Source organism: Bidens hawaiensis, unplaced genomic scaffold (genome assembly GCF_021521415.1).
Source record: "Bidens hawaiensis isolate Kalapana, Puna unplaced genomic scaffold, B.hawaiensis_p1.1 tig00003570_1, whole genome shotgun sequence".
NCBI lineage: Eukaryota > Viridiplantae > Streptophyta > Magnoliopsida > Asterales > Asteraceae > Bidens > Bidens hawaiensis.
This window is the reverse complement of record NW_027491203.1, coordinates 1,142,840-1,214,928: the sequence shown is the minus strand read 5'-3', so window position 1 is coordinate 1,214,928 and position 72,089 is coordinate 1,142,840. Positions and strand designations below refer to the sequence as shown.

Below are 72,089 nucleotides of genomic sequence, written 5' to 3'. Positions count from 1 at the left end.
ACTTTCTCAACCGAGAAATCTTCACGCTCAACAAAAAGCTTGACGAACTTTTGGAAGCCAAGAGAGCACCACCACACATCCAGGACTTGTTCGGGAGTGGTGGCCGTTGGAGTTCTGACTTTGTTTCATGTTTAAGTTGTTTACGCTAATACTATGTGTTAGGACCCGAGAATTGTTGTTGTACTTTTCATTTCATCTATCTTTAATTATGTCTTTACTTTTATGTTTTTAATGAAATTTAGGATGTTTTTACCAAGTTTAAAATAACCAGAAAATAAAAACCCAGTTAAAAACAAACCAACTCGACAAATAAACAAAACAGTACTGTCTGCACTATGCTGCACGGTACCGTGCTTCCTGATGCACGGGGCCGTGTTTTTTGTGTCAAGGCAGTTACGAGTTTTTAACTTAATAAAATAACTTTCTAACACATCCAACCCTATTTTTCACTACATTCTGAACCGAAAACCGCCGACCTTTAATTGTTTGCTAATTTCTTCATCAATTCATCAATTCTAAACCTAAGGTATGTTAATTTAACAATTGTATTGTCCAAATTCGTCATTCTAGGTTTAGATTAACCCTAAAATTGTTCAAATCGACCAAATCGGGTCAAAACCCGAAGAGGGTATGGGTTATTATGCTTGATTATGATGAATAGATTGTTGAATAATTGATGGTTAGGGTTTAATTGAAAAAAAAAAAAATTCGGGTTTTGGGTTTTTGCATAAATACCCGACCCACCATTAAACCCAATTTATATAACCGGTTAGAAACGAGGGTTCGAGTATGAGTAAGTTAGAAATCGATATTAGAAACACGAGCCGTGCCCGAAACAACACGGGTCGTGGTCAACCAAAAGTCAAAGGAACTGAACCAGAAGCTGCAGCACGGGGCCATGCTTTTGGAAGCACGCCGCCGTGCTTTGCTTTCTGTTACAGCAAAATGCAAATTTTTCGTGAGTTTTGACTAATTTAAGTGCAAATTGCAAATAGCTCAAATCTGTAGTGCAAGAACAGAAATGTGGAGGTTCATTAACAGCCGAGGCGACATTTGGGACCCGGAAACCCAGTTGGAAATGATGATGGAGGACGAACGAAAAGACAGAATTGAAGATGAGTACGCAGGAACAAGGGTTCGTAAGCCATCGAGGGGTAACTGATGACTGGCGGCACTGGTAGGTCGGGCACGGGCATGGGTTAGTAGTATTTTATGAACTTATTATGTGTGTTTTAAACAATTTACTTTCCGTCGAACTTGTTTGTTTGTTTTTATGTTGGTTTGGATACTTTTATGGCCGTGGGTGCCGAAGACATTATGCTAGGTACTTATTTAGCCCGAAAGGGCAAGGGATGGATGATTCCATACCCAATTTTCAGCAGTTTATGCTTGGTTGTTTGTGGTTGTTTGCAGTTTTATATTATACAGGTACAAAAAATAGGAAAACGGACGAAAAACAGGGGACGCTCTGTCAAAATTTCGTTAACCCGTAGGGAAGTAACTCTCCATTTTTACCCATAATACTCAATTAGAATTTTTATATTTTCATGAATATTGTCACATTGAGGACAATGTGAGATTCAAGTGTGGGAGGGGAATTACTTGACCAAATTGTTTATCCAACTAATTACAAAAATTCTCTAAAACAAATATTTTTGCAGCAAACAAAGATTATTCTAAACCTAAAAAGAAAACCAAGAAAAAAATTTTTTTGCAAATAACCAATCATTACATAAAAGTGAAAAAGTAAGAAGGAGTTTTGTAATATTGAGAATAAATATATGCAAAATATGGCGTTAATACCCAATTCCTCCGTTACTGTGAGATAAACCTCATGCCATAAATATTTTTTCGGAAGCTTTGAGTGAGTCATATGTTTCATGTGATTTAGAACTTGTCGCAACTATTCATTTCGAGACCGCACGAAGCGTTGTATAAAGAAGAACGTAATAGTTACACAAACCCATTACCAAAACCACAAAACCCAAAAACCCGATCACCTTATCCATTTTTCACCGGTTAAATACAACACTGGTCTTTTACCGGCAGACCCTAAAGAACTGGAAATGCATTCTTTCGATTTCAAATTCCTTTGCTGCATACACATCACGAAACCTAGGTTGCCTCCAAAACTTAGGGAGAGAATCTTTCTCTTTAGCAATGAGGTGAGTAAAAAGTGGCGCCAAAACGAACAAAGGCCACCATTCTGTGGAATCTCCAAAATCGCAATGAAGAGAAGAGCAAAAAGATATGAACGATGTTTAGAGGTTGCGGAAATTGGACCCCACGAAGGAAGATGTAGAAAAAGTCAAACTCAGTCTCATCATGAATATACCGAACTAATGAGGGTGGGGGCTATTAGGCTCAAAGCCGAACGATCCATTAGAGTTGGAAGTTATATTCATAACAGGATTGAGGAAGAATTAATCCACATCCTCGATAAAACCGGTCTTGACGATCTGACCTTAAAAGAGTCATTAGGTATATAAAAAAAACTCTCGATGAAAAGGAGCTAACCATTGAAGACATCTCAAAACTCCCGACAAACAGCGGAAGTTGTATTTACCATTAAACCTAGAACCACCACAAAATATCAATCCCTACTCACACTAAACCGGAACCCCTTTTTTACCTTCTGATCTATGCAACCCTTCAAAAGGTGGAGATATGAACTTGTTACAAGATTATTTATCACAGGTTGCATTTTGACTAAGAGTGTTCACATACATACATCACAGGTATGATCAGATATAAAACCGAGTGTGAGTGAACATTGCGAGAACGTGACGTTTTGCATAAACAGAAGCTCATAAAAACAAAAGTTCTCTCTTATTTATCACTAACATAAAGATTGGCAATTTTGTTTCATCTTCTTGGAGCTCACTTAAGGAATAGCTATAATCTAAATTTGCTTTTTTTAGAGAACATTTATAAGACGATTGCTTGAGAACAAGCAATGTTCAAGTGTGGGGATGTTTCATATACATTGAAATATACATCTTTTCGGCATCAAATAATCTCTAAAAACTGCAATTTCTATCTAATAACATAGCTAAAAGGCTACTTATCATAATAAAACATAATTTCAGGTGAAACCAAACCCCAAACGAAGAAACAAGCAAAAAGACGAAGAAAAACAGAAGAAAACACAAGAAAACAAAGAAACACGCCCCCATGCCTCAAGAAACACGCCCCCATGCTTCTGACACAAGAAAAGACAAAATCTGAGAACAAAAGCACGGGGCCATGCCGAGCATGCACGGGGCCGTGGATGGGAATTCAGAAAAGACAAAGAAGAATTGAGCATATGTCACTAAAAACCACGGGGCCGTACCTGCTAACCACGGGGCCGTTGCCACCTCACACAAAAGACAAAACAAATCTAGCACATGTCATAAAAGTACACAAGACCATGCTCATCATGCACGGGTCGTACCTCGCCATCCAGATTGCCTATAAATAGTGGCTCATGTTGCATTCATCAAGTGTGCCAAAAAAAGAATTCTCTCCGGTTTTCACTTATAAAAACACACACTAACACTCGCTTTGAAGATCTAGTGAAGAGTTTGAAGGTTTGGAGGTCATCACCACTAATCATCATCATCAACCATCATTACCATCATTAAGAAGAAGGATTCATCTACATTGGGTTAGATTGTTCCAAGTTTAATCATGTATTTGTTATTATCAATCATCTTAATGTTTATCATCATGCTCATTATGAACTAAACTCCTTTTACCATCTAAAATCTATGAAGAAGCTTTGTTTTACTTGATAATTAATCAAGACATGTGATGTAGTCTAGTAAAGTACATGGTTATATTACAATTATCTTTTGATGAGAAATGTTTCACCATCTTAAATCACTAATTCAAAGTTGGTGGTTGTCAATCTCATTGGCAATCGTTCATGATCGATTCATGTTCTTGAAAGATAGAAATACTTTGATACATTATCGAAACATGGATCCTTATATTGTACTTAGAAATGATGATATATAAGTTATGGTGTATTTTTCTAAACCTTGGTAATCCGAAAATGGCTTTGCTTAGGATATCAAATTAGCTAAAGAAACCATATGTTAACGGAATGTGTAATTATAACCTACTTAAATCAACCAAGGGGAGGTTGTGTGATGAACTACAACCACCCGAAGTTGTTAGAATTGGTATTCGAGAAATTGAAGTCAATCCTAATCTTTCTACTTTACGAAACTACTTGCCAACTTAAATTGACATCATTGAGATGGTATGACATTAGGAAAGGGTGGATTTTAAAATGCGCATATCATCTCCTTAGTGCCAAAGATGTCCACTTAAGGTTTAAGGAGCTATCTATCATATATTGCTACGGTAAGTTTATCACATGTCTACATATTAATTATCAATGTTAAATGGAGTGGATTCTTGATCTTAGATGGTAACCTTCGCATAATTGAACAACTCGTTTAGAATTTCTTTTCTTGGTCACCTATATAATATATATAAGTATTTACATTTTATAAAAAGTTCAAAATTAACCCCAAAATCATTAAAACCTCCGATTAATGTAAAACAACGATTTATTATTAGAAACCTTTGTGTCCACGGATCGATACTTGGTTCTTACCAATACTATTCTACATATACGATAGGTACACTTGCCTATTTTGTGTGTGTTTAGTCTTTGTAGAAATCACTTTTATAAATTTAAAACACGATCTTGTTCAAAAGCAAAATATCCAATCTATCATATTTAAGACGCACGCGCACGCACATCATAGATTAACCCGGCGTCAAGGAGTTTGATTACTTCCTTCTTCACCACTTCTTGCATGTTAGGATTGATATGCCTTTGATGTTGGACCACGGGTTTGTATTCTCCCTCCATGAAGATTTTGTGAGTATAAAAGGAGGGACTGATGCCCTTGATATCCATGATCTTCCACGCGATGGCCTTCTTATGATTCTTGAGAACCTTAAGTAGTTCGACTTTCTCTTCTTTAGAAAGCTGAGATGAAATAATTACTGGAAGTTGAGAGTCTTTTTCTAGAAAGGCATATTTGAGATGGTTCGGGAGTTCTTTTAATTCTAAGGCTTGTGGTTCTTCGGTTGATGGTTTTGATTTTTCATTACATTCGGTAATCTCACATACTACTTCTGATATTTCTTGATTGTTAATGATAGTATCGAGATTGTCGTGCTCTAAAGTGAGTTTAGTGTTTATATCAGTCAAGATTTGTGTTTGTAATGGTGTGTAGATGGAAGATTTCCGCACATAGCAACTCACAATAGAATCGATGATGTCGACACAGTACAATGTGTCATTGTGATGTTGCGGATGTTGCATAGATTTTCCTATGTCAAAAGTGATAGCCTCGTCATTAACCCTTAGAGTGAGTTTGCCGGTGCAAACATCTATGATAGCCTTTGCAGTAGCTAAAAAGGGTCTTCCTAAAATCAGAGGTACACTTTTGTCTTCCTCCATATCTAGAATCACAAAATATACTGGGAAAACAAATTTGTCGATTTTGACAAGCATGTTTTCAACAATGCCCCCGAGGATATTTAACGGACCGGTCAGCTAACTGAATGCTCATGCGGGTGGGCTTTGGTTCTCCTATTCCTAGTTTTCAAAAACCACTTATGGCATTAGGTTGATAGTTACTCCTAGGTCGACCATGGCATTGCTAACAGGCAATTTCCTATGAGACAAGGGATAGTAAAGCTCCCTGGATCGTTCATTTTTGTTGGCAGCTTGTTTTGAAGGACAGCTGAACATTCTTCACTCAGGGTGACATGTGATAGTTCCTCCAGCTTCCTCTTGTTTGCCAGTACTTCTTTGAGAAACTTGGCATATTTTGGCATTTGAGCGATTGCTTCGATAAAAGGGATGTTGATGCGGAGTTGTTTAAAGAGTACTAAAAACTTCCCGTACTGTGCTTCCAATCTCTCATGCTTCAGTCTTCCTGGGTACGGAATAGGTGGAGCATAGGTTCTGACTGGTTCCTTGGGTTTTACGGTGCCTGTTGGAATCAGTACTTCCTGTGTTTTGCCAGTGGTTTCCTTCTCCATAACCGGTTCTAAAGTTGGTGAGACAACAGTGGTTGTACCGCTTCTGAGTGTAACAGTGTTAGCTGTCGCATTCGGGTTGGTGGTTGTGTTTCTGGGAAGAGTGTCGGGTGGTCTTTCAGATAATTGTCGGGCAATTTGTCCGATCTAAGTTTCAAGATTCTGTAGCGATGCTTGTTGACTTTTTAGTTCATCTTCATGCTTTAACAATACTCCGCTGATATCAACGGCTCTTGAGTCGGCTTTCTTTTCTGCTTCATTTGTTTTGATCATGATTTGGATCAACATTTCTTCAATTTTTGAGTAGCTTGGATTTTGATGGATACTGGAACTTTGATCTTGAAATTGAGGTTTAGGCTGGAAGGATTGATTCATCAATATTTTTTCGAATCCGGGTAAGGTTTGAGTGTTACCTCCGTCCTTCCAACTGAAATTAGGGTGGTTTCTCCATCCTGGATTGTAGTTTTTGCTGAAAGCGTTGTTCTGCCGAGCGATGAAGTCGACTTCTTCCATGTCCATAATGACTTGTTTGCAGTCACTTGTCATATGAGTTCCTCCAAAAGTGTCACAGGTGAGCCTTGTTTTTGATAGTTCATCTTGAAGTTGTTCGAATTTTTTAGAAAGGGCTTCAAGTTGTGCGGTGACAAGAGTGTTAGAATCGACGTGGTGTATTCCTTTGTGTGTTGGTGTAGCTCTTGGTGGGTTATAAGCAAAACTGTTCTTTGTTGCCTTCTCCAGGACTTCAAATGCTTCATTAGGTGATTTGGATCCTAGGTCTCCATCGGTGATTTGGCCGATGGCCTGTTTGTTTTGACTGGATGGTGCGTCAAAGAAAGTTTGTACTTGTAACCATACACTTAGTCCATGATGAGGGCATCTTCTCAGAAGACTTTTGTATCTCTCCCATGCTGCGTGCAACGACTCATCATCATCGGTCCGGAATCAGGTAATGCTGGCTCGGTATTTGGCAGTTTTATCAAGCGGAAAGTATTTGAGGAGAAACTGTTCAAACATCTGGTCCTAAGTGGTGATGGAACCAGAAGAAAGCGATTATATCTATTCTAGGGCTTGGCCCCTTAGAGAGAAAGAAAAGAGTTTGAGTTTGATCTGATCTTCTAAACAGTTTTGGATTTAAAAGGTTCCGCAGATTCGTAGGAATCGAGATATATGAGAAAGGGGGTCTTCGTCGAGGAGACCATGAAATTGAACTGAATTTTCCACCATATGAATGGTGCTTGATTTGATTTCGAAATTTTCGGTGATTTCGGGTGGAGCCGCTCCATTGCCATAGCCTTCGAGAGTTGGCTTGGCATACTGGCTCATGTTCGGTTCGTTGTTTTGGGCCGCCATCATTTCTTCGGTTTGATTTTCTCCTGATGTCGTGGCGTCTACTGACTCGTCTTTGATTGTTTCGGCGGTTTCTGCAGTCCGTTTACGTGCTCGTCGACGAAAGAGTCGTTCCGGTTCAGAAATTGGAGAAACAAGCTTAGGTTCGAATGTAGAGGACATACATGAGGTTAAATCAAAGTAAAACTGTTTAAATTAAACTAAAGGTTAGTTGAGTTTGAACTAAAAGTTAGTCTAAGTTATTTTAAAACTAAACTAATATATAAAAGCTAATTAATATAAGTTAGGATAGCCTTAAAAATATATAATTTAATAGTTAGTAAAAAAAATTAAAAAGAAATGAAAGTTAAAAATTTGTATAATTATAAACAATGATTAAATTAAAACTTGGATCATTCTTAGAAACGTACCGTGTCCCTGGCAACGGCGCCAAAAACTTGATGCGTGCATTGCGTTTAAAATATAAGAGATTGGATATTTAGCTTTTGCGCAAGATCGTGTTTTAAAATTTATAAAAGTGATTTCTAATAAGACTAAACACTGTAGGTCCCCCCGGGGGCATCGCCGATCGATACGAGATCCGCACGAGGTCTAGGAGTGCGGAATCCTCCTAGACTCGTTTATTGGTGTAAAGATGAAGAACACAAACACGTACACGAACAAATAAAAGAACGGGATAAACAAATCTGCAGATTCTTTATAATAATAATTAAACAAACACGTTACATACCGTAACAAAACAAAAACACGTCCAACCCGAGGTGAGCTCTACCTCGGGTCGTCCCTAACGACACTCTCTCTCTGTTTGTTCTCTCTCGACACTCAAACTGTAACACACAACTCTCTGAATTACTGGATTCTTTAACCTAAACAAGACACACGTATATATATATAAACTTCAGTAGGCGTCAGTAGGCGAAGTTGTTCATAACTTCGCCTATGGCGAAGTTGTGATAACTTCGCCTAAGGTGAAGTTGTCCTAACTTCGCCGTTGGCGAAGTTGTTCTAACTTCACCTATGGCGTCTCCGCTGGTCTGAATTGCATAGCGACGGTCACAAAATGCACCAACAAACACACATAAAATAGGTAAGTGTACCTATCGTATATGTAGAATAGTATTGGTAAGAACCAAGTATCGATCCGTGGACACAAATGTTTCCAATACTGAATCTTTATTTTACTTTAATCGGAAGGTTTAATCATTTTGGGGTTGATTTTTAAACTTTTTTATAAAATAGGAATATGAAACACCCCGTAACCGCAACGGAAACGTAAACGGGATGCAACAGACGCCTCTGATATCAACCACATTGTTTATAAAGAAAACTGAATGCATTAATATACTTCAAAATTACATTATCTCATATTTCATTACCGTCTAGGTGATACACACATCATACAATACGATACATAATCCTATGTGATATAATGTATCCTAACATCCCACACGCAAATCTTACACACATCAAGCACTTAGCACGTAAGCAATCACTTCATCTTAATTGTACCTGAAAAGCATGTGAGAAAACGGGTCAACTACGAATAGTTGGTGAGTTTCACAATTTGAGTAAACCTTGATAAATCAATATCATAATATAATATTATCTGGGGACACTGTTAACCCAGTACTGTACTCTTTCCGGGGGCAATGTTAACCCAGAAACACCTCTTTGGACATCTGGGGACACTGTTAACCCAGTACTGTACCCATTCCGGGGGCAATGTTAACCCAGAAACACTTCTAGAGACATCTGGGGACACTGTTAACCCAGCACTGTACCCATTCCGTACGATTCCCGTACAATCAAATATTTATAAATACACGCAAATCCATGCGTTCAGTATGTACTTAAACATTTCAGTAGTAACATGCTTCCGCCCCGGGAAAATATTTGAAAACAATTCAGAAAAAGGGGCTCGTGAAACTCACCTTAGCACATGCAAGCAAGTAACAACAATTATTATCAACTAACACGTCCAAATCTTGTAATATGATCCCTACGATCGTTATTATACAATTATTGTTTATATAATCTTTAACCGTGTTAACCGGTACATCTGGGGACACTGTTAACCCAGTACTGTACCCATTCCGGGGGCAATGTTAACCCAGAAACACTTCCCCGGACTCAGATTGTGATATCGTTTAGAGTTCATGGTCACAATTACTATTAGTCGTTTTTCTCGTTTTGCATGCCTAGCACGGTTATCCGTTTTTACGTTTCAAAAATGAGTTTGGTCACACACGACCCGAAAGTAGTGGTTGACTGATAATTTAATTAAAGATGTGAAATTATAGCTCGGTTTAGACGCCCCGATTGGCCGCGGGACCCGTTTCCGTCTTTAGCGTACCGGAAACTGTTAAATCGGTTAAAAATACCCAAATCATCCGAATTATTTTCGGATGATTCATTTTTACTTGTTTAACTCAATTATATGAAAATAGTTCATTTTTAAGGTTTTTATACACCAGTCAGTTCGTTTAGACAAACTTTACCGGTTTACGCGTTTTAAACTTTAAAAGTTTGTTTTTGCACAAATAGTTATCCGTTTTGTCTCGGATCTTGAAATTTTGCCCAAATCACTTTTTGACAGTGGGGAATTTTATAAAAATATTTCCAGAATTAATTTTTATATTTAAAATTTATTTATCTATTTTTAAACACCATTTAAACACTAAATATGTCGTAAATACCAAACGACCTTAGAAAAATCCCAAATTTTTCCTGGATGTCCCCTGCCATCCACATAGTCCCCTGTAATTTTTCCATAACCAAAATCTCTTTTTACGTGCCATTTTCACTAAAACCGAGCTAGAAAGCCCTAGAACTCGTTTAACCGAAAAGCTTACTTAGACTTCTCCAACTGACCTAAAATTTTGTGTGTGACATATAAATGATATAAAAAGCTCATCTGCAATTTTCCAGAAATTTCATGATATTTAACTATTTTTCACCATTTTTGGCCAAAACCGAGCATTAAATTCACCAAATATTCATCCTTTGTCCAAAAATTACCAACAATTCACAGAACTCTTATTTTCATGTGTTTAACACCTCTGTAAAATTTCATTACCTAACTCTAAACCTACCACAATCTGTCCAAAAACTCCAAAACCGAACATAACCGAATATACCTTTCGTTTTCCGCCACTACAAGCTACAAACTCGTCTTTCCGCATTATCTACCACTAAACACAGAACCTACAACCAACATACCACAATACCAAGCAAGTTACACTCACGATCAAGCCTCTTACACTATAGTTTCGGTTATTATTCAAAAACAAAGATTTAAACCGTAAAAATTCGTTCTTGGTTCGTTTAACTCCTTTCTTGGACCAAGATCCCTTGTATAACCCGTATACATCACTTGATCATGCAAGAATCGGTTTTTGTCTTTGAAACTCATTTTCTTGCAAACAAACTCAAGAAACGAAGATGAACACGTACATAACTCGATTTTTACCTCGGTTTTCTTGCTAAAAATCTCGGTTTTGGATCATGAAGTTGAGAGGATTGAAGAACTTGTTGAATTGTTGTGTAAAAAAAAGAAAAAGGAATGGGGTTAATGGGAAGGTCCAATCGGAACTCATGGGGGGTGGGGTGGGACCCACTTCTCCATTCCTAGCCACACAATTGGATTCCCGTAATCCGGATAATGTTTTGGATAATCTGGTTCAGTTCATTTTTCGGTTAAATGTCTAATTCGGCTTAAAACGAGGCTAAAACGGTCGTTTTTCGGCTAAAAATGAAATTTATATAAAACCACTTTAAAAAACTTAAACCATGACTTCCATTAACTTAAAATACCATGTTATTAATTATCGCGCATCTTTTTCGGCTTGATCGATCATCTCTTGCTCAGTTTGGTATTAAAGGTTTCGTTTAATGTACCGACGTACCATTAAATCGAAATTCTTTTTCTGTGCTTTAATTCACTTATCCCGAAGCTTTAATACTTCGTAAACATCACTAAATATCATATATCTCGTCTATAATTGAACCCTCGATTCGTTCGGGTTTCAATAACTATCGATTGATTAATCGCATATTCAATACGATGAATTATATATTCACGTACGATCAATACAGTGAACCATGTATTCTCGTATAATTACTATGGTAACTCATGTACCCGACATTAAATATGACGTAACTATTGTCTACCGGTTAGGGTATACCGGGTTTCGTCGGAATCGTTACATTCTCCCCCCGTTAAGAAATTTCGTCCTCGAAATTTTACACGCCCACTATCCCCTTCCGAGAGAAAGGTGGGGGTTTTTCCTTTAGGATTTACCCTCGCGTTACCAGGTATAATCTGGTCCTCGCTGTGAATTCCACTTAATCTTAATCAATAAAGCTTGGTGTGTCCAAACTGTTTAGTTTTCCCGTCTACTAACTTTACGGAATTATTTATGATATCAAGCATGTCTTCTATGAGTACCTCCATTATCGGTACTTTCGTTGCCTCATCGCCTAGGTACTTTTCAATCCGTATACATAGCAAAACATCATGTATAGTACTTAGCCCCTGGAGTACTTTAATCGATAACCAAATGACCAATCATGGAGATAGTCTCATGAGGTCCAATATATTAAGGAGCTATTTTCGGTTTTGCCAAACCTCATATCACCTCTCTAAGGTGATGCCTTAAAATGCCTTGTCACCTCTTTCCAGTGACAATGGTTTCCTTTGAATGTTGGCATAAATCCTTTGCCAATCACGCGCTGCTTTCAACTCATCTTAAATATTATAAATCCGATTGGTAGTTTCCCGAATCAATTCAAATCTTATGGCTTGATTGACGCCCATTTTCAATTTAACAAATTGGTGATAATTACTTCACCCATAGAAAGCTTCAAGCTCTCGATGCTTCCTTCCCCGCCTTCCAATAATGAAAGTAGGATGACCATTTCGATCTGAGATAATTGAAAATGGTACTCCACGACGAGATACCATTTCACCATCATGAATTTGAGCGAGAATTCATTGTGGTAATCGTCATGGATTGGGATGAAATGCGAGGATTGGTTAATCGATTCGCGATTACCCAATTTACCTCATGCCTTTGATATATCATGGGAATTTGCGTCCCGAAATCCATTGTAATTTATTCCCACTATCATTGGCGAATTTTCTGTCGTTGTGGCGTTCCCTAGGGTTTTCGGTGTGCAACCTTATCTCTTGCACAAGTCGTACACTTACCGACATACGTTGCTATATCCTTCTCCAAACTCGGCCATTAATAAAATCCCTTCAGGTATTCGTATCATCAATAGTCTAATCCGATCCCGGATGTATGGAATATTTCGATCTATGCGCTTCGTCCATGATTAATTCACGAAGGTCATGGAGGGTCGGGATCCAAACCCGATTTTTGAAGTAGAGAATTTCGTCCACGCGCTGTTCGAAATTCTTCTCGTTGCCGTAAAGTCCCTCCTTTTCCAATTGTTCCTCTTTCAACGCCTCACGTTGAGCGACTCGAATCAGGTCCGAAAGGTTCGACTGGGCTATCATCCCCAGCGCTCGCACTCGCAATGGCTTAACCCGATCTTTCCTACTCAAGGCATCGGCTACGACGTTAGCCTTGCCGAGGTGATAACGGATGTCACAGTCATAATCGCTTAACAACTCGACCCATCTTCGATGAATATGAGACTGCGGTCTCTTATCATCTATAAAATTTGTACATTTGCATCGTACAAAGGATTATAAGTTAGGTAATGTTAAAAAAATTCTTCAATAAACCGCTGATAGTCTCCGGCTAGTCCTAAAAATTGGCGCATTTCCTTTGGCGCCTTGGGGGTCTGCCAATTTTAATGGTTTCTATCTTATTTGGATCTATGTGAAATCCTTGTTGCTTTACAACATGACCAAGGGATTATGCTTTCTTTATTCAAAATCACATTTCGAAAACTTCGCGTACAACTCCTCTTGCTTTAATACTTCCACAATTTTCCATAACCGTCGTTCGTGCTCTTCTTTACGTTGCGAATATATCAAAATATCATCAATGAATGTTATGACAAATTTGTCAAAATAAAATTTACAGACTCGGTTCATGAGTTCCATGAATGCTGCCGGCGCATTTGTTAGCCCGAAAGGCATAACTAAGAATTCATAATGGCCGTAGCGAGTCCGAAACGCTGTTGTTGCAACGTCCTCCTCTTGGATTTTTCATTTGGTGATATCTAAATATAAATCGCCCCTTGCAGTTGGTTAAACAGATCATTTACTTCGAAGAAGTGAATACCTATTCTTGATTGTCACTTTATTCAATTTTCCCTAATCAATACATATCCTAACACTTCCGTCCTTCATTTCCCAAATAACACTGGTGCACCCCATGGTGACTAACTAGGTCGCATAAAACCTTATCCATTAATTCTTGCATTTCAGTTGGTGCAAGTCGGTAAGGTGCTTTAGCAACAGGGCCAGCTTGAGGTATTAAATCGATTCTGAATTCGACCTGTCGGGTTGGCGGTAATCCAGGAAGTTCTTCTGGGAGAACTTGTGGAAATTCGCGTACCACCGGGATATCTTCTATATGTTTTCTTTTAAATCTGTGGCAATCACGTTTGTTAAATACACCACGTCTTCTTGTCGTAAATATTATAACATCTCAAGATGAGATTAGAGTGGTAACATAATACCGTACACTTTTCTCTGTATATAATCGCTTGTCCGAAGGAGAGCTTCTAATCATCTTCTTTTCATATTTGATTTCAGCTTCATGTTGAGTTAGCCAATCCATGCTAACTATCACGTCAAAACTTCTTAACTTTACTGGTCGTAGGTCAATAAGGAAAGGTTAATCGTTCAGAATAATAGGACAATTCCGAACAATTTAGTTAACCATTAGGGGTTTACCGTTAGCGATTCTACAGTATAGGGTTCTATAGTTTCACTAATCGGTATCTTTCCAAATGATAGGAGGTTAACAGGAACTAACTTCTATCGACGACCGTAAAAATATCGCTGAAGTCTATTGATTTAAAACTACAACGTACTTAATACCACCTTTGGATCATGACGTGCTTTATTTGAATTACTCACAAAAGCACGGCTCCTTGCTTGATCAGAGGTTGATGCTTGTCATGAGGTTCATCTTCCAACGACACCTTGGTTCAACTTTGGGCAATTTTTCTTGAAACGTTCTGTACTGCCACATTCATAGCAAGTACAACTGTTTGGCATAATTTGATTTCTTTGGATGGATTGTTATTGAAGTTGTTGGGTTCGGAGTGGTTGTACACGAATGGGTTGGGGTTGTCGGTTCACCTGGCTTCAATTGGTTCTACAATTAGGGCATTACGTCCATCTTTACCACACCTGTGGCCTACTATCACTCGACATTCTTCTTCCTGCCGATAACCATATATTCCACCTTTAGGGAAGGACCCTTCATGCGGTTCATGTTTTCACACCAGAACTAGTCTTAGTATAATTCTGGGTTGTAGGACATACCTACTTATTCACAAGTCTATCTTGCACTATACCTTTATCATTTCTCTTCTTTAACACTCGACGTCTCACCTAACGTCTTTCCATTCCGCTTCCCATAGAGTCAAATATATCAATGTTGGCTTGTGACACAATCCTTCCAAAGGTTGTATATTTTACAGGATTGACTATACTCCTTATCGATGGAGTTAGTCCCCAATATAGCGCTCACTTCGCTTAGTTTCAGAATTAATTAGCCATGTTACCAGACATGACAATTCCTTCAAACTATTAGCGTGTTCTAAGTGATCAGCACACAACATTTCTATCTTCCATAGCTCAGTTTCCAATCTCTGAACTTAATTACTCGAATAAAAGTGTTCTAGCACAAGAATTTTAAATTCCGACCATGTCCTCTGAGTAATAATTTCCTAACTATAATTTTGTACCATCGTGTTCCATCACGATACAACATAATCTACCAACATATCTGTAGCATATTTCACTACACAATGTTCTAGACTCTTACCAATATCCTTAACCATTTCGATCTTTTCTATCCACTTGCTAATCTATTCCTCTCTTTACCATCAGTAAACTATTAATAATTTCCTTAACACAACCAACAAACATATCCTTCATACCGGATCTAATTCATTACGACTACTATTCATGTTTAGTTTATAACCAATACTTGTAGTCATAATAGCATTCGGTGGGACATTATCACTCTTAGTAATACCACTAAGAATTAAAATATTCATATTCATGTGATTGCTCGATCTATAATTCTGCGATCACATTTGCATCAACACTAGCAGTGATCTGTGATACGACATTCGGTATCATCATCTGCTATCTTTGAGCAATTCATTGAATCATATCAATCTCCATCATTGGAGTTACTCTTTTTTATGTCATTCTGCCGTACTCATCCTGTACGCAGTAATCAATACTAATCTCATCGTATAACTCGTTACCAGTTCAATCATAACAGCAGGTACACATACACACCAAATATTATCATACATATTACACATACCAGTATCTAGTATATATATATGTCCCATAATATAATAACATACTGACTTAAACTGACGTCGGTTAACGTTTAAATATGTTTCATAACCCTTGTCACCAACTGACATATATATCTTTCTCAACAAAGATCAATGTTTAATATGCTTGATTTCAATATCCTTCTGCATGTCAGCATAACCGATACATGCTCACCGTGAGCACTAAACGATTACGTACCACGGAGTTATAATATCCGTGTCTATTTGTATAACCGGCATACACGGTATACCACCTACGAACGAACAACCAACTAGGCTATAATGATTCCAACACCTCTTTGTGTATGGGTAATCATTCTATTCGAGTATACATGGGTATGGGCATCTAACGGATGTAAGGATAACATAGGGAGTTGCAAGGTTCAAGGTAATCGCGCAACATAGGTTGCCTTCAAATATTATCAATTACTATTATGGGAAACTCTATCACTTGCTCAGTCAATGTCCTCAGGCGTTCTAGGTTCGCTAAATTCGGTAATTCTCGATCTGGAGATGGTATGTCTCATATGTTTGGGAGTGAGAAATACATATATATATTTCTATATATTATTTTTATCTGCTGATTTATTATCAAATTTATTATTATTATTATTTTATTTTATTTATTTATTTATTTATTTACCTTAATGGAATAAGAACGGGTTCAGGTACGGGTCCGTCCGTACGTGAGGGTCGACGGTTCGGGTGAACATAGGGGGTTATTAGGATATACGGTACCGGTGTTGGTAGGGTAAGGGTTATCAATTTTGGTTGGGAGTGACGGTTACTAGATATTTCTGGTTAATGTCAAACGGGAGATCTAATTTGGTACTATCATAACTATGGCCCGATAAGTCAGACTTATCATCAACCGATGCTCTAGAAATTTTAGCATCCTCGGCACTTTTATTATTTCATCCCCCGGTTCCTTATCCGGGTCCTATTTCTCAATACATGTACCCACAAGATATGCACATATATATATACACATTAGCACGCATAAATAATATTATATACTTTACACATACGTTGTCATTTTTACCTATTAATGTACCCCGTGACTTCCCCTGAATTCACTCGTGCGGACAAGTCTGTTATTATGTTCCGGACCATAATAACTCACTTGTCCATCCAAGTTCATCCAGATCTCGTCACTATAAATTATTAGTTGATATTCAGATCCTATAATACTTGAGCTACTGGTTATATTTTAGGTATCTTTTAAAGACATCCTAATTCTTTATAACCAATGGCTCTGATACCAAGTTCTGTAACACCCCGTAACCGCAGCGGAAACGTAAACGGGATGCAACAGACGCCTCTGATATCAACCACATTGTTTATAAAGAAAACTGAATGCATTAATATACTTCAAAATTACATTATCTCATATTTCATTACCGTCTAGGTGATACACACATCATACAATACGATACATAATCCTATGTGATATAATGTATCCTAACATCCCACACGCAAATCTTACACACATCAAGCACTTAGCACGTAAGCAATCACTTCATCTTAATTGTACCTGAAAAGCATGTGAGAAAACGGGTCAACTACGAATAGTTGGTGAGTTTCACAATTTGAGTAAACCTTGATAAATCAATATCATAATATAATATTATCTGGGGACACTGTTAACCCAGTACTGTACTCTTTCCGGGGGCAATGTTAACCCAGAAACACCTCTTTGGACATCTGGGGACACTGTTAACCCAGTACTGTACCCATTCCGGGGGCAATGTTAACCCAGAAACACTTCTAGAGACATCTGGGGACACTGTTAACCCAGCACTGTACCCATTCCGTACGATTCCCGTACAATCAAATATTTATAAATACACGCAAATCCATGCGTTCAGTATGTACTTAAACATTTCAGTAGTAACATGCTTCCGCCCCGGGAAAATATTTGAAAACAATTCAGAAAAAGGGGCTCGTGAAACTCACCTTAGCACATGCAAGCAGGTAACAACAATCATTATCAACTAACACGTCCAAATCTTGTAATATGATCCCTACGATCGTTATTATACAATTATTGTTTATATAATCTTTAACCGTGTTAACCGGTACATCTGGGGACACTGTTAACCCAGTACTGTACCCATTCCGGGGGCAATGTTAACCCAGAAACACTTCCCCGGACTCAGATTGTAATATCGTTTAGAGTTCCATGGTCACAATTACTATTAGTCGTTTTTCTCGTTTTGCGTGCCTAGCACGGTTATCCGTTTTTACGTTTCAAAAATGAGTTTGGTCACACACGACCCGAAAGTAGTGGTTGACTGATAATTTAATTAAAGATGTGAAATTATAGCTCGGTTTAGACGCCCCAATTGGCCGCGGGACCCGTTTCCGTCTTTAGCGTACCGGAAACTGTTAAATCGGTTAAAAATACCCAAATCATCCGAATTATTTTCGGATGATTCATTTTTACTTGTTTAACTCAATTATATGAAAATAGTTCATTTTTAGGGTTTTTATACACCTATCAGTTCGTTTAGACGAACTTTACCGGTTTACGCGTTTTAAACTTTAAAAGTTTGTTTTTGCACAAATAATTATCCGTTTTGTCTCGGATCTTGAAATTTTGCCCAAATCACTTTTTGACAGTGGGGAATTTTATAAAAATATTTCCAGAATTAATTTTTATATTTAAAATTTATTTATCTATTTTTAAACACCATTTAAACACTAAATATGTCGTAAATACCAAACGACCTTAGAAAAATCCCAAATTTTACCTGGATGTCCCCTGCCATCCACATAGTCCCCTGTAATTTTTCCAGATCCAAAATCTTTTTTTACATGCCATTTTCACTAAAACCAAGCTAGAAAGCCCTAGAACTCGTTTAACCGAAAAGCCTACTTAGACTTCTCCAACTGACCTAAACGTTTGTGTGTGACATATAAATGATATAAAAAGCTCATCTGCAATTTTCCAGAATTTTTCATGATATTTAACTATTTTTCACCATTTTTGGCCAAAACCGAGCATTAAATTCACCAAATATTCATCCTTTGTCCAAAAATTACCAAAAATTCGCAGAACTCTTATTTTCATGTGTTTAACACCTCTGTCAAATTTCATGAACTAACTCTAAACCTACCACAATCTGTCCAAAAACTCCAAAACCGAACATAACCGAATATACCTTTCGTTTTCCGCCACTACAAGCTACAAACTCGTCTTTCCGCCTTATCTACCACTAAACACAGAACCTACAACCAACATACCACAATACCAAGCAAGTTACACTCACGATCAAGCCTCTTACACTATAGTTTCGGTTATGATTCAAAAACAAAGATTTAAACCGTAAAAATTCGTTCTTGGTTCGTTTAACTCCTTTCTTGGACCAAGATCCCTTGTATAACTCGTATACATCACTTGATCATGCAAGAATCGGTTTTCATCTTTGAAACCTCATTTTCTTGCAAACAAACTCAAGAAACGAAGATGAACACGTACATAACTCGATTTTTACCTCGGTTTTCTTGCTAAAAATCTCGGTTTTGGATCATGAAGTTGAGAGGATTGAAGAACTTGTTGAATTGTTGTGTAAAAAAAAGAAAAAGGAATGGGGTTAATGGGAAGGTCCGATCGGAACTCATGGGGGGTGGGGTGGACCCACTTCTCCATTCCTAGCCACACAATTGGATTCCCGTAATCCGGATAATGTTTTGGATAATCTGGTTCAGTTCGTTTTTCGGTTAAATGTCTAATTCGGCTTAAAACGAGGCTAAAACGGTCGTTTTTCGGCTAAAAATGAAATTTATATAAAACCACTTTAAAAAACTTAAACCATGACTTCCATTAACTTAAAATACCATGTTATTAATTATCGCGCATCTTTTTCGGCTTGATCGATCATGTAACACCCCGTAACCGCAGCGGAAACGTACACGGGATGCAACAGACACATCTGATATCAACAGCATTGCTTATAAAGAAAATACCACTACATTAATTTATAACATATTACATTGTTGCGAGTTTCATTACTGTCTAGGTGTTACACACATATTTTACCGATAAGACATTAATAAATTCATTACAAAACATAGAGCATCAAGCTTCCAACAGGTAGCACAGATAGTTAAGCACACATCAATCAATCCAACTTGGGCATACCTAGAAAACATGTAAAGAAAACGGGTCAACTACGAATAGTTGGTGAGTTTCACTAATTTAAATAAACACTGACAAATCATTTTAATAATCATTTATTAACAATATAATCATGCTGGGAACTATGTTACCCCAGGACTTTTCCATTAACTTTCTGGGAACTATGTTACCCCAGAACAATAATAACCCCTGGGAACTATGTTACCCCAGAACAATAATAACCCCTGGGAACTATGTTACCCCAGAACAATAATAACCCCTGGGAACTATGTTACCCCAGAACAATAATAACCCCTGGGAACTATGTTACTCCAGAACAATGATAACCCCTGGGAACTATCTTACCCCAGAACAATAACACATGATAAACATTTTATATATTCTGTGCATCAGACCATATATATATAAATGTACAAGTATTTCTATACGATCGGTATGTACTTAAATACTTTAAATAAGACATGTTTTCCGCCCCGGGAAAATATAATTAAAACAATTCATTAAAAGGGGCTCGTGAAAACTCACCTTTTTGTGAGTCGGTGAGTAATATAAGGAACAGCTACGTGCCTGGATCTGTAATATAATATCTAGTCGTTACTATATAATTCCCATAACTTAAATACGTATCAATCGGTACATCTGGGAACATTGTTAACCCAGTACTGTACTCGATTCGGGGACAATGTTAACCCCGTGACACTTCTAAGGACTCAGATTGACATTGCTTAGAGTTTGACAGTCAATTTAGTTAAGGTGATGAAATTATAGCTCGGTTTGACACCCCGTTTGGCCGTGGGGCCCGTTTCCGTCATTTCGGTGCCGGAAACGGTAAAATCGGGTAAAACTACCCAAATCATCCGAATTATTTTCGGATGATTTATTTTTACTTAATTTACTTAGATTTATGAAATAGTCCATTTTTAGAGTTTTCATGTACCAGTCAGCTCGCTTATGCGAACTTTGCCGGTTTACACGTTTTAAGCTTTAAAAACTTGTTTTTATGTTCTTTTTAGCACAAATAATTACCCGATTAGTCTCGGGTCTTGAAATTTTGCACAAAACTTAATTTGACAGTAAGGAATTTTTGTAAAAATTTTCCAGATTTATTTTCTTATATTTACATTTATTTATCTATTTTTAAATCACATTAAAATACTAAATATATCAAAAATACCAAAACACTTTAGAAAAATTCCAAATTTTTCTGGGATGATCTCTATCATCCTCATAACTTTCTGGAATTTTTCCAGATTTATTTTCCTATATTTACATTTATTTATCTATTTTTAAATCTTATTAAAACACTAAATATGTCAAAAATACCAAAACACTTTAGAAAAATCCCAAATTTTTCTGGGATGATCTCTATCATCCTCATAACTTTCTGGAATTTTTCCAGATTTATTTTCCTATATTTACATTTATTTATCTATTTTTAAATCTTATTAAAACACTAAATATGTCAAAAATACCAAAACACTTTAGAAAAATCCCAAATTTTTCTGGGATGATCTCTATCATCCTCATAACTTCCTGGAATTTTTCCAGAATTTGAAACTTATTTTTCAAGCCATTTTCACCCAAAACCGAGCTAGAAAGCCCTAGAACTCGTTTCACCGAAAAGCCTACTTAGGCTTTTCCAACTGAGCTCAAATTTTGTGGGTGACTTTTATATGATATAAAAAGCTTATCTTAAATTTTCCGGAATTTTTCATCATGTTTTGCTATTTTTCACTATTTTTGGCCAAAACCGAGCATTAAATTCACCGAATATTCATCTTTTATCCAAAAATTACCAAAAATTCACAGATCTCATATTTTCATGTGTAGATCATCTCTGTGAAATTTCGTGACCCGACTCTAAGCACACGAAAATCTGTCCAAATTTCATATACACACGAAAACCGAACTATCTTGTGTTTTCTAGCTTTAGATCGCAAGGATCTTGGTTTCTAGCCTTTGCTAGCCGCTAGATACAACACTTACAAGCCCAATAACACTATACCAAGCAAACTATACCAACAATCAAACCATTTCTTTCATAGTGTCGGTTTTTAAGTAAAAACAAAGGTTTTAACCGTAAAAATCCGTTCTCGACTCTTTTTACTCATTTCTTGGACCAAGATCCCTTGTATAACATGTATACATCTCTTGATCATGCAAGAGTCGGTTTCATCTCGGGTTTTCACCCATCTTTCACTTGGAAATCCATTTTAACAAGATTTTAACCGTAAAATTTTATTCTAAACACTTTTAACTCATTACTTGGATCAAGATCCTTTGTATAACTTGTATACATCCCTTGATCATACGAGAACCGGTTCCATCTCGGGTTTTCACCCATATTTCACTTGGAACCTTCCTTTTCTCAAGATCATGGAGTTAGAAGTAGGATTCAAGCATCAAAACATGTTCATACCTTGTGATTTTTGGTTAAAAACTCAAGAGCTTGGATGTATGTTTGAAGATTTGAGAGAGTTTGTGTGAAATGTGTTGAAGAAAAAAGAAAATGAAATGAATGATAATAACACAAGGACCGATCGGTCCATAAGGTGGATGGGGGTGGGCCCCACACATCAATTCTAGGCCACACATTCGGATTACGCAATCCGGATAATGTTGTGGATAATCTGGTTCAGTTCGTTTCTCGTTTAGACTCGTAATTCGGCTTAAAACGAGCATAAAATGGTTGTTTTTCGGGTCAAAAATAAAATTTACATAAAACTGATTTAAAAACTTTAAAAACTTAACCCATGACATTAAAACATCATATTATCGGTATTTGTGCATCTTTTTCGGTTTGATTGATCGTCTCTTGCTTGGTTTGGTGTTAAAGGTTTCGTTTAGCGTACCGACGTACCATTAAATCGAAATCCTTTTTCTGTGCTATAATTTACTTATCCCGAAGCATTAATACTTCGTAAATATCACTAAACATTATATACTTCGTCTATAATGTAATTCCCGATTCGTTCGGGTTTCAATAACCGATCAATGATTAATTGTAATTCCAATACGATTCACTATATAATTGAGTATGATTCATACTGTGAACCATATATATTCGTATCAATGTGCTATAACTCATATAATCAATATTAAATAACACGTAAATAGTACATTCCGGCTAGGGTATACCTGGATTTGCCGGAATCGTTACAGATCATCTCTTGCTCGGTTTGGTATTAAAGGTTTCGTTTAATGTACCGACGTACCATTAAATCGAAATTCTTTTTCTGTGCTTTAATTCACTTATCCCGAAGCTTTTATACTTCGTAAACATCACTAAATATCATATATCTCGTCTATAATTGAACCCTCGATTCGTTCGGGTTTCAATAACTATCAATCGATTAATCGCATATTCAATACGATGAATTATATATTCACGTACGATCAATACAGTGAACTTTGTATTCTCGTATAATTACTATGGTAACTCATGTACCCGACATTAAATATGACGTAACTATTGTCTACCGGTTAGGGTATACCGGGTTTCGTCGGAATCGTTACAGAATATAATATATATATATATATATATATATATATATATATATATATATATAGGTGACAAGAAGAGAAATTCTAAATGAGTAATTCAATTTTATTAAGGCTTACCATCTAAAATCAAGAATCCACTCTATTATTCCTTGATGATTATTAAATTAACATGTGATAATCTTGTCCTAATAATATATGATAGAATAGTCCCTCATTTTTAAGTGAACATATTCTATGACATAAAAGAAAGTAACATGCGCATTTTAAAGTCCACCCTTTCCTAATGTCATACTACCACGAGAACGTCAATTTAAGTAGACAAGCAGTTTGGTATAGTAGAACGATTAGGATTGACTTCGATTTCTCAAATACCAATCCTAACAACTTCGAGTGATTGTAGTTAACTCACACAACCTCCCCTTGGTTGATTTAATTAGATTATAATTACATATTCCATTGACATATGATTTCTTTAACTAGCATGATAACCTAAGCAATCGTGTTAACAATGTTATTTTAGAATTATCAAAACTAGAGAAATAGATCATAGCTTATATCGCATCATTTCTAAATACAACATAATGATCCATGTTTTATCTTGAATAAAGTATCAAAGTATTCTTTTTACCATTTCTAGTTTCCATGAACATGAATTACCATGAATGATTATAAATCATCAACCTTGATGTATTGGATTAAAGTGATAAAGCATTTCTTCATCAATGGATAATTGCAAAATAACCATGTATTATACCAAACTAAATGACATGTTTCATATAATCATCAAGTAAAACAAAGCTTCTTCATAGATTATAGATGGTAATAGGAGTTTAGCTCATAATGAGCATTGTTGTGAACATAAGAAGAGATGATAACAAAAACATGATTAAACTTAGAACAATCTAACCAAATGTGGATGAGTTTCCCCTCTTAACGATGGATTATGATGTTGTTGATGATGATGGATGATGATGATAACCTCCAAGCCTTCAAACTCCTCACAAGATCCTCAATATGAGTGTTAGTGGGGGTTTTTATAAGAGAAAACCGTTTAGAATTCTTCTTCAAGCACACTTCTCAAATGCCACGAGAGTCTCTATTTATAGGTTGTTTGGAAGGAGAAGCACGGCCCTATGCATAATAAAGCACGGCCCCGTGTCTACATGTCCCAGTTGCATGTTGTCATATCGTACATGATGACTCACCACGGGGGTGTGTTTTCAGAAGCACGCCCCCGTTATTTTATTGACATGTGCTTTAATTCATTTTGTCTTTATCTGGAGGTGACCACGGCCCCGTGGCCAAAGGGGCAAAGCCCCGTGCTTTTTTTTTAAGTATTTGTCTTTAATTGTGTTCAAAAGCATGGGGGCGTGTTTCTTGAGGCATGGGGGCGTGTTTTCTGGTTCTTCTTGTGTTTTCTTCCGTTTTTCTTCGTCTTTTCACTTGTTTCTTCGTTTAAGGCTTGGGTTTACCTGAAATTACATTTTATTAAGATAAGTAGCCTTCTGTGCTATGTTATTTGATAGAAGTTGCAGTTTTTAGAGATTATTTGATGCCTAAAAGATGTATAATTTTATATACATCAAATTCCTTCCAACTCTTCGGGTAAATCTAGCTTGTAAGCCACTTCACCTACTTGATCTAAAATCTTTAATGGTCCTATGTATCTTGGACTCAACTTTCCCCTCTTCCTAAAATGGGTGATTCCCTTCCAAGGCGAGACCTTGAGCATCATATTGTCACCAATGCTAAACTCAATCAGTCGTCGCCGCTTATAAGCATAGGACTTCTGACGATCTTGAACATCTTTCATTATTACCTTGATCTGGTCAAACCTTGAAGACGTTTCCTGCAGGACCTCTAAACTTCCAATCTCTTTCTGACCAACCTCTCCCCAACATACAGGAGTTCTACAACGTCTACCGTATAGCATATCGAACGGCGGCATACCAACAATGTATTGGTAGCTATTGTTATAAGAGAATTCTGCAAGATGCAGATGATCATCCCAACTTCCTCCAAAGTCTAAAACACATGCACGTAGCATATCCTCAAGGGTTTGAATAGTCCTTTCAGATTGCCCATCTGTTTAAGGACGATACGCCATACTGATGTTCAATCTTGTTCCCATAGCTTCATGGAACTTCTTCCAAAATCTTGAAGGAAAGCGAGTATCTATATCGGGCACGATCGATAACGGTACTCCATGCTTAGCCACAACCTCTTTTATGAACACATTTGCTAATGTTTCTAACGAGATAGCCTCTCGTATAGGCAGAAAGTGAGCACTTTTCGTTAAACGGTCCACAATCACCCAAATGGTATCATGATGTTTAGCTGTACGGGGTAGCTTAGTTATGAAATCCATGGTGATGTGTTCTCATTTCCATTCAGTTATTTCTAGTGGCTGCATCTTCCCATAAGGTTTCTTGTGTTCAGCTTTGACTTGCAAACAAGTTAAGCACTTACTGACATAATCTACTAGATCATTTTTCATACCCGGCCACTAGTAATCTCTCTTCATGGCTTGATACATCTTGGTGGATCCTGGATGGATCGAGTATCTTGAATTATGAGCTTCATCTAGGATTCAACCTCTAAGATTTCTGTGGTGTGGAATCTGACTTGAGGTCGAAGACTCGCTCAAAAATAAACCAAATACAAATAATTAGATAGCAGTAAGTGGGTGTCAAACACAGAGAGTTTGTGGAAAATGTGTTACTAAGTAGCTTTTTAATTAATCTATATTAAACTAAATGCAGAAAATAAATTCAAGTATTTGGTTGGTTGATTTGATTAAAGAAAATAACTGAAAACAATTTAACGAGTTTAACTGAATCAATAAAAATAATGCTCTCTCCCAATTTCAAGTTTCCAAGGTTGATAATGTTAACGTTTACTTTTGGGATGAACTACATAGACATAGTTCATGAGAATGCGTTTGATTGTGATAAAAGAGAACTAAGTACTTGGATTGTAAAAACGCAAGGTTGTCACTCGATAATCAGTTTTATATAGTTAACCCTAATTCCCTTCCAATAAATCCCGATTGCCTAAGGCACCAAGAACTGATAGTCAATAACACAAATTACACTATACTAACAATCACTAATGAAACTCACAATCACCATAGCAATAAAATAATAATATCAAACTACTATCCCACAAATACCATAAACGATTAACAAATATTCAATTGAAAACCTTACAATTCAGGAGAGAACACAAAGGAGTTTAGCCACACATAATTTCATTCATTATCACATCAATTAGAGTATGCATATGAATAACAAACACCAAATCAATGATTACAATCACCAAAATATTGTTCTTAGACTCCAAATTCTCCTCTAGGTCGTTATTGAATGATCATTTAGGTGAAAAGACAATGAAAAACGGATTAAAAACAAAGAAAAACGGATGTTACAGCTCTCGGAGCGTGGCCCACGGTGACCACCGTGGGCCACGGTGGCTTCCACGGTTCCCCAGAATGCCACGGTACGGTGAAAACTGTCATTTTGTGCCATTTTGACCGTGGCCCACGGTCAACACGGTGGAGCTCTTTCTCATTTTCTTGTTTTCTTCATATCTTTCTCATTTCAACTCCATTTTCTTCGTCGTTTTCGCCCACTTTCTCGTGATTTCATCCTCTATATCCTCATACCTGAAATTATATGAGTAACCATAGTCAACTAATTCCATAAAATTAATTGGTTAAGCATGTGCATTTATATCTTTTAGCTCGCTTAACGCCTTCCCTACGGTTCGCCCGTCAGAATCCACATTCGGTCAAACCTAGTCCTCACACCATGAGGGTTATCTATCAGCTCGTCTTGCTGTCCGAAAATTCTCTCTTTCTCATTAGCCCTTCATCTACAAGTACCTCAGACTGCACGTTGATTATTCTTTCAAAGAGATCTGAGTTAGTGATCAACTTATAAGACTTCGCTGCTGCAATGACTTCTTCGTTCTTACGGCTTAGCGCATCAGCAACCACATTAGCCTTACCAGGTTAGTATTTGATATCACAGTCATAATCCTTTATCAACTCCAACCATCTCCTCTGTCTCATGTTCAATTCTTTCTGCTCGAAGAAGTACTTCAAACTCTTATGATCAGTGTAAATAGTGCACTTAATACCATATAGATAATGTCTCCATATCTTGAGAGCATGCACTACTGTTTCTAGCTCTAAGTCATGCGTCGGGTAAGTACTCTCATGAATCTTCAATTGTCTAGACGCATAGGCTATCACTTTTCCTCGTTGCATTAACATGCAACTAACCCACGATGCGAGGCATCAGTACACACAGCCAAATCATCGTCACTATCGGGTAGAGCAAGGATTGGAGCTTGTGTGAGTCTTTTCTTCAATTCCTCAAAAGCTTCCTCTTGAAACTTTCCCCAAGTGAACACTACAAACTTTCGGGTTATTCTGGTCAACAATGTGGCTATATTGGAGAAGCCTTCGATGAATCTCCTATAATAGTAAGCCAACCCTAAGAAGCTGCGGATATCAATCGGGTTCTGCGGAGTCTTCCAATTCGTTATCGCCTCGATCTTTGCTGGGTCCACAGTAATCCCTTTAGGGTTGATTACATGACCTAGAAACTGCATTTCACGCAACCAAAATGCGCACTTCGAAAACTTAGCATATCTCTTCCTTCAGCTTCTCTAATACTTCACGTAGATGCTCAGCATGGTCAGACTCGCTTTTTGAATAAATCAATGTATCGTCAATGAAAGCGATAACTCACTTGTCTAACATCGGCCGATATACCCTATTCATCATGTCCATAAATGCTGCTGGACCGTTCGTAGTGTCCAAACCGCGTCCGAAACGCTGGTTTAGGGATTATACCTCTTTCACCTTCAGCTGATGATAGCCTGATCTAAGGTCTATTCGTGAGAACCAACTTGAACCTTGTAGTTGACCAAACAAATCATCAAACCATGGAAACGGATATATGTTCTTCATCGTAAGCTTGTTCAACTCACGATAGTCTATACACATTTTCATGTTTCCATCCTTCTTCTTGACAAACAATACCGGTGCACCCCACGTGGAAACACTCGGCCTTATAAAACCTTTATCGAGGAGTTATTGCATTTGGGACATCAACTCTTTCATCTCAGATGGCGCCAGGCGGTATGGTGCTTTCGCGACGGGATGTGCTCCTTTTATTAGGTCTATCTGAAATTCTATCTCTCGCTGCGGTGGCAACCTCAGAAGATCCTCGGGGAATACTTCTGGGTAATTGTACACAACAGGAACATCTTTCACTTCTTTCATCTTGGCCGTAGCTTTGAAAACATACGCCAGGTAGGCACCACACCCTCACCTTAACAAACTTTCGGCTTTTATCATCGAAATGACATTAAGCCCTGAACTTTTTTTATCACCGTAAACTGTCACCGTACCACCATCCAAGGACTTTAACCTTATCATTCTACTCTTACACACTATCTGAGCCTCGAACTCAAATAGCCAATCCATTCCCGAAACCACATCGAATCCTCCTAAGGTCATAACATACATGGTAACAGGGAACTCACGTCCCTATAGCTCTATCTTACAATCTTTAACCATTCTCATTATCATAACCGAAGTTTCACTAGCGGTTTCTACTGTAAAGGTTTCAGGCACACGACAACATTTCATTTTTGCTAACTTACTAAATATCGTAGCTACAAAACTTCTGTTCGCACCTGAATCGAACAATATAGAAGCGGAAATACCGTTTACTAGAAACGTACATGTCAAAACATCTGGGATCTGATTGGCCTGCTCCTGAGTCAGCATGTAGGCCCTAGTCCTTGGCCTAGCTTGCTCAGCATCCTTCCTTCCACTTCCTCTCGCTTCATCAGTGCACTCCCTAGCCGTATGACCTGTCTTACCACACTTGTAACATGCGGGCTTTGCAGCGCAATATGGAGCATAATGCCCCATCTTTCCACACTTATAACAGGCATTCGACCCAAGCCTACACTCCCCACCGTTAGCTTTATCACACTTGTGACAGACATCTGTACCTTACCCCATTTGCACTCACCACCATGCATTTTACCACACGTCTTACATGACCTCTTCTCCCACACTCTTTGTTTCTTATCCCTAGGGCTCCACAACTGAGTACCGGGTCATTTAGCAGGAGCAACCCATTTCTTCTCTTTCTTCTCTTTCTTCTCTTCCACCACCACTTCGTCCTCCACCAAATCATCGTAAACCATCTCTGCGAGTTTGACAGCAGAGTCAAAAGTAGCAGGTTTACTTGCCTTAACTAAGGTGCGGACGTTGAGTGGCAATCCTCTTAATTCCTTCACTGCAGCAGCTATATCTTGAGGAATGGCGGCTTGAACATCAGGATCTAGTTGATACCCTTCATTTTTGCTTGGTCCTTGCAGAGTTTCACTCCTTTCCTCTATCGTGCTAGTAACTGGATCATAAGGCTCCCGGACAATACGTGGCCTACCACGACGTTCCGTGCGACCTCCCTGTCCAGCAACTTTTCTAGCTCCATCCATTCGTATTCTATAAGGAAACACAAACGTCATCATTTAAGGAACTATTTTATATAAGGATAGTAAGGCTAACAGGTAATAACAGTGACCAGTTGTGATTAGCTGATCACGTTACTCTCCGTGTCCTATATACTTCCTTTTGGAGTGCACTTGTGCTAGTTCTACTTTTAACAGTTAGACAATCAAACAGTTCATATAATCATATACTCCTATCTCTAGCATTTAAGCTAACTTCCTTACACATTCTTACATTACATGTGAAATTAATCACATACCTTACCCTTACTTAGCTTTCTTGAGTGACATATGGCTTTCTTGAACTGACATCTTCATTCTTTTCTTTCTTAAGTCTCATTCTCTGTTCGAGTCTAAGCATGTAGGATGCTTAATTCTCTCGAATTATGCTCTGATACCAACTTGTAAGGCCCCAGTCCCGGTGCCCTACTTGGACGTTGGATTTACTCATAAACACAGTTCTAAATTTCAGAGTTAATTAAAAATTTTCGCGGAATAGATAAATGCCAAGTTTTCATTACATAAGTCTTAAATTAAAACAATATAAAACATGTATTTTTGTTCAAACATTAAAAAAGTAAGTCTTAAGATGCCAGCTTCTTTATTCTTCTGCCACGTGTCCCTTTTCAAGCCAACTGTCTCATCCTACTCACCTGCGTGCATACTAAAAGTCAGCTACGCTGAGTGAGTTCTAGTTAATCAGGCAACATACATTCATACACTTACTTTCATATACGCATCCGAAGATACATATTATATACTTTACCTGTTACCTTTATTTCTTACATTCATACCTTCATTCATACATTATTTCATACCATCACACTTTCATACTACATGCATAGCTATCTTTACCATCTCAGATATTCTTAGGGTCTGGTCACTTTCTTTTCTATATCAGATATTATTAGGGTCCGGTCCCTCCTGTCTCAGATATTATTAGAGTCTGGTCCCTTCTATCTCAGATATTATTAGGGTCTGGTCCCTTCTATCTATGATATTATTAGGGTCTGGTCCCTTCTTTCCATACAACCATACATACGTTTCTTTACATACACATTTCATTAAATACTTTCATACATACTTATATATTGTTCATACACATTCACATATCATACACTTATCACTTAAGGTAAGTGTATTAACTATTCACATTGAATATCCACACAGCCCCGAAAACATAACAAGAAAATGGGGCTAGAAACTCACCTGAACTCGGTTCCTCTCAGAGTTAATGGTAACTCCTTTCTTTAACAGGGCACGGCTAACTGTATAACAATTACATGTATCAATTAACTATCACTATCCATAATGTATTTCTAGTTTATTATAACCCTAAACGAACGAGGGTCCAGGGGCAGCGGGGTTCTAGGGGCGGCAGCCCCTAGCGGGGTCCAAGGGGTACTGGGGTTAAGCTGCCATGTCAGCTTGGAAAAATTTTATTTTCATTAACAGTATTAACACTATTTTCATTAGAATTCTTAAATTATTATTTTATTCGTTATCTATTCGTTATGACTAATGGATTCTGGCTATACACCATTCGCTATCTCATTCGCTATGACAGTTGACTTCATACGCTATGCTATTCACTAAGACGAATGGCTTCATTCGTTATGGATTAATCTGAGTCTTAAGGGATGAATGAGCGCATAACGAATGGCTAAGGCCATTTGTGCTTTCTTTGAGACGAATGAAGGGCTCATTCGCTATCTTCTCATGGAGAATGAATTGATGACGAATGAATTAGGTCATTCGTGACTTCTATAGGACGAATGAGGGCTCATTCATTACGCATACATTCTCATTCGTTATGATTGCTTAACGAATGACCAGCGATTCGTTCAATCATGACGAATGAGCATCAGTCTTATCCAAATATTTGGCTCGAGGTCAAAGTCAAAATCAATAAGAACAGTCAACACCAGATGTGCAATTATCCTTCGATTCACAACGATACAACATAAAATTGGTATCATTGAATTCGTATTCCTAGCGCCAACAAAACCCAATCAACCCAACATCCAAACATCGAGTTTAAAAGGTGTATTTGATTCATATATATCGGGGCTTCTTCATACTAACAATTAACCCATCATACGTTAACGAATTTTTAACTGGAACCATTGCGTTGGTTCGTTTTTACCATTTATGCATAGATCTAGGAATACTAAACGAGCTGAACAAGTTTTCATTATTGAACGTACCTTAAACGAGTCGGTTCTACAAACACGATCTAAGATTGGTGTATGTCTTGGTCGTCACGACGTTCTAGCACCAACAAGCTCGGGTTTTCACCTTCGGACCTTGGCTTGGGATATAGGAGGTGTTTGTGTGTGTTTTTGAAGGTGTAGCCTATGATGTAGAAATGAATGAAAATGGAAAGGATTAGGGTTTAAATGATATATATAATCCCTTAAGCTCATGGACCTAAGGCCCATTACCATCCCTTATTCCATCTTTTAAGTTTCAAACTCACCCTCTAATAGTTTATTTATTTAAACTGATACACGACACCTTATTGAATAAACGAAATTTCCTTTATTAATATTACTGAAAATAGGATGTTACATCCAATCTGCATAAAAGAAATTATTTGACCATGAAACTCAAAGTTTACTAGAATACCCCACTGAAGTACTTAAGTAAATTAAAACCAATCAGCATGAAATTAAATTTTAAAGATAACTGTTTGATCATTAAAGTCAAACACCACCAGAATACCCTACTAAGGTGTTTATCCCAAAACATTAAATCTACCATATTCAATAATCTGATACTTTAACTTTGAAAGTAAACAAAACCTAATTCATTTCAGCTTGAAGCCTCTGATTAAAATTAAACATAAATTTGTAGATCACAATTTTGGAGTTTATCAGTAAAGCGTCTAACATTAAATCAAGACGGATTTGGATGTGGTCAAACCTATAAAATCAAATATTAATAGTTGTAAAACATAGTACTTATATCAATCAGATCTTTTAACATCGATGAATAGCAGGGATGACTTTCTTCTAGATAAGTTAGAGTTCCATTGTAACAAACCGCTCCAATCATGTACAAAATAATAATAATAATAATAATAACAATAATAACGACGACGACGATGATGATGATAATAATAATAATAATAATAATAATAATAATAATAATAATAATAATAATAATAATAATAATAATAATAAATGTATATGATTTTAGAAGGGTGTAAAGTTTCAGCAACTTATCCATTTATGATTTTGTTATCGGGATTATAAACCTTAAATGATCTTCAATAACTAGCAAAGGCATAACAAAAATAAACCTAATCAGAACACTAACGGAAATAACCTTTTGAAACTGAATACAATAATAATAAAATATATCATAAAACCTTAAAAAAATTAACGAAAAAACCTAATTAATAAAGAACTATGAATCTTTAATAGTTAACAAAGGCCGATCTTAAATATAGAACAAAAGCCAATAAATTTTTAGGTATACATATAGATTAGGGGCAATGATACAACTTACTTATTGAATTTGATTTGAAATTAGCATAATAAGAAAAAAACGCATGCAAAAAAAAGGATTCAAAATTAGTGCGCAATTAATGTGTTGCTGAAGCGATGAAATCGCACCATGGAATCGTTGATTGAAAGGTAAGGTTTTGCAATTGTGAAGATAGAGAAAGACTTCAATCCACCATGACCTTCACTCAGTTTTCTCCATGTTTCAATCTACACCAGCGATAAGGTGGGTGTGAGCAAGGTCTTGTAGGCATAGGAAAGAGAAAAATGTAAAGATGAGTTGTTATGACACGTGGGTTATCCGGGTTTCATTATTAGCCACATACCCATCAAAGCGGTTCAAAAGCATAAAAAGACTCCATTTACAAATGAAGCAATCTGGTGGCTTGAGAGGGGGCGGAAAGTGACCAAAGCGTGACACTTAGGATATTAAAGGTTTCGATCGTATTATGGGGTTATGTTATATTAATCATTTCTAATATATATATTTGATTTTAATTTTATGTGTTATAAGGAAGTTAATAATTATATACTTAGGATTTGATAATGAAAATTGTTTCACAAATAAATTAGATGTTATAATCCGGTTTAAAAGTTATATGAGTTTGGTAAAACCCATGACCCGCTTTTTTTTAATATAAAATTGTTTCTTAATTATAAATCATATCTTTTTAAAAAAAATAAATATTAATTTCTAATATATCTCTATTTTATAGGATTTTAATATAAAAAATTTGGTGAGATTATTTTTTAATTTAATGAGATGTTATAACCCGTTTAAGGATTGTCTGGGTTTGGTAAGACTTATACCCGTGAATTCGTGTCAAATGCATGGTTAACCTCAATTTAAAAATCAAGCAATATATTGGCTTTCATAGGGGGGGAGTGACCACATCGCGACACGTAGGATTTTTGAATTATATATATATATATATATATATATATATATATATATATATATATATATATATATATATATAATGGTTCAAATAAAAAGAAGTTGTTTCCTAGTAATGGTAAGAACAAATAGAATTTTTCATTTGGCATTAAAACCTATGGTGAAAAAATAATTCTAAGAAACCATGTCGGTTATAATGGTGAAAGAGTAATTCTAGGAAACTCTGACGGTTTTTGGTAATTTTAAATCTTAACCATTGATTGATATGATTAGATGGCTATGATTTATTCTTAGTCTTTCTAGGAAACTACTTATTTTTAGGATAACTCTTCCCTATATATATATATATATATATATATATATATAAGGGTTAAAATAAAATGACATAGTTTTGTAGGAATAGTAGGAATAACATAAAATTTAAAGTTAGGAAACTATTTTTCCTAAATCTTAGACCTAGTAACTATTTGGTATTTTAAAAACTACCAATCTCAACCACTAGATCATAGATCCAATGGCTTAAATTTATTCTTACTCTTCCTATAAAACTATTTCTTTTTATTATAACTCACCCCTATATATATATAGGGTGAGGTTAATGTAAAAAACAATAGTTTTGTGAGAAGAATAAGAATAGATCTAGACTCATAGATCTAGGATCTAGTGGTTGAGATTAGTAGTTTCTAAAAACCATATGGTTTCCTATTTACATGGCATAGTGTCCTATTTAGATGGTGTGGTTTATTTTAAAGTCTTCTCACAAAACAATTGCTTTTTATTTGAACCCTTTTCTATATATATATATATGGTTAGTATCATTTAAAAACTCTAAAAAAGTTAAGAACTTTTAGGAACTCTAAACAACCAAATATTTTTTTAATTTTTTTTACATATTAACATTATTTAAGAGTAGTTTTATCAGATTATATATAAAAAATTTTGATTACATATATTAATCACAAGTTTACATATGTGTAAAATTTATATACTAACAATTTACATAGGTTTTATAAAAAAACGTTAATTTTCGAGGGTTCCTTCAAGTTCTTAAATAATTTAATAGTTCTGTAATGATACTCATCCTATATATATATATATATCTATATACACACACACTAGTTTTTGTCTCCCGTATTACGGGGTTGTTTTATATTATTTGTTTTTAATATTTATTTATTTTTTAAATGTTTATTTTTTTATTGTATGAAGTTAATAATATATATACTAATGGTTTGATGATAAATTGTTTCACAAATAAATGAGATGTTATAACCCGGTTTAAAAGTTATATGGGTTTGACGAGACCCAAGACCCGTTTATTTTTTTTACTAAAAACATTTGGTTTTTTAATTATAAATAATATATATCCTTTTTTTTTAAATAAATCATATATTAATTTTTAGTATATCCCTACTTTATAAGATTTTTAAATCAAATATTTGATGAGATTAGTGTTTAATTAAAAATGAGATGTTATAACCCGTTTAAGAAATATCTGGGTTTGATGAGACTCATACCCATGAATTCAGGTCAAATGCATGAGAAGCCTCCATTTAAAAATCAAGCAAATCTGGTGACTCCAAAAAAAGGGGGAGCGACCACATCACGGCATATAGGATTTTTATGTTTTCGTTTATATATATTATAGATGATAAATATATATAATTTAATTTTATATATTAAATGCATAATTATAGTTTTAAGTAATCGATAAGTGAAAAGATATTATATTATACATTGCATTTACGGGGGTTTGTATCATGAAATCTGATTTTTGTATAAATATTATTTGAGACAATCAAAACAAAAACTTCTATGTTGAAGAAATGATTGAATCCTTGCATTTGGAAGTTCAACGTGAAGGTTTGAATCTTGCGACATAAATTACACCGTTTAGTAAATATAATCAGTTAAAATTAAAAATGAGAACATAAAAATTATGATCTACATCTATACGTATTTTTATATGGTTATGAATTTTATACATGATTTAAAAGTGTGTAGTGAATAACGTGACACGTCATATGAAAAACCATGATAGCATAAAAATGTTTTTAGTGTAAACCACACAAAAAAAAGTGATTCGTCGTGCGGTTAATCGTGTTCTTATTAAAAAAAATGTAAATCATGTTAATCTGGCATTACGGGGGTTTGTATCATGAAATTTGTTTTTCGTATAAATATTATTTGAGACAATCAAAGCAAAAACTTCTATGTTGAAGAAGTGATTGGTTCCTTGCATTTGGAAGTTCAGCGTGAAGGTTCGAATGTTGCAAGACATAAATTACATCGTTTTAGTAAATATAATCAGTTAAAATAAATAATGAGAACATAATATTATGATCTACATGTATACGAATTTTTTTATGGTTATGAATTCTATACATGATTTAAAAGTGTGAATAACGTGAACGTCATGTGTCAAAACGGGTAAAAAACCATGATCACAGAAAAATGCTTTAGTGTAAAACACAAGAAAAAAAATGATCCGTGGTGCGGTTTGTCGTGTTCTTATTAGAAAAAAATGTAAACCATGTTGAACAACATATTCGAAGGAAAAAGAAAGCTTAAAACACATAAATATCGTGTCAATATGATCAACTTTTTGTTACTATCATAGGAATAGGAAGTCAAATGCCATATGGGTATGTAATAATTTAGGTTTTAGTCAAAAGGCTATTTTCTTAATATTGGTTTGGTCAAAATGGGTATATGAGTGATTTTGTGGGAGTTGCTTTATCAAGAAAATCATTTACACAGATACACACTAGTATAAGTAGAAATATATATATATATATATATATATATATATATATATATATATATATATTTATTTCATAAACTATAAATTTTTTTTATTGTTGTCATAGAATAGGAGGGTTACTATGACAGATTTTTGAAGTATGAATGGCCAAAATGATTTAAGTAAAAAGTATAGAAAACCAAATTTAAAATAAAAACCATGATTCTTATAAAATGAATAATTTATTATTGGTGTGTATAGTAGTACCAAACAAAAGACATAATTCCATCTAAACTACAAATAACACAAGTGTACAAGGAATCATGCTCAACTTTACAAAAATGACCAAAAAAACTGAACGGGTCAGACGGGTTATAAGTCTTTTTGCAGTCGTTGCACGCACACGCATACGCTATCCAATTGACAAACTGGTGCAAAATGTAAATAACTTGATCAGTAGGAGAATTGTTGATAGCATAGATACAATTTACAAAAAGGAGACGGGTCACTCGTCTTATGCTCGTTAACGACTCCAGAAACTGAACTAAATGCAAGTAACCACATCAGGCTATACCAACTAGAAACTTAGATTAATAATAATTATTATTATCCAAATCTTTGAATAAAAACGAATTGAGTGAATTAACCCACCCATCCCGTTTGAGATAAAACACAACCTGGTCAAACGAGTCAACAGTGACACCTTTACTGGAACTAACAACATCAATAAAGATTTAGATTTTAGATTACTTACCTTAGTTTTGTTGAAAGATGAATCTTCAATGACTGGAAATTAATCTTTTATCAAACACAATATTCCTTATATCTTTTAACTGATGAGCAATTTCTTGAATAAATTCAAGTCCTTCATTAGCATGAAGTGTGTTACAAACATGTTTAACAAGATCAAGATCAGCCTGCAATGCTTCCATCTTCATTTTCAAATTCAAAATCTCATCCTCCAGTTTTCCAAAGTCAACAAAAGTCTCGCTTTCCGTTGACTTTTCATCAGCCCGATTCACCAACTGATTAATCTTCTTGTCGAGCCTCGATAACGACTCCAAAATGTAATTTCTTTCCTCATCAAAACTCTTAATATTGTTTATCGGTTCATCGCCGTATTTGTTTCTGTATTGTTCTAACTCGTTTAACAAATCTTGAATTTCGTTCTCCTTTTCTTCAACTAACTCGTTAGCTTTCTGTAACACTTCCATATCGTATTCGGCCTGTTCCTCCATCATTCTTAGATACTGCAAAGCTTCCATTTGCAAAGACGCTTTCTCTTGTTGTAACCGTGTGATCATATTCATTGCATGATTCGCAGCGACGGTTGCAGCATTGCGTTCGGCTTCTAATTCTGATTGTAACAGTCTCATGCATCTGACGTCATCCTCCGCTTGTTGTTTAACCTTCTGTATGCCACATTCGTAGTCATACTCGCTAGCGATACTTCCGTCTAACGATCTCAAATCAATCTTATACAAACAGCTCGGGCATAAATCGGGTCGGGTCATGCTAGATGAATCCATTTCTTTTGTTGGGTAGGTTGGAGGTAACTGCTTCCTGTCTTTTTCAACTTCTGTATGGTGCTTTGGTTCACGCTTTTTAGCCACGAATTGCACCGAATCATCAGAGTAATAGGAATAGTTCGGTGTTAATGATTTGGATCGGTTTCTTGATCTGTCGTCATGGTGTGTTTCTAAAAGGATTGAAGTTCCAAAGTCATTAGCACTTTGGGAGTTTCTTGAAAACATCTGGTAACGGTTTTGATTATCGGTGTTGGATTCGTACGCATCAGAATCGTCAAAAGATTCGTATGCATCAGAATCATCAAAAGATTCATATGATGCATCACTTGCAGCATTAGTTGATGTGCTTGTGGGCTTAACATTGTTAACTTTTCTCAATGGTTTCTTGTGTTTCTTGGCTTTTGACCGTTTGCCTCTTTTCGCTTTTAAACGGTCGTTTTTCCTGAGTTTTTGATGATAGGAAGTTGGCCCGGATTGGAATTTTAAAGAATCTAACTCTCCAAAAGTTTGTCCATATATGCAATCTGGGGTCAAAGATGCTGACTTTCTGGTCAAACCCTCATCATGATTCATTTCACCGATAACTGGAGATGTTAAATCAGACACACTGAAGTAATTCCGTGTGAGGTTGTTGGATCGTTTTCGATTATCACGCTTATTTGAAGCTCCGGACTCGTCACACGATTTATACCCGTGAGGTTTATAAAACATAGTGTTGGATGAATAATCTGTAATGGTGTTTACTAATGGTTGTTCATTTTTCTTGAAATTTGGAAGTGGACTTTCTTGGAATATTTGGATCTTTGGTGTAACGGATGCAGATCGGCGTGTTGAGCTTGCTTCAGGGTTCATGTTCAGTAAAAGTGCACACCCGAGTTCGAATGCACTGTACGAATAGGATTGCTGTTGTCATACTGATTATTATCATTACTCCCTGTTTTGTGTGAGAAGAAAGAGTCATCCAATGATCGCATGCCATGTGTCGTATCGAAAGTAAACGCTGGTACTTCATTTCTGAAATCAGATGACAAACCCAACGGGTGGTTCATCGGGCATGGCGGTGGCAACTGGCTATTGTTCCTCTTAGCTCTGTGATGAGCCCGGTGATGTTCATGTCCGGTTGACCCATGCCCTGTTGACCCGCTTGGTGCCAAAGAAGAATGGTAATTTCTTAAACTGTTGTCAAGATTAACCTCCAATAGAAGCGCTTGTCCAAAGTCAAAAGCGCTATGTGAATGCCTTCGACGAGTATCACTTTGACTTTGACTTGGACTTTGACTGCGTAAGATCAAGTAATCGTCAAAAGAGCCATGCCATTTCGTCTTGTCTATCGATAAATCACTTCCAAGATCATTTGGTAAACTGAACCTTCTAACCGAGCCCGTTTGAGGTAATGAATTCATACCTTCCTCAAACTTTTGGAGTGTTGACTTTTGCGGGTCTCCAAAACTTTGACCGATGGACACGCTTGGTGCCAAAGAGAAAGAATTAGTTGCAAAAATTCATCATGCGGCATGTTTAGAATAATATCACCCCCGAGCTGTAAAATACTATACGAATGCCTTCGAGGATTCTTGTTATGACTTTGATAATGGTTATTATTATCAATGTGAGTACGCGTCACAACCGAATCATCTAGAAATCCATACCCTTGATTCTTGTTAAAAAACACAGCTGTCTGCGAAGAATTGTTCATTGTTTGGAAACCCGGGTTGTATGGTTCTCCAAAACCATTATTATAACCATCATTTGCTAAACTTTTTTCAATAGGCTGCGTGTTTAATAAAAGGGCATCCCCGAGCTCAAATGCACTATACAAATGCCTTCTAGGATCATTTTTTCGGTCATGAAAACCCGAGTTAAAAGGAACAACTAAATCATCCAATGATTCATACCCGCTAGTCCGGTTTGAAGCAGATAACGACTTTTTATCTCGTTTGTTTCTTCGTTTTGGGAGTTGCACATTATCAGCAGAAGGATTAGGCCTTTTTTGGGTATTATTCAAGCTGTTCGGTTGTTGAAAACCGTAACTAGCAGAAGTATTTGTTAAACTTTCATCAACAGGCATGTTTAAAAGAATTTCACACCCGAGATCAAAAAAGCTGTGCGAATGCCTTCGAGGAGTATTGTCTATATACTGCATACCCGTGTTGCGCGTGACAGCAGAATCATCAAAAGATCCATGATACCAATTACTCCTGTCTATAAAAGCAACTGGTACATCAGCTCTAATGAAGGTAATTGGTGGTAATGATGGTGTGTAATCTTCATCATCTTTTTGTATAACATTGATGAAATCGGGCTCAGGTGAACGCGGTTTTGCCTTTCTAAAGTCTTCCAAGCCGTAAATAAGCCCGTTTTGACTTTCATCAGTAGGCATGTTTAGAAGAATCTCACCACCAAGCTGGAACACACTATACGAATGCCTACGTGGAATACTGTTTCGGTTGCTATGATGATTACTCGTGTTACACGAGACAACAGAATCATCTAAATATCCATACCCGTTATTCGATGATATTTTCTTGTGTTTCTTGACCTTTGGATGATGAGCATTTTTCTGCTGCCATTTCTGTTCTCGCGAGCCATAGTTAGATGACATATCCGGTGTTAAAGACGCAGAACGTTGTCTTAAACAGTTATTATTTTGCATCTCGAGACGAACTGCAGACCCCAAGTCAGAAGCACTATAAGAGTTTCTTGAAAAGATGTTGTATCTATTGTGTTGTTGACTTCCATCCAATGATCCATGTGTTTTAGTGTTCATTGATGATGATGAATTCTTATATTTCCCAAGTCTCAACGGGTCAAACTCTTCGGCTTTTCGACTAAGTTCTAGGTTATGCATAATTAGACAGTCGGGTGTTAAAGAAGCCGAACGATTTCTTGATCTGGCTCGAGAACATTCATTAAGATGCGCTTCTAAAAGAAACGCAGACCGAAGATCAGGAGTACTATGAGCATTCCTTCCAAGAACCTTATACTGATCAGCGAGACTCGCCTCGTTTCTCAAACTTCCTTCGCTAACTCCCACCACTTTGTAACCACCACCAGCGTCATCATTATCTGAAAACAAGAACTCAAGCTCAGAATCCGAAGTAAACTTGAACCCGGGATACTGACCCACGGGTGACATTGCATTCTTATTATACCGATGTTTGAGTTTATTCTTGGCCCTCTTTGAGCGACCGTGTCGGCCACGGGGCAAAGGAGGCTTAGTAGTGGCCCTTGAGCCGACCGCATTCGACCACACCCCTTGTTGACCGGTTGACTTTTCCTTCCATTGACTCTTGCAACAAGAACACGGGTCGGTTACAAAATGCTTATTATTATTATACCTATAAGACTCCCGCACGGAATTGGAGCAGTCCTCACACATATCACGCGCGTCAACGAGGTCATGGTGCAAATTACAATAAATCAAATTGGAAATATCCGTTTGATGCTTTTTGCATAACAAATGCAGATAAGATCCGGATGATTCGAATACATGATCAAGCCTAGAGCATAAGAAGCAAGGAATCTGCAAGTGGCAGCGTTTTGCGAAGTTTGTGAGGGAATAAGCGAGCAAGGCTTCGATAAACATCCAAAACATTAAAAACCACTCGCAGGCGGCCATCATCAGATGACCCATTATTCCCTTTCGGGCAACCATTATTGGTTGGGTTGTTGTTCAGGTGATGAATGAATGAATGAAACATGGAATGGAGATTGATGGAGATAAGACAACTGGGAGCGAAATTGGGGGAAGATGAATGAATGAATGAATGAATATATGGAATTAAAAGCTTCTGTTTTTGTTTTCCTTCCAAAAACAAATTGGACCGTTGGTTGAATCCAACTGATTTTTGGATTTATAAATATAATAATAATCATAAATAAATAAAACCATTTGTCCAAAAAAAGAAAACAATAGGACCCAGTTTTTCCCGGATCATGATTCAACCCCCCTCCCTGTTTTCGGGGTAAAATGGTATGCTCTAAGGCTAAAGGTACAGTTTATTTGAGTCATTTCTCATTCCTCACATTAGTTTTTCATTTTTATTATTTAATAATAAAAAAAATAAGAAAAAACAAAAGTTGATTGGCCCTTTCCTCCACTTAGTCGCATGACCACCATCAGAATATTATTATTTAAAAGAGTTAAAAGTTTTAATAGGTAATGAGTTAGTTGAGCACGAGCTGAACTTGAGCTTTAGAAACAGGTCTAAAACGAGCCAAACTCCAGCTCTCGTAAATTAAACAAGTTGAGCCAAACGCCCTGTTTGCGATGCGCGCATATAATGTATATATGTGTGAACCCTTGGGTGGGCAAAAGTGAAATTGCACTAATTTTGACGTTATTTTACTAATCTCGTGAAAATAACGTTAAAAGTAGCGGAAGGTTAATCAGGCATCATGTGGTGGCGTTGATAGCAGAAAGACAAGGGTACATGTACCGATCAGCCGGTGTCCCGATGATTGAGTGTTATGTGTCTTATGTCCAAGGCTTGATGCAAAACTACTATCGAGCCGGGGGTCTCACCGGAAGCAGCCTCTCTATCCCTGTGGGGTATAAGTAAGGCTGTCTACATCTTACCCTCCTCAGACCCTACCATAGCTTTGCTATTGGTGGGATATACGGAGTACGATGATGATGATGATGATGATGATGATGATGATGATGATGAGCTTGAGCTTGAGCTTGAGCTTCACTCATTTACACCCATAAACACTTTTATGTTCATTTCATATATTTTTTTTCATATAGTTAATAATTTGTCAATCATAGTTAGAAAAAAAATAGTATTTTTTTTTTTAAAAAAGTGGTAAGTGGTAATTATTTGAATACTAAAAGAAAGCACATATAAATAAAAAATGAGTGAAAAAAAGGAATAGAAGGAATTTTTCTAAGTTACCATGTTTATTGGAATGAAACGTTTATGCAATTCTTACTACTGATATAATACTGATTATTAAACAACAAAGAAGAATGACGAGGAATATGTTTTTGTTATGCTACTAATACTTGTACTTACTTCGCTATATCGAATTGATTAATGTTCATGGTTTACGACCATGAAATAATGTTCATGCCACATTATCATTGAACTTCGTACGATGACATCACCAAATGATTTCATTTCATTTAGATTTGACACAGTTAAAGGGTCAATGAGTTTAACCTGTTAAGTGTAAGTACCACGTTAGCGTATAATTCACTTGGGAAACTTTGAATGATGGGGCTCGATATAATGTATATTGGAACATTACCATTTGCTACTGTTTCTTATGGGGTTACACAAACCATCATCTGAATTTAAAACCACACATGACATAAATTCTAAGACACAAGTTAAACAACGAATGAGTACATACATAATAATAATAACTCATGTAATCAGTATGTTAATCAAGAAGTAGCCAAATAAATATTTCTATCTCAAACATCTTGCCATATTTTTCGCATATTATGAGGCCTTTTAGTAGCCATAATTGCCTCCATACACGGTGCTGCTGTAGTCACCAGCAGCAGCAGGTGCATGGCCTGGTGGGGCCTGTTGGGTCGGGTAGCTGGGGGCCTGACCGGGGTACGGGTTATAGGCTTGGCTAGAAGGTGGGCCCGCTGGATTCTGGGCAGCCGTTGCAGCATCCGCAATGAAGTTCTGAATTAACAACAGAGATCAAATGGAATAAATAAGCTAATAGGTCAAGCAGATGTTTATTCACATGCCTATAATGTTATAACTTGCTTTATTTAGAAAAAAACTGTACATATTTCACAACTAGCCAGATGCCCGTGGCATCGCACGGGTATGCATGCCAACACGACATCGAACGCGTAACCGGTGTTAGTGCACGACTGGCATCGCATCGACATGCGCGTAACCCAACAATAGTGTGCGCGTAATGCGACATCGGACGTGTAACCGGTATCATAAATGCGTCACACAACGGTTGTACGTGTTCAATCCAGTGTCGGTACGCGTGTAACCGGTCTGACCAAACCGGGACCAAATTAACCTTTTTTGTATCACATGGCCAAAACCCACCCAACCCGTTTTCCGGCCCTAACTAATAATCATGTAACACGTTACGTTTTTAAAATTAAAAAAAATATAGCAATATCATACTCAAATTAAAGAGAATAGAATGCTCGTTTTTATGTGAAAAGGTTACGGTCGATTAAAAGTCGTAGGGGTAGTTAATTTAGAATAAGGGGGTAAATGTGTAAATATTATAAATTGACAAAATGTGATTGAAGTTAAAGGACTATATTTGTAAATATATATGACTCAAATATTCTTAACCGTAGAAGAGGTGACAAAAGACCACATTACCCCTAAAATGTCATAAATTTATGCATTGTGTGTTGTACCTTGTGCATTGTGTTGTATACCTCTTAAAATTTAAGAGGTACCTAACTCGTGCTTTATATATAGTATAGATATAGATATAGATATATAGCTTTTATAATCATATGTAACTCATTAATTATTTGTTATAAAACAGACAAAAAATGATGATGGTATGGTGGCCAGCTTTAGGGGTGTCCGAGCCACTCATGAGCTGCTTGAGCTCAAGCCCAAAAGTATGTTCAATTAAGAAACAACCCTGTGCATCAGATATCAAGTTTGGGTATGCCCGCGTACCAATCATTGATAATTATATAATAAGTTCTATTTAATATAACATTTATATATCACATGGATACATGATGAATCAATCATGTATATAATTTTAATAAAAATAACTAAAAAATATATTTTATATTATATTACATGTATACATAAATATTGCATATAAATTATACAATTACACATGTTAAAATAATTATAAATGTATATAAAAACTATAAATGCATATAAATAAAATTTTGATAAAAAATATTATGAGGTCTCTAATTTTTATTGGGTTTATTTTAAAAAAATAAACTAAGATGAGCAAATGAAAATAAATATAATCATCTAAAAAGCAAGCTAACTTTCAATAAAAGAAATAAATTGATCATTAGTTAACGGAAACTTAGGATACGTTTATATAGATAAATTAATCAATTAATTAATAGAAATCTAAAATAAGTTTATGCATGTATATAAAAAAAATATTTAAAAACTAGAAACCTCGTAACAATTTCCTTAATATATACATATATTTGTCCACACACACACACATGTATTTACACACTGACACACACACTACTGTTTTATACACTTAAGCTTTGGATATAGAGCCTTGAGCTCAAGCTTTGGATATAGAGCTCGAAACAAGCCAAGCTCGAGCTCAAGGTCTGTTAAGCTAAACGAGCTAAACTCGAGCACAGCTCGGCTCGTTTACACCCCTCGTCAGCTCGACTCAATCTGTTTTGACCGGCACATAAAAACAAACTACCATTGTTGACCTGGCCCGATTTCATACCTGTATCAACTGTTGAGCAGTTTGAACTTGTGAAGCTGATCCATTTATCTCAACTGTCATTTCATCAGGAATCCCCCTGGATTCCTGAATAGCAATAGTAGCACCACTTGCGCGTCTGATATAACTAATATTGGCTCCCGATGTCCCAATAACAGCATCTGCATATGTAAGAGGAACTTGCATGTTCTGTGACACCTGTTATTAATCAATAATCACAATTAATTACTTTGTTAATAAACTATGAGTTTTTACACAAATGGTCCTTGTCGTTTGGCCCAAGTAACACCTTCGGGCACCAAGGTTTAAAGGTAACAAGTTTGGGGTCTAAAAGATTATCCCTCTGGTTATAAATGGGTAGAATGGTCATTTTACCTAAAGTTAAACTTAACAGAATTTTAGTACCCAAAATTGTTACTTGGGACAAACCAAAGGAACCATTTGTGTAATTAACTTAAAAAAATTAAAATGAAAACAGAAGCAATACCTTGGTGACTATTGACGGTTGTGGTTGTATGGTAGCGGTGGGAGGCGGTCCAACAGGCGGGTCTCTTGCAAATGAAGGTGGAGCTTGTCGAGGTGGTTTATCCAGTTGTGGAGGTGGATAATAACTGTCATACTGATGCTGAGGTGGCATAAACTGATTGGGTCGAAAGCTACCTGCATTCATACCAAAGTTTTGAGGCGGTGGGGCCCATGATTGGGGAGCAGCCATCTCCTGGTTTGGCCTCACGTTTGTCATTTGCATCTGTCACGGAATAAAATGTTAATAGTATTATTTAATGGTTGATGTGGTAATGTAGACCAGTTGACCTAACAATGGGTTAACGGGTGAGATCTTATATCATATTAGATACAGTAACTAATTATAAAAGTCCAAGAAAAAAAGTAAGAAAAATGTAGATGAGTCAACGGTCAGCCTAACCGTCCTTGTTTGGCACGTATTAAAAACTACCTGTTCTTTAACTGATATCTAAAAAACCAAAATTAGCCTGTAAACAAATCAAACGTTTAGTCAGCCATTCGTTTATAACGAACAAATTGTTTTGTTCATTAAGTTAAACGAACGAACACAAGTACATGCATCGTTTGTTCATTTATATTCGTGAGCGTTCGTTTATGTTCGTCCATGAATGCTCATTGGTGTTCGTTCGTTTAAGTTTAATTTGCATTCATTAGTCCGCGTGTATTTAAGTTGTTTCATTTATATATTCATTTAACATTATTAGACTCACTACAACTTAGTCTAGGTTTATTAATTTTCCAGCCCGAGTGATTGATGTTCACCCGGTTATTTTCGTTCATCTATGTAGTTCGTCCTTTTACGTTCGTGTACCATTCGTTTAAACTCCAAACAAACATGAACACATTCGTTTTCTTAATGAACAAACACGAACGAACAAAAAAACCCTGTTCGTTTAATTGATCGTGTGAGGTCATTTTTTCGATTAAAGTTAAACAAACAGAAACATGTCCCATTCGTTTACAAGTAACAAGCCTAAGCAAAATGATAGAAAAACAAAAAAAATATGCAAACTTACTTGTTTCTCAAATATCCCAATAACACTGCGGTCAACCAAAAACTTTCTTAAATTTGTAGCAATCAATTCAACCGCCTTGTGTACACCTGAAGGTTCCCCTTGTACCTCCACAACACTATCATCAGGTAAGGCAAACATAGGCAAATTATCTGCAAAAACACATTAAAAAAAAATAAATATTAAATATTAAAATAAAATAATTTAAAATCATGATAAATAATATTTTCAAACAAACCATCTCCGAGTACTCGAATTACACAACCAGAAGAATCTTGAATTGTTTTAATGGTGGCACCCTGTTTCCCAATCAAGTTTCCTGCTTGCGTTGCCGCCAATAGCAGCCTTGTGCAAAATGTGCCGCCAGCACGGTTGGATTCGGTATCGGCATCGATTATTCTTTGGTGAACTTTCAATAAACCGTCCATTGCAGGAGGAATAGCAAGATCAGGTTCTTCCTTTGCAGAAATCAAAACCTATAGATATATCATACATCTAATTACTAATTACTAAGGTTTGCATGGCTAATAAGATTTTGATTGAATAATATCATCAAACCATGAAACCAGAATGTAATAAAGACATGTATAATATAATTTAAGAAAGCATCTAAGAATGAGCAAATGACAACAAAGCTTCAATAAAAAGTTCAACTGTCTAGAAACATCATAATGTCAACTAGAGAAAACTGAAAAACGATATATTATTATAGAACTTCATTCTATATTTCATACGATAACAGTTACCAAGGTTATCGGATATGCAACTCTTAAAAGCTTAAATAAGATATATTGTAAATACAAACTTACAATCCATATAGTTATTTCCTTTAAGTTAACTCTCTTTTGTAGTTCTATCATCAATAAACCTCATTGTTTTATCATACCCTTTTAAATTACGCGTGCACGCTTTAAACCCGTATTTGAAGGGTACAGCATAATCAATAGCTTTTTTTTACTAGTTGGATATATTACATTATTACTGTAACTAACGACGATAGGTTAAAGATGTTCTCGTTTCCTTAACTATGTGAAACATGTTTGATTCGTTGATCTCATATAGTGTAGACTGTAGATATCATTTCTTTCAAGGTTTTTACTTAATTGTATAACGTGTTGCAAGGCATCAACCAACCAGTTCCGAAGTTACCAGATAAAATACGAGGTTGTTGGTATTGACATCCGCCCATGGTCAACACTGCAATCTGAATCTTTGACCCTTCTAACTGAACTGCCTTATATTTGAGAGAACCTGCACATATTCATCTAAGTTACTGTGATAAAATAAACTTGTTTAGACGTTTAACCTTATGGTAGGCTGATGTTATGTTTGTAATTTCACTTGTTTCATATACTTTGTTTGAATTATGTTAAAACCTTTATGTTAACATTAAGACTTTATAACCAATATGTTGTCAACAATTTGTTTTGATGCACTCTTTAACCCAACACTATTGTGGCTCTTATAAGTTACACATCCTTCAAATATGTTGGAAACTTAAATCACTCCTTGTAATTTATTGAACTAGAGTGATAACCTAAGCATCTAAAAGTGATGGACTGATCTATACTTCAAAACACATTCCTTTTAACCCTAATGACATATCATGTGAATCCAGATACCTGTTTACTTCCGTTCTAAATACCTAATTGTGCTATTCAAACCATATGATTTGCTTTAGTTGGCAAAGAAAGAAGCTTGAATCCCACTAACGAATAATAATCGAGTCTTAGATCAAAATCCTATTGGTGAATATCTCATATCAGTGTAGTTCTATCTAAAGATTTTGGTTTTTGTCGTATTTGGTTTTAGCATGTCCAAAGCTTTTTATAGACTACACATTAACTCAAAAGGTCTTTTCAAGTTCTTGTTCATATATGATCACGACATTAAAAACAATTAAGGCAACAAAACACCGATTTTGTCATTACGAACGTCACAAAGGTGCATGCTTTTCTGTTCCATATACATAATTACACATATATACAGCTTACTTTAGAAAAGAAATTTACAGTTTCAAGAAGCATGACAACTATCAATTCAATAGACATACCACAATGTGATCTACGTTTCAGCAAACCAAAATAAACTTGATCGATTCCAACAAAAAATATATGTTTTGCATCTGCCCCATTATACCCTCTATATTATAAGATCACAGCTAAATCATAACAAAGCCCCACTAAACATGCTGCAACTAATAGCAATTTTAAACTATATTAATAGTTGAGTGGTTTTTATAGTTAAAGCATTGTTCTTCACTTAAAAAAAGTGAAATTTGTTAGCATTTAATTAATGATATTGAAGCTTAATAAGGTAATAATAGTTTAAGAGACGTACACTTCTTTCCATAATACCAGGAGGACCGTCAAGAATCTTGATGCGGGCTTTTGTTTCTTCGCAAGTTTTCTTTATGTACTCTCCCTTGCGACCAATGATGCCACCGACTTTTTGCACCGGGACCAGTATCCTAAAAACATTTTCTCCAGGCCATCCGGGCCATCTTTTTTCTAAAGGGACCTCAACGGAAACATTATGTTGTTGTTGATTGGGTGTTATTTGATGTTCAATTGCATCATCATCATCGCCTTGCGGAACAGGCATCACTTTCGTCTCGTGTTCATCAAAGTTTTCTTCTGCCATTTTCTAGGAATTGAATTTAAACAGACGGGCCGGTTAATGGAAAATATTCATCATCACAAATAACAACTAGAATACTCATTACAGCTATTAACACTCAAACTCAAATTTACTAATACGAAAGGCCCAAATTGAACAAGGAAGCTAGGGCGAGAACTGAAAACAAACAGATCCATCTATTCTTATGGCAAAAGTGAATATAATAATAATAATAATAATAATAATAATAATAATAATAGTAATCTAGATCAATTGTACAAACTTACTTAGTTAGTTACTAGGGTTTATAGCGAGGGAGCAGATGCCGCTCCTGCAATCGATTTCAGAAAGATCGAGTCAGCTTACGGAGGAGATAGTAATAATAATAAAGAGGATTCGTTTTCCTGTTAATAATGGACCCTCTACTTTTTTTTATTACTAGCTATGGATTCAAAAAAACAAATAATCAAATAATCCGCAAAAAAAAATGCACCTGTTAACTTTCTGACCGATCCGAAAGAGGGTTGATCTACACTGCGTCCTGCGGACGTTCTTGTGTTTGGATGGGCAGTGGGTAAGCATGCATGTGTCGACCTCACTGGGGTGTCACCATTGGTGGGGCTGAGAGACAGTGGTTTCGTTCCGAGACAGGCGGTTTTGAGGACGGAATCTAGGAAGATTTCTAAGCATGACTGCATGAGGCAGCGTGTTTGGAGAATCAGCACGTGTTCATTCCATTTGCCGTCGACACATTTGGATCTCTAGCTCCCGAGGCGGTTCGCTTTTTGGAACGGGTGCAGAAGGTGGTCCACAGTGACTCGCAGAGCCCTAGGAACCAAGGATTTATATTTAGTATAATAGGCTTTGCGATCCAAAAGGGGATAGCAGCGCAGCTTGTTGCTCGTTTACCCATTATCCAGATGTAGTTTGATTTATGTTATATGTTAATAAAAATTTCTGTTTAAATATATATATATATATATACACTAGTTTTTAGCCCCCGTGTTACGGGGGTTTATTTAGATTTTGTTTTTAATCGTTTTGCAAATTCATATTTTGTAATGATTTGTTTTATTTATTAACATAGTTTTGTTTTGATTTAATACGTATATATTAGTTTGTAACGTTCATTATATTTTATTTCAACGTTTAGGCTCTTTTAATTGAGATATGTAGACTTTCTAAAAATTTAACGAACAAACATGAACGAACACGAACATACTGGTTTTTCTAAACGAACAAATATGAACACAAATATGTGTCATATGAAAAACGGTCGGTTAGTTAATTTAGGCAACGATAGTGGTTAATGCATGAGAGAGGAGGTTGACGATGGTGGGTGGTAATCGAAAGTTAACCGGTGACGGAGATGATAGACTGGCGACGGAGATTGTGTAGATCTTATAACTCGGGGGTTATTTTAAATTTGTCGTTTATATTCGTTTAAACTTTATAAATACATACGTAGTTAAATTTATAAATATATAAACATAAAAGGGGCGATTTTGATGTATTAGACTTGTTGGTTTGTGTTATGTTCAGTCAATTGTGTTTGTTTATGTGTTCAATTATGTACATTTAGGTTTGTTTGTTTATGTTCATTTACATTCGTGAACAGTTCGTTTAGATTAACAAACGGACATGAAGATGCCCATTTCTTAATAAAGGAACATTAAAGTAGCATATGCCCAAAGGGTAAATAAATTCCCAAAGGGTGACTTTGAAAATAAAGCATACTTTAAACCCGAAACAGTGTGACATTGTCTCAACTGATCCAATTCACCTGTAGCAACTGAAGAAGGCCTTTCTTCCTTTAAAGGTATTTCATTTCTTAAGAATCTGCCACTCAACAATGATTGGAAAAATGCAAACAAACTTCATGTAATCAAATAATCATACGCAAAGATGGTTATATAAGGCTTTTAGAGTAATCAATAACAGGACTTTTAATAAGTACTGAAATTGAGCATCTAACATGCATATATTATTATTTATCAAATCATACACCCGAAATTGTAAAACCACGCCCTCAAGTTTTAGTAACTTTTTAGGCGTGCAAGTTAACTTAAGCAAACCGATTACAGTCGTTCCCTCTAAAATAAAAACTAAAAACATATTTATTTGAGTAATTTAATATTATGACTAAAAGATGAAACCATGTATATTTCTTATTTTTTGTGGAATTTGCTTACACAGTTGCAACAATACAATCATAAGTTAAAAATCTGAACTTATGAACATAATCATATTCTCCATACTAATCCTCGAAGCAGGAGGCATTGCGGTCCTAAACAACACCGAAACAAATGATCTATTAACAAACTTAAATGCCATACAAACGTATTTAAGCATTTGTATTACCAAGATTGTAACCCATAACACATGTTTTAAACTTGCAGTCCATATAACTGTTTTCACATCAAAAAAATTAATAGATTACCACCAAAGCATTTAAAATAGGTACTTTATGGGTTAAACATTGCTATAATGAGACAAAACTTGTTTTATTTTGGATGTTTAAACATTGCTATAACATCATTTACCTCCAAAGGGCTCCCAACGGCATCACCAATTTGATTAAGCGGAGACGCGAGTCTATCTAAGCCCACCCTTAATGTTAAATGATCCATTTTCTTCAAATTCTCATATGATTCAGTGATTCACATTGATGCTGGATTTGAATGTCAATATTCATAACATATCAAGTAATGATAAAATGCACAAAGCATTTATTTAAAACTTGTCATAACATAAAGCAAATAATCGAAATTCAACCGTCCTTAATTTCACTCTAATCTCCTTCCAAAGCGGTACCGTAGCAACCGGGCCCGTCCCGATTCTTGAAACTGTTACTTGAGAAAAAAGATTCCTAACATGAGAAGTTTTGTTCACAAAGTTTGCAACTTTATAACAATTATCAACCAAAATCCTGAATAATTACATGCAGATTTAATAATTTTTTTTATAGATAAATGATATTAGTTCTATAAACTAATAATCATATAAGTTTCTAACTATCTCCAAAGAAGAATGATAATGTTCATCATTCATCAAATGAGGCTCACAGTTTCGCACGTGTGTCACGCGGGTTACTTTTTGCTTTTTCTTTATATTATTATGAATATATAATGTTCCTCTATGATGTGTTTAGGTATTAGTTGTAGTTAAACTTTAGTTTTTATGTTTATATACTTGCATAGTTGTAATGCTTTGGACCGAGGGTGGTAGGTTTTTTCATATTCGTTTTAGTTTATTCGGTATTTGTTTTGGTTGGTTTTAGTTTTATAAATTCGTTTTAGTTCATTCGGTATGGGTCAAATTTAGGGATGAGACCGGTACCGAAAATCCTGATCCCGAAAATCGCAAGTTCTTGGTACCGGTACCGTACCGATACCAAAACTCAAAGTCAAAACTTTGGTACCGGCACCGAATTTGCTCATCCCTAGTCAAATTGGTGTCAACAATTCATTCGGGTCAAATCTCACATATCAAACATGTAACCGAAATCAGGCTCGTTTGACTTTGAAATCTTGACTACAAAGAATTCACATATATCATGAAATATCAAGAATGCTTTGCTTTAAATTTATGCTTCTTTTCCACAATAAAACTCCAAGACACACGATGAAAAACACAAGACAACCGAGGGTGATTCCAAAGGCTATACAAAATATGTTACAGGTGACAAACAATAGACAAAGACTATACAAAATAAAACATTATTAAAGAACTGAACTCACATGAGTGTAAACTTTTTAATCAGAACCTAAAGCATACTTTCTTTCCCCGTTAACTTGCAAAAAGATCTTTGTATTCCATGATGTTCAACCAATAAATCGAAGCGATTTGCTGCAAGTGGATTATGGTTAAAGTGTAATTCAGGTAAAGGTTATTCAGGTCTCAGGTCTACTCGGCTCGGATTCGGGTGCGGTTAAATTAAAAAAGACACCGCTACATTAGGATAGTTAAAACAAAAGATCATTATTATAAAAAGAAATCTACAATAACTATTCAAAACTGTAGTTTGATTATCAATAATTTCCCAACAATTTGTTAACCATACTTGTTCGAGAAACATAGAATTGAAAACTACAATTGTTCGGGAAACTGTAATTGAGTTGTTCAATAGTAAAAAAACTAATCCACATCTCTATGTTTAGTTTCTATTTAGTATATGTTGTAAGATGGAATCAAATCATTAAGCAAGAACCAAACATTAATTTGAAGACAACAAATCTGGATAATTTATGAAGTGTGTTTGATGTCATAACTTCGTGAGAAGGATCGCCGGAGCCTCAATGCGTCGGCGAATTCGAAATCGTCAAAACGAAACCTCCGATAGGCTCTATTCCTGTTACCGATAAACCGTTCACTGCCTTCGGTTCTGCTCTCAGCCCCTCAGCTTCAACGTAAGAATTTAGAAATATAGTAATTATATAACTTCGACCCTAATATTTGAGCATAGTTTTGAAGTAGGTTTAACGGTGTGATTGAAGGACGGCGAGATGAGGCAGAGGAGCAAGGGTTTGAGAAAGAAATATTAGTCAAAAGTATGGAGTACGGGAATCTAACCCGTTTAGTGATCCCGGTCATGAGACCCATGTACAATATCCATGACCCGCGAATTTTTAATTGGTAGAATGAATGAGATGAGAAGCCAGTATTCATGAATGGAGCAATCTAGATAATAAATACATCTGATCTTTAACGTTCCAAGTGTAAGAGCATATTCATTAGGCCCTTTTCAATATCTTCAAATAAATTTCATATGCACTTAAACCTATGTTTAACATTCCATTTTGATGGATTCTACTTATTATTAAAATGACTAAAACTTTGTAACAAAAGTTGACAAGTTTTTGGACAAAGTTGTTTGGTGTTAACCGAACCCATTTGTAACAATCAACCGGACCCACCCGTTTGTTACATCTCATTCTAGAAATAATTCATGATTTACGAGTTACTTGGCAAAGATTAGGACTCAGCATCAAACTAAGCCAATCCACCTTGAGGTTAAATTATTAACCGGCCAAGTGTTTGAGTAAACTTGATCAAAATCGAGCCAGCTCAGGTTAGCTTTGATTCGGCACAATTTAACTAACAACCAAAGAGCCATATTTGAAAATTAACTTAGGCAAAGGACTTAATAAGAAACTGACTAAAGCCAAAGGGCCAAAATGCAAGTTATTACTTATTACTTGTTAGTTTATTACTTGGCCTTTTAAAGATGATGTATGAAGAGGTATGTACCTGCCTCAACACCGAGCGAGGCGGGTCAACCCACAAGATATAGACAAGAGGCTTGAAATCAAGACACTATGAAGGCACAAAGCCAAAACCTATGCGCATGGCGCATATCACACATGCTCAGGCATCATATGCCCAGGCACCACACATGCTCAGGCATCATATGCCCAGGCACACATATGCTCACGCATCACATATGCTCACGCATATCACATATGCGCGTGGCGCATCAGCGCGCGGCGCATATCACATGCTCGTGCATATCACATCTGCGCATGAAACATCTGCGCGTGAGAATAAAGAGAAGACCTCGCGCATCCTCAGGATTGGCGCATATCACACATGCACATAATCAACCTCGTCCTTATCCAAATCAGGATTAGGGCAACCGTGATTGTGCACGTCAGACAACCTTCCAGAAGGTATCTTTTTAAGGAATAAGAATATGCTGATGTCGACAGCTGCCAATGAAAGGTGGACAACTCAGCATAAACCATGTGCTACCACGTGATTATAACCAATGAAAAAGCACCAGGTGTCCCCAAGGACACGTGGCGCAAAGCAATTGGAGGAGGCCAGCAAGGCCCTGATTAGGTCTAAGCCCCAATCAGTGGAAACCCTAGCACTATAAATACCACATCAACTCCACAAGGAAAACACACTCAATCATTCAGTTACATACAGTCACATCAGATAACATCCAATTACAGAGTATTCAGCTATTAAGCAATACACTCCAAATTCCTTACTCTCACATATTATTATCTTCTCCCACAAATACTTATTCTCACACCGGAGGGTTACCCCAAAGAGGACCCCTCTGTCCCTTTCTGAGGGGTAAGTTGACGGTGCTGTTCATTTTGTAGGTGGAAGAACACAGATCCAAGAAAACCATCGGTGAAATAGTATAATCACACCCGAGGAAAGTAGATCGTCTACCAGTGAGTCGATCCACGCTTCTTCATTGGCGCCATCCGCTGTTACAACGGCAATCAGATCTCATCAGATCTATATATAAAAACAAATTTTCACCATGGTTTCTGGTGCTCGTAACGTCGATCAAGTTCTGGAGGATATTGAACGTGAGGATGTTAATAAGGTACAGCAGTTTCTGAGGGGGCCGCGTGATTCTACGCGCACCACCAGTAACCGTCCCTTCATCACAACTCCTCACGGCCAGACTGAAACTCCTCCAGACGATCTCACGTTACAAAATCTTGCCGGCGCGAAACAAAAAGGACCAATGGGTCCAGAAGATGAAACAAATGATCCTAAAGAATGGCTCATAAACGAGCAGCGGCGTCTAATGGACAAGTTCAATGAGATGGTCAAACAGAAAAAGCTAGCCGACTTAACACAAAGGCAAGCATTTGATAAGCAAACTGTTCATGGAACAAAAAGGCCGCGCGCGCCGGAAGAAGGACATTCTGTTCACACTGCACACACTGAGTTCAGTGATGAAGAAGTGCACAGCATGAGGAAGACGCGAGATACTCATGCAGGAGGCTCACAGCTCCGCGCGCCTGTGAACATGGCGCCTGGAGCCAGAGCCGATCTAGATCTGCACATACCGTACAGCCCACCAGTTAGAGGGCAAGTGGACGTAACCACACCGTACAGACCAGCCATCTTGGTGAAACATTCAAAGTTCATGAGCGCATCGCGAAGGCTCCCATCCAGCACAAAACCAAGATGCCAAGTGGTTTGGGCAAATATGACGGCACAACAGATCCAGATGATTTCTTGCAAGGTTTTTACAACACGGGAAACCTAGAGAGCTGGACGATGCCAACATGGTGTCACATGTTTGCTCGCTGCCTCACGGGCGCGGCGCGTGTCTGGTTCGAGAGCTTGCCGACTGGGCAAATCGATGGGTTCGAGGAACTATTGGAAAAGTTCCAAGCCCACTTCGTACAGCAGCGCAGACACACGCGCGACCCTGATGACATCATGCACTGCGTGCGCAGGAATGATGAAACGATTGAAGACTACATAACACGTTTCAATCAGGAGTCTCTGGCAATCGGAGGTATAACTGAGCAACTCCTGCGCGTGGCCTTTATACAAGGCGCGCGCAGTGATCAACTCCGCCGAGCTCTCGTAAGCAGAGATGGCATGCCCAACACTTGGGCCAAACTAATGGAAGCATCGCGAGTCTTCGCGAGAAATGAAAAACAAATTGCCCAAGATAGGGCAAGGGAAAGAGCGCATCAAGCTGAGTCACCGCGCAGCAAAGAAAAAAGGGGCAAACAGAACTCTGTATGGTCCAGGTTGCAACCAACCAGTTTTTCTTCCGCAGAAAAGCAGGCGCAACCAAGCTCACCCCAGACCCAAAAAGATGTTCGTAATCGCGGGGAGGGTGACAAGAGGGAAGGCGGCAGAGATCCTAACAGACCTCTGCCAAGAATATGGACTCCCCTCACTAAAACGCCTTCACAGGTGTTAAGCACTGAGAATGTCCAATTCAAAAGCCCCAAGCCACTACACTACAAGGGACCATCAGACAGTGGCAAGTACTGTGAGTTTCACAAGTCCACAGGACACAACACTGATGCATGCCACCACTTGAAGGATGCAATTGAAAAGGATGTGAAATCAGGCAAGCTGGCTCACCTGGTAAAAAACTCAAGACCAGAAAATGAACAACCAGAAGGAGCCTCTGCCAGCAAAAAGTACAAAAGAATCTGTGTAGCCGAGGGAGGAAGGCAAGGGCAAACATCAAGAAAGAGAAGCGCGCAAATCCAAGGAGATTGGCGCGAGCAACAAGTAATCTTCCCAAGAATCAGGGGAGGCCCTTCTATCAGCAGTCCTCTTGTCATCACTACACACATTGCTCATTACGAAGTGTCAAAAGTCCTGGTGGACACTGGCAGCGAGTCAGACATCATGTATGAGCAATGTTTCAGGAAACTGGATCCGGCAGACCAAGCAAGGCTTGAAATTGTGAATGCACCAATCTCTGGTGTTTCAAATGAAATCATTCATCCCCTAGATCAAATACAATTTGAGCTAACTATGGGGGATGAGAAACACAAGCGAGCCGAAGTTGTTAACTTCTTGGTCTTGCCCACCACTTCTTGCCACAATATGATCTTGGGTAGGGGAACGATTGCCCAATTCAACGCCATACCGTCGCCAGCGCACGGCGCGTTGGGGTTCCCAACACCAACAGGTGTAACTTTTGTATACCGAGATCATTTGTGCGCAGTGACAAGTACTCCGCGGGAGGGGAGAATGAAAATTCCAACGGCAGAAAACGCGCCAGAGGAATGGATTCTCAACCCGAAATTACCGGAGCAAAAAATCACAATTGGCGCTACGATATCAGACGACACGAGGTTGAGAATGAAAAGGTTGCTCACAACATATATGTCGGTCTTCGCGTGGCAACACTCTGATATGACTGGGGTTCCGCGAGACCTGGCACAACATTCTCTCAACACGTTCAAGTCTGTAGAGCCAATTGCTCAAAAGAAGAGAGTCATGGGGGATGAGAAAGCGAGGGCCATGAATGAGCAGGTTGAGGATTTACTGCGCGCAAACATCATCCGCCCGATACGATACCAGACGTGGGTAGCCAATCCTGTGATGGTAAAGAAAAGTAACGGGTCGTGGAGGATGTGCATTGACTTCAAAGACCTCAACAAAGCGTGCCCAAAAGATTGTTACCCCCTCCCAAACATTGACGCAAAGGTGGACTCCGTGGCGCCATTCAAGCTCAAATGTTTCCTGGATGCCTACAAGGGCTATCACCAGATTCAAATGGCACCACAAGATGAGGACAAGACCGCCTTCAGAACCGACAAGGGTGTTTTTTGTTACACAAAAATGCCCTTTGGCTTGAAGAATGCGGGCGCCACCTACCAAAGACTTATGGATGCCGTTTTCAGCGAGCAAATTGGAAGAAACCTAGAAGTCTATGTGGATGATTTGGTGATCAAGAGCAGGGAGGAGAAACAAATGCTCAAAGACATCGAGGAAACCCTTGGGCGCCTAAAGGAAGTTAACATGAAGCTCAATCCGAGCAAATGTACTTTCGGCGTACTAGAGGGAAAATTTCTAGGTGTAATGGTCACCAACGATGGTTTCAAGGTGAACCCTGAGAAGGTGGAGGCCATCCTTGACATGCCCTCGCCATCCACCATGAAAGAGGTCCAGAAGCTGAATGGTAGATTGGTTTCAATCAACAGGTTCCTAGCGAACCATGCAAGCAAATCTACCCCATTTGTCAACACATTGAGGAATTGCTTAAAGAAAAGCCAATTCAAATGGACTCCTGAGGCCGAGCAAGCTTTCAGGGAGATAAAAGAATGTTTGATAAATCTGCCCGCGCTCACAGCTCCACTTCCTGGTGAAACTTTGACATTATACCTATCATCAGGAGAGCGCGCCATCGGCGCAGTATTATTGGTGGATCGCAGGGGAATCCAAACGCCAATATACTATGTGAGTCGGGTGCTGACAGATCCTGAGACGCGCTACTCCATCATGGAAAAGTTAGTTTTATCACTAACACACGCATCGCGCAAGCTTCATAGATATTTCAATGGTCATCCCATTGAAGTTCTGACTGGTTACAACATCCAGCAAGTCTTGCGGCGCCCGGCGCTCTCAGGAAGGATAACAAAATGGGCGCTGGAATTAGGAGAGCACACGATCACCTATAAGCCCCGTCCAGCAATCAAGGGACAAGTCTTGGCTGATTTCATTGCCGAAGTCCCCGAAGGAAAAATTGAAGAGGCTCAGCGCGAGGCAGACCCTCCGCGAGCCAATGATGAAGAAAATGGTTGGAGATTGTTCACTGACGGAGCTTCAAACAACGAAGGGTCCGGCGCAGGCCTAAAACTGGTGGACCCAGAGAATCATGAATATATTTACGCCATCAGGTTGGACTTCAAGAGCACCAACAATGAGGTTGAGTATGAAGCCCTGCTGGCTGGCCTGCGCATCGCGCACAAATTCGGAGTTAAAAAGCTAGAGGCCCATGTTGATTCATATTTGGTAGCAGCACAGGTCAATGGCCTTTATGATGCCAAGGAGAACACCATGCCTCTGTATCTAGAGCAGGCGAAAAAGCTCATTGAGCAATTTGACTGCTTCAGAATCATTCATATTCCGCGCAGTGAAAACAAATCTGCTGACGCGCTGAGCAAGATGGCATCAACCAGCTTCGATCACTTTGGCAAAGATGTCAGAGTAGAAGTAATGAGCAACCCGTCGGTGGGAGCGAAGTCTGTCCTTGTAACTCATACAACCCCTTCATCATGGATAACTCCAATAATGGAATTCTTGAAGGAGGGAAAAGTACCAGACGATCGCGCACAGGCGAGGAAGATAAGACACAAGTCGCAAAACTATGAACTGCTTGATGGTACATTATATCGACGCTCTTATCTTGGACCGCTCATGAAATGCCTTGACGCTGAGGAAGCAAGCTATGTGATAAGAGAGATACATGAAGGAATCTGTGGAATACATGCTGGCCCGCGCATAGTGGTTACCAAGGCAATGAGCGCAGGTTACTATTGGCCAGGCATGTACTTGGACGCTTTAAAAGAAATTCAAAAGTGCAAAGCATGTCAGAGCTATGCGCCAAACACCATGCGGCCAAAGAACAACTTGATTCCAGTAACCTCAGCATGGCCTTTCCACAAATGGGCAATCGACATTGTGGGCCCCCTACCGCAAGCGCCTGGCCGAGTAAAATTTTTGGTAGTGGCAGTAGATTATTTTACAAAATGGGTTGAAGCCAAGCCACTAGCAAAAATAACAGCCGAAGCGATGAAGCAGTTTATCTGGAGCCACATCATATGCCATTTTGGCTTGCCCATGGAAATTGTGAGCGATAATGGCAAGCAATTCACTGACAAGAAGATATCCAGCTGGCTCAAGGAATTGCGCATCAACCAAATTTTCACTTCAGTTTATCACCCTCAGGGGAATGGCCAAGTGGAACGCGCTAACCAAAGCTTGCTGAATGGGCTGAAGAAAAGGTTAGAGGGAGAATCCCATTCATGGGTCGAAGAGCTACCTAATGTCCTATGGGCACACAGGACATTAAGCAAAACCAGCAATGGCGAATCCCCGTTCAGCCTAACCTATGGAACAGAGGCAATGATTCCAGCAGAAATTGGATGCCCATCCCATAGAGTGCTCATGATGAGCAAGATTGATAACGAGCACGAAAGAAGGTTGGATCTCAACTTACTTGAAGGGCGCAGAGAGTCGGCTATCATCAGTGAAGCCAAATACAAGAAAAAACTGGAAAAGTATTACAACCAGCGCGTGAAAGAATGCCACTTCAAGAAAAATGATTTTGTCCTTCGAAACAATGAAGCTAGCCGCGCGATACCCCCGGGAAAAATGTCCCCCAATTGGGAGGGACCTTATCAAATCTCAGAAGAATTGGGAAAAGGCGCATACGCTTTAAAAGATTTGAATGGAAAGAAGATCCCGCGTGCATGGAACGCGGCACAGCTTAGAAAATGTTTCATGTAAAAAATATCAAGTTTGTAATCAAGGCTTTTTAAGCCATTATGAATAATGATACGCGCTATCTTCTCTTAATGTGGATTCTATTACCTTTTGCATACATGTTTCACACTTCCCTTTATTAATTTTGAGCAATATGATAACATTGTATTGACATCAAAATGAAATAAAACGAAGTAAAACATACATGCGCGAGCTTCAAGCTCAAACGCGTTAACGAGTCTTAACTCTAAAACGTCAGGGCCTTAGCCCAATTCTATTACCTTTTGCATACATGTTTCACACTTCCCTTTATTAATTTTGAGCAATATGACAACATTGTATTGACATCAAAATGAAATAAAACGAAGTAAAACATACATGCGCGAGCTTCAAGCTCAAACGCGTTAACGAGTCTTAACTCTAAAACGTCAGGGCCTTAGCCCAATAATGTGAGCCTTAGCTCAAATCACTCACAACATCCATCCTACATACTGCGCAGCCTAACCATAAAAATACCTAAACACAACTAAGGCAAAGCAAATGCCAAAACATAGTTGTTAAGGTCTCAGGTCGAGGTCGCGCATGAAACTGTAATGGATATCTGAGTAACACATATTGACACGTAAAGGCTAAAAAACTCATAATTCCATGCGCGATAACGTCGCGCAAAAGAGGAATAATGAAAACGCCAAGGCGCGTGTCAACATAATCAAGATATGGCAAAATCACTTACAATATGACAAGGATTAAGTATAATAATTTCCTTACAACCTTGTTCTTATTTCAACGTGCAAGCATATCTTAAATTCAACAAGCAAGCATTCAATATAAAGAGATGAATGGGAAATGCGCAAGATGCGAAGAAGGGAAAAACAACATTTCATTCAAAAGCATTGAAATTTACAAGTTTACAAGATGAGATACAAACTACAAATAAAAAAAAAAAAAAACATGAAGGGCTTCTCAAGTCTCCACGTTGACATCAGCCTCTTCATCATCCTCATCATCGCCCTCGGCATCTGGCGCAGCCTGCTCCTCGTCATCTCCAAACTGACCATAGTCAAGTTCTTCATCCTGAATGGAGTCTTCTATCACGACAGTGTCAGGAGCGGATCCTTGGGCCACGCCAGAGCCGCTAGCAACGCCAGCATTCCCCGCGCCATCATCGCCGCCACCAGCCCCTTCGCACTCGTCAAGTAATTTCTTTAGCGCGGCGAGATCGGGCTGGTCAGCAAGCGCGGATATCTGCAAATCATATGGAAAAATATGAGTACAAAAAGACTTGGAAAATAAGTCAAGGTAATCTCATTACGGATAAAATACATGCGCAAGGATGGGAATGGGAGTATTCATATATTTCTCCCCCATCGCGGCCATGTCCGCGCAGGCAACGTCGCTCAGATAAGGGTACTCGGATGGGTTCTTCTTCAACATGCCATATTCATAACCATCCGTGAACCCTTCAGCTCGGCCCACCAAGCGCGCGGCAGCGTTGCAATCCATCACCAGGGCCTGAAACTCGTCTGAGTATTTCATCGCGTAAGCGCAACGAGTCATGCCCTGTGAGATCAGCCATTGGCGATCCTGCGCGAGGCCAGCAACAGACGTCTCGAGGGCAGGAACCTGAGAGTTTAATAACTCAACAGTTTCCTTAGTCTGTTTTAGCTCCTCTTTGTCGGACGCTGCTGCCGCCAGGACTTCTTCCTTTTCCGCCCGCGCAGAATCAAGTGCTTCCTGGCTAGACGCTGCCATCGCCAAGGCTTCATCCTTCTCGGCCTGCGCGGACGCCAGTTCCTTCTTCAGGCGCGCAACCTCACTCTCCAGTGATGATTTTTCAGTGATAGACTGGACAAGAGCCTGGTCACGCGCCTCCGCCTCCAGCTCCAAGTCGCGCGCTCTGCGCGCGTACTTGGCCGCGTCCGCCTCCGCCGCCTGCAGCTTCTCCCGCGCAGCCTGAAGCTCATGACCGCGCTTCACGAAGGCGCTGTTGGCACTTGCTCTGTTCTCACTGAGCTCTGCTTGGAGCTTCTCAGCTCTCTCGCGAGCATCAGAAAGATGCCAAGCAGACACCTTAGCCTCTTGCTTGGCTTCCGCAAGAGCATCACGTACTTTTACGTAATCATAGCGAAGCTCTTGGGAGGCAGCAAAGAAGGCCGACCCAGCAAACATATGATCGTTGAGCAAGTCGTCGCGAGCGCGGTCCTCCTGGAACCTCCTTTCAGATGGAGGCACAGCATGAGCCCAGAATTCCGCACACACACCCATGGACTGAAATGTGCTATCTTCAGTGATATTCCATCTCGGGCAGTAAATGTGATCGGCTCCCTGCAAAAACAAAGTAATTATCTAAGTCATCAAAACATTAAGATGGAACTCCGCGCAGCAGAGCAAAAAAAGAACAAATACCTGCGGGGATGAAGCAGAAAAGTCAGCGCCAGCCCCACGAGAAGGCTCCGCCGCGAAGCCTCGTGGCGCTGCAGGACTGGCGCGATCGCGGTCGGAGTCTTCAACTTCAAACTCCTTATCCTCCTCGAAAACAGGCCTTTTCTCCTGCGACCTAGAGCCAAAATCGGTCTCGCAAGGAGGGCTGTGCGCAGGAGAAGGTGAGGGAGGTCTCGACGCCGCCAGGTCGGCGCGCAAAACGGCCTCCTGCTCCTTAGTAATCCCGATGAGGGGAGATTCATCGCTTGCAGGAGCAGGAGCAGAGCCAACGGCGCTGGCACCGGCGCCAGAAGTGCCGCCAGCAGCTTGTACGCCAGCTACGGATTCTATGAAAAAATCAACAAAAAGAAATGGTTCATGACTTGATCTAAAAGAAAAGTCAGAAAATAAGAGCGCAATACGTACCTTGGCGCAACTCCGTTCGCGAAGCAAACATCGCCATGAAGTCCTTTCTACCCTTCTTTGAGGGTAAAACAGGGGACTTCGAAGCGACCTCCGGCGCAGCCTCGGCATCTTGTTGCGCTGTTGCCGGCTCTACAAACATTTGAGTGAGCAAAGATTCATTAGTAATTCTATCAGAATCGCGCTCATAGAGACAAAGGATAAGCAAAGTATACCTGTCGAAGGCGCAACACCGCTTCCCTTTTCTGCCGCACGAAGGGAGGAGGTAGTGGCACCATACCTCAGGTGGACAGGAGGTCTGCCCACTTTTTGAGGCAGGGAAGACAAAGAAACCTTGGTGGTAAACTCCTGGGTTTTCCCAAATCCCCCCGCCTGAGTAGGAGGATCCTGAACAACAGGGGCAACATCTTTCTTCTGTTTCTTACTGGCCCCCGCGCCAGTTTTCCCCTTAGCTTTACGCTTTAGTTGGGGCGCCTCCTCCTCCTCCTCCTCTTCCGCGAGCTCCAGCTCGTAGTTTTCGAGCGCATCTACAATACACGCAACAGAAGTGTTAGCAAAATTTGGTATTATAATGGAAAATACATAAAGTACAAAGGATTACCAGGCGCATCGCTGTCGAAGACAAATCCCAGATCAACAGGGATGAACATGTCATCAAAGCGATCGGGGAAACCAACCTCCCCAGCGCCAAGCGCGACGGAGCCACCCTCCATATGCTCATCATATGTGGCGTGGATATACTCCTTGGTGACTGCACAAAACAAGTCAAATGATATCAGCAAAAAGAATTATATTCGCGCAGAAGTAAAGCAATGAGATAAACTTACACAAGCCGTCGACTTGGATAACGGGCTCAGTCGCGCTGTCCGCCCACCTACTGCTCATACCAACCCCCACCAGCGCCTCCTCACAAATGTTCTTGGCGGGGGATGGTTCAGCGGTCAACTTATTAACCCAGGCGCCAGTTTGGTTCTTGAGGACACCCACATCCGCAGGCGCAGAAGAAATCGCGCGCATGGTCATGCGGATGGGGATCACACCAGCCCTTATATAGAAAAACCTCTCAGACCAGTCATGAAGGCTCTTGAATGAAACAGTGGAGCACTTCACCTTCTGACTGCGAGGAATAAATGAGAACCAAGAATCTTGGATCTTGGGCTTGTAAAAAAACTGAAAGCGTCGAGGGGTGGGCTCCTCGCGCTGGGATTTGCACATGAACTCAAAGTGAGTCATGCGCACAAGTCCAAACGGATGGACTTGGGATATATGAATCCCATAAAACTTAAGCAGTGCACCCACAAACCTTGTCATCGGGAGACGAAGGTTGCAGTGGGTGAAAAAATGGCTATAAAGGGATATATAGCCGGTGGGCGGGTCCGCCGCCGTTTGCCCGGCCCCAGGCAACATGCAGCCAAACACAGGGAGAAAACCCTGAGAGGCGATAAGGCTGTCAAGATCAGCCTGCCTCAGTTTGCAGGGGATTTCATTCCACCTCTTCGCGGCCTTGGTCCTCCCTACCTCCTCCGATGAGACCTCAGCAGCCTTCTTCCCCTTGCCGGTCTTCTTCAATGTAGACATTACTAACGATTTTCTACGGCAATGGATGGGGGAGATTGTGTTGTCTGAGCTATCAGACATACAACTGTGACAACGAACAAAGAATGATCTGAAGAACAGAGACCTGGAAGCAGAACAAAGGTAATCGGAAGACAAGGAAAGAAAGAAAAGAGCTCTGAATAATAAACAACAAGATGAAGGATAAAAAACTCTAAGGGCTGGCTTTTATAGGCCCAGGAGAGAGAAAAAATGGTGCTGATCGGACTTCACGCGCCCCCACTCACAGCTGTAAGCCAACGCTAGCGCGACACGTGTCCCTGACACTGTGTGAGGGGACACGAAAACAAACTTTACAGCTGTTGCCAGAATTCACGCGCCACCACTCGCAGGAACGGACCAACGCGAGCGCGACACGTGTCCCTGACAGCATGTGAGGGGACCCGAAAGGCAACTGTAGCACCTCGAGCACACGAAAGGTCTGACACGTCTCCATCACTGGCCCACGTCAGCAACAACCAACCACGTACAGGGACGATTCGTTTGCAACCAAAATGATAGAATTTCGCGCAACGATGAATAATAAGAAGAAAAAGCCAAACCCCTACTAAAAGAGCAAACTATAGTCTAATATCTATCTTACCTCGCTCGCGCGAGACAAGACACACATTAGACTGGGGGGGCTTGAAGAGGTACCCGCCTCAACACCGAGCGAGGCGGGTCAACCCACAAGATATAGACAAGAGGCTTGAAATCAAGACACTATGAAGGCACAAAGCCAAAACCTATGCGCATGGCGCATATCACACATGCTCAGGCATCATATGCCCAGGCACCACACATGCTCAAGCATCATATGCCCAGGCACACATATGCTCACGCATCACATATGCTCACGCATATCACATATGCGCGTGGCGCATCAGCGCGCGGCGCATATCACATGCTCGTGCATATCACATCTGCGCATGAAACATCTGCGCGTGAGAATAAAGAGAAGACCTCGCGCATCCTCAGGATTGGCGCATATCACACATGCACATAATCAACCTCGCCCTTATCCAAATCAGGATTAGGGCAACCGTGATTGTGCACGTCAGACAACCTTCCAGAAGGTATCTTTTTAAGGAATAAGAATATGCTGATGTCGACAGCTGCCAATGAAAGGTTGACAACTCAGCATAAACCATGTGCTACCACGTGATTATAACCAATGAAAAAGCACCAGGTGTCCCCAAGGACACGTGGCGCAAAGCAATTGGAGGAGGCCAGCAAGGCCCTGATTAGGTCTAAGCCCCAATCAGTGGAAACCCTAGCACTATAAATACCACATCAACTCCACAAGGAAAACACACTCAATCATTCAGTTACATACAGTCACATCAGATAACATCCAATTACAGAGTATTCAGCTATTAAGCAATACACTCCAAATTCCTTACTCTCACATATTATTATCTTCTCCCACAAATACTTATTCTCACACCGGAGGGTTACCCCAAAGAGGACCCCTCTGTCCCTTTCTGAGGGGTAAGTTGACGGTGCTGTTCATTTTGTAGGTGGAAGAACACAGATCCAAGAAAACCATCGGTGAAATAGTATAATCACACCCGAGGAAAGTAGATCGTCTACCAGTGAGTCGATCCACGCTTCTTCAATGTACAATCTCAAGTTTAGTGTTCTCATGGTCTCAAAGATGTGGGACGGCTATATAAAATTTACATTTCCAAGTTTGGCTTAGGATTCTAAGTGTTTTTACCAATTCCTCTTTGTTAAACTTTTTTTTGTTTATAAGTCATTACTTGTTCTTTCAAAAGGTGTGGAAATAAAATTGAATTTGATAGCTTGACTACATAAGAATGAATATTTTGTACTAAGAATGAATATTTTTTTGTTTCTAAGTCTCTACAATTTGGTTTGTCTGCAATCTGCAGCTATTGTATACAAAATCAACTTTATCTTTTCTTATTTTCTATTTTCCTTATATAACCATTATTATTGTAACTATATGATTATTACAATGAAGATAGCAAGCAAGGAGCTATTTGAACAACCCAAACAATATGGAGAGAAAACTACATGTCAAACTTTCAATCCTCTAAATTCAAATCAACCGTTAAGAAAGCCCCAAAATACCCCTAGACACAAATAACTACACTTCCAACAAATTTCTAATTATACCCTTTGTGCTCAAATTTTGACCCGCAATCCATTCTTAACACGAAACCAAGACTTGAACCGTAATTGAAATGTTTAACCCAAAACCAACTTGAACAAGAATTGATCAGTCTAACCCATTTCTAGCCACTAACTAGTCAGTCTTGTTCAATTTCATTATCCTCAAATTACTGTCCACTTAATTTGAAAGCATTCTGCAATACTTTGACCCGTTTGAAAGAAGATTTGTGCCATGTGTTGTAACACCCCGGCTTAAGCGGAAACGCCTAAGTGTGACGTACAGATTGCTCAAAACACATGTGACACTATTAAGCGACAATATTACCATTAATTAATTTAAACATTAAGTACACAAGTTTGTAACAAGAAATACAAGGAAAAATACAAGAACAATTAACAATTTGTACATTTATTAATATAACCTAAGTTCTAGTGTCTTCTTCTTGTGTCAACTTCAAATAGATGTACATGTAGCATATATATAAAATAATGTCAACTAAATGAATAGTTGGTGAGTTCACACAAGTTTGATATAAGTACATAAAAACTATACAATTCCACGAAAACTTGTGAAAAGCAAATAAGGTCCTTTCCAGTTGGGATTGCGCACCAACGTACTCGGATAATGAGGCCATTTTCTACTCATAACAACAACGTCTTGAGCGTAAGGGAGGGGGGTATGATCATACTATCTTGAAGTAACCCATGCACGTAATCTTTGAGCAAGTAACAAGTAAACACACAAGTCCATGATGCGAATTGTACTTTGTAATAACAAATAATGAGCAAATGGGTTTGAATACGATATATATATGCTACCCCCAAAATATGTAAAAAAGTTAAAAAAGGTGTGAGAAACTCACCTTTGAGATTGAAGATAACTCGTAAGAAAGCCGAAAACGAGTTTAAGGAAAACTGAAGCGGTCAAATGTCACAAACTATAAATGAAAATATAAAGAAAATCAAGACTAGATACCAGGATGTAATTAACTTTTGTTTTAGATATGATACACTACGTTAATATGTATTTTAATATCTTAGGGCATTATAATATTATTTAAGTTTTAACGGATTTCTTAATGGTTTTAAGATTAATGCATATTAATTAATAGCTACTATATTGAGGATTATATAACTTATTTAATACGGGTTTGAACGATATAAACTTATTTTAGCGAGTTATGAAGTTAACGAAAAGTTAAAAACTCTTGTCTTTGGAATTATTATTTTAATATTATTTTTAGGCTTTAACGGAATTTTATTATTTACTTGTTAGTTTATCACTAAAATGATATTTAAAATATTTGAGGAAAACGGCTTTTATCGGTCAAGTTCTTATCTCGGAAATGATTATTTAAATATATTGCAAAGTTATAATATTAAACGGGTTTCACGAACTTAATGAAAGCAAAGATTCGTTTTGGGTGAAAAATGATAAACTATAATTTATATTTAATTTTGTTTAACTTAAAATAATTTTATTTGACTTATAATTTTTTTAATAATTTGATTTGATTAATATATATTAAAGAAAAGGTTTTAAAAATAAAAACAAAAAAAAACCGTTCGGACCAGGGTCCTTTGGTTGACACAATCATGAACTACCACTGAACCAGCTTGCTAATTTTGTTATGATACCAGAAACCATATATATATATATATATATATATATATATATATATATATATATATATATACATATATATAATATACTAAAAGTTCATCTTCTTCATTATAAACCTAGAAATTCAAAACTGCTAATTGGTTCCATGTTTGTTAAAATTAGCTTAGGGGTTTTGTTTTGTGGCTTAAAATGATTCAAACCCATATAAAGATTACCTGGAAAGATTACGGATTGTTGGTGAACGGCGGTGTGACCGGAGACGAACTTGGATGATCAAATATGGGGTTTTAGAGACTAAGTTAGGTTGTTTTGATGATTGTCGCATGTTTAGGTGATGATTAGAAGACTATTTATAAGATCAATTGGAGCTTATGGTGTATAATTATCATTATTGAATTTTAAATTAATGGGCGGCCGTTCCGGAGTGAATTCCGTGTATTAAAGTTTGTTATAACGCGTTTTAATCATTGATTTGACACTAAACCCTAACTTAATTTTACCCTAACTTGAATCCAACTAGATCCGTGAGCATACCTCGTCGTTAAACACTCAATTCGTCATCAATTACGGGTATTTAATCCATGCATTCAAGTCATTTTTAGTCAATAATTGGTAACCCTAACTCAATTTGAATCAACGACAAACAATTAAACGGATTTATATTCTAGGGTTTTGATTTGGAGAAGAACATAAACTGCATATAATGTATTTAAATTAGCAGTTCCCTTGATTAATCAAATTAAGGCGCTGGCCTGATGGCCAACGCATGTTTCTCAAGTATGGTACCGGCCTAGGTTACGGGTGGTCCATGGGACAACCCTTAATTGATTTAAAACCGCAATAATCATGTTTTGAATTGGTTTATTTTGTGGAATTAGATAACTACGGTGTTGTTGGTGAATTGTAGGTTCAAAGGAGGTCTCGGGGCTATTATGGTGTATACCGAGGTAACCGAATGAGCCGGAGATGTGAGAAAGGTTGGAAGAAGTTCAAAATAAAGTCACGAGGCTGAAGTCCACCGTGACCCACGGTTGAGACCGTAGGCCACAGTTCAAGAAGATCAAAATGGATAGAGGCCACCGTACCGTGGCCCACGGTGGAGACCGTGGGCCACGGTCCAGTTGATGTTGAAAGACGCCGTGACGCACGGTGTGAACCGTGGGCCACGGTGCAGGTCGTAACTGCCCGTTTTGCTTCTTATTTTTAGACGTTTTTCCATGTCTTTTCATTATCTTATCATCCAAAACACCTTAGAGACGAATTTTGGGAGAGCAGGTATTGGATTTTGGTGATTATAATCATTGAATTGGATTGGAGATTCATCTACATACTTTGATTTATGCTATGATGAACCGAATGATGAGTGGCTAGTACTCTTTGTGTTCTCTCCCGAATTGTAAGGGTTTCAATTGATTACTTGTTATTCGTTTATGTGATTTGTGGGATAGTCTTTTGATTCTATGATTAAATTGCTATGGTGATTATGATTTTGATTAGTAATTGTTAATATAGTGTAAATCCGTGTTCTTGATTATCCGTTCTTGGTGTCATAGGCAATCGAGATTTAGTAGAAGAGAATTAGGGTTAACTATATAAAACTAATTACTGAGTGACAACCTTGCGTTTTCATAATTCAAATACTTAGTTCTCTTTTATCACTGTCAAACGCATTTTCACGAACTATGTTTATGTAGTTCATCCCACAAGTAAACGTTAACTGTATCAATATTGAAAACCTGAAATCGGGTGAGAGCATTGTTTCTCATATTGTTTAAAACTCGTTTAATTATTTCAGTTATTTTAGTTAATCAAAACCAAACAACCAACTATTTGAATTTACTTTTGCATTTAG

At 38.0% G+C, this 72,089-nt stretch overlaps 2 protein-coding genes across 2 annotated transcripts; both read right to left on the bottom strand.

Moving 5' to 3' along the window:
- Positions 1-37,825: 37,825 nt before the first annotated feature.
- Positions 37,826-40,167, bottom strand: LOC143623851 (uncharacterized). Its single transcript, XM_077094661.1, has 3 exons — positions 39,772-40,167; positions 38,046-39,667; positions 37,826-37,949 (listed from the first exon to the last, which is right to left on the bottom strand). The coding sequence occupies exons 1-3, from the start codon at positions 40,165-40,167 to the stop codon at positions 37,826-37,828; spliced, it is 2,142 nt and encodes a 713-aa protein (XP_076950776.1).
- Positions 40,168-44,057: 3,890 nt separating this feature from the next.
- Positions 44,058-50,693, bottom strand: LOC143623870 (flowering locus K homology domain-like). Its single transcript, XM_077094675.1, has 7 exons — positions 50,616-50,693; positions 50,038-50,343; positions 47,936-48,173; positions 47,701-47,849; positions 46,647-46,907; positions 46,163-46,357; positions 44,058-44,409 (listed from the first exon to the last, which is right to left on the bottom strand). Exons 2-7 carry the CDS (start codon positions 50,338-50,340, stop codon positions 44,227-44,229), a joined length of 1,329 nt encoding a protein of 442 aa, XP_076950790.1. The 5' UTR covers positions 50,341-50,343; positions 50,616-50,693; the 3' UTR covers positions 44,058-44,226.
- Positions 50,694-72,089: the final 21,396 nt, after the last annotated feature.

Bases quoted from the DNA above. Each gene is read 5' to 3' on its own strand.
- LOC143623851 (XM_077094661.1), bottom strand. From the start codon at position 40,167: ATGAATTCATTACCTCAAACGGGCTCGGTTAGAAGGTTCAGTTTACCA. The intron at 39,668-39,771 runs GTACCAGCGTTT...GTATGACAACAG, and splicing joins CATCTGATTTCAGAAATGAA to CAATCCTATTCGTACAGTGC. The intron at 37,950-38,045 runs GTTTGATAAAAG...TGATGTTGTTAG, and splicing joins AAAGATATAAGGAATATTGT to TTCCAGTAAAGGTGTCACTG.
- LOC143623870 (XM_077094675.1), bottom strand. From the start codon at position 50,340: ATGGCAGAAGAAAACTTTGATGAACACGAGACGAAAGTGATGCCTGTT. The intron at 48,174-50,037 runs GTACGTCTCTTA...ATATATCTATAG, and splicing joins CTGGTATTATGGAAAGAAGT to GTTTTGATTTCTGCAAAGGA. The intron at 46,908-47,700 runs GTAAGTTTGCAT...ATTCCGTGACAG, and splicing joins TTGGGATATTTGAGAAACAA to ATGCAAATGACAAACGTGAG.